This window comes from Manihot esculenta, chromosome 12 (assembly GCF_001659605.2).
Source record: "Manihot esculenta cultivar AM560-2 chromosome 12, M.esculenta_v8, whole genome shotgun sequence".
In the NCBI taxonomy this organism is placed as follows: Eukaryota; Viridiplantae; Streptophyta; class Magnoliopsida; order Malpighiales; family Euphorbiaceae; genus Manihot; species Manihot esculenta.
Genome location: NC_035172.2, coordinates 36,761,856 through 36,830,477, shown reverse-complemented (window position 1 = coordinate 36,830,477; position 68,622 = coordinate 36,761,856). Strand labels below are relative to the sequence as shown.

The following is a 68,622-nucleotide window of genomic DNA, read 5'->3' as shown; positions in this document are numbered from 1 at the left end:
TCTGATTACCAAGCAGAAACTCTCATTGCCATTGAAACAGACCCAACAGAGTCCACCTTCTCCGTTTAGTTGCATCACATTGATGCATTATCCTTGAATAAAACCCAACAGGAATTCTTCATCCTAATGCTCAACTACGAAGAATCGTGAGTCAAGGCTCTGTCCTCCCTTGCCACCTCAGCCGCAGCAGCCGGTGGTCGGGCCACAGGTGAGTTTAGCAGCTCCGCAATTTCTAGTCTTGCTCAAGGCAGCGGTGAATACTTCACGCGCATAGGCATGGGTACCCCTCCCAAGTATGTGGCCACGACAATGAAAGGTTGTTCGTTGGTGCTGCCGGCTTGTTGGGATTTGGCCAGGGAAGATTATCATTTCCCTCTCAAAGTGGTCGCCGGATGTTTTAATAGAGGTGGGAATTAATTTAGAACTTAAGGGTAATTTACTCTTTCTCAATGAGAAAGCGGTGAAAATGGATGGAAGGACTACATGGTTAACGAAGGTAAAAGTGAGAGACGTTTTAATACGTTTCTGAAAATGTAGGGACGGGCTCGGCTCGTTAATAATGACAAAACCCAAACTAAATAGTAAATCTCCCTATATAATAATATGATAATTATGTTTTAAAATACTAAAAGAAATAGACTTTTTAAATATTACGTTGTCTCAAATAGTCTTCTCTTCTCATGCCAAATAATTAAAAAAGCAACAAAACTACAAATTTTATAAACTAAATGTTTCTAAATTCTTCATTCTGCTACTTTCTGACTATTGTTGAGATAACTCTGGAGATTTTGAAAATAAAAAATATGGAAAATACACATTAGATAAATGTAAGTGCCATACTTAAAAAACGAATTTTAATTACTGATACCAGCAAAAAAAGTATAAGAAAATTATTGACAATAGATAGGTAAAAGAAGAGTAGCCTTCCACCAAAAAAATCATTCAATCTATAAAACTGTATTTGTTTTTATAAACTCTTCATATGATTACTCTATTCAGGATATGCATATTACAAAAAATTGACTGAGATTACAAACTAGTGGCAACATCTATAAAAAATTTACTGAGCATATTCTCTCCTTTTGAATATTTCAAACTATTAGTTTAAGTATCTTAATTAGTCTATCATTGAACATTTTGATCTTTATTCTCTAATTTTCATAGGGGTACTTGATTTTCACCTTTGATTACTTAAAAGGTACAAATTGTGGTGTGTCCATGCTTCAAGTTGTTGAATAGTTTTCCAACTTTCAAGATCCAAAACTCTGACAAGCATGAGTCATTATTCTAATTAGTACATATTAATGGGTCTACACTCTACGAGGACGATACTCAAAACAATATTTTGATCAGCACCAAAACCTTACCCTCGGAAGAGGATGATGGGAAAATCATTCTGGGTAATTATCATGAAAATTTTATGGAAGAAGTTGCACCAAATGTTAAAATATGATCTAAAACAAATCCTAGGAAGAGCAAACAGTAAGCCAATGACCCACTTATGAAATAAATAAATAAATAAGGAATGGACGGTATGCCTTCAACAACTCAGTGTTCTCAAGGTCTCATGCTCCATCACTAGTTAAAATATTTGAAGCTCATAAATTCAGTAACACAAAGACACCAAATACAGTGGTAATTAGAAAGATACAATCCACTAAAACTTCAGGAAAATGAGTAGGTCTCACAGTGACATTGGTAGATTACTTTATCATTTAATATAAATGTAATCTTTCAAATGAAATAGTTTATAAATACTTACTGAGTGAGAGAATCAATTCAATAATCCATTACAAATGTGACAATCACCTAATATGACCTAGAAATAGACTTCTTAGAAAACTAAGATTATTGAAATATAGCACCAAGCAACCAAGGTTTATTCTAGGGTGCTAAATTAAAAAGCCCTAACAGTCAAATCCACCATACATCATCTGGAAGTAGAAACTTAATCTGAGCAGAACAATAAATTTGACATGCAAATGCAAAATATGAAAGAAAATTAAACTATAGTAACAGAAACAATGAGAGAAAAGGAGCAAATTGCCTGTAAAGCTATTGGCGTACACTAGGCTTTATTGGCGATCGCAGGAAGTCTTTAGAGTGGAGCGTCCGCCATAATGAGTTGTTTTCCAAGATTGGAAGATCGCAGATGTGAGATGACAAAGATGTTCGGGTCAGAAGCTCTCTAATCAGGTTTTAACTGTATAATTCCCAACCAACCAAGAAAATGGAAGACTTTGAGTAAAATAGTTCAATCCGACCCAATCCTACATTGAAACCAAAATTATCGGATTGGCTTTGGTTGGATCAGTGGGATTGGTCGGGTAGGACCAAATTTTGAACAGCCCTATGACAGTGGTTCAGGGAGATGAAGGGGAGGTTGTCGGCAGTGTTTGTGGCTAAGAGGCTGCCGGTGGGTGTTCTTGGTTGGTGCGAGCGGGAGATAGAAATGGTGGAAATATACACAACACAGGAACATGGGTTTGTCGGGAGAGCTGGGTATTGGATTATGGAGAGGGAGCTGTCGAAGGAGATGGGAAATGGGGATTTCGCCGAGAAGGAGAAGGTGGGTCTATTGGGAGAGTCGGTGGAGAGGATGCAGTGAAAGGTTGTGTTGGACTGAGAATGGATTCTGATGATGGGGTGCCGACTTAGAAGAAGAAGGAGAGGGACTGGGAACTATTGGGGTTTGTGTGCCGTGAAACTTCATGGATCTAAGCTCCTGGTTGAATGAGAGGGAGATTGTGGCAAGGGAAGAAGAAGAGAGTGGAGCGAAGCTGCGTGGTTTTTGGGCAGAAGGACAAAGCTATATATAGTTCTCTAGACAAACCATCAACGGTAAAATTGAGGGGTTTTAAAATTTGAAGCAACTGTTGAAATTTCAACCACATCAGGCTGAAGCAATTGTTGAAAAAAGCCAACCATGTCCGAATGAGATATGGAGAAGATCATTGAAATCGAGAGGAGACAGAAAAGAATGATTAAGAATAGTGCTGCAAGGTCATGCAACAGCATGAGTTATCTGTGAGATGAAGAAACTGATGGTGAGAGAGGGACTCATTGAGAAAGGAGAGTGGGGGAGGTGTTAATTCTTCAATAGGAGGGTAATCATAAAATTATAAAATATTGACGGTTAAAAAGCAAAATTTTACATGGAGTCTACTTTAATTAAATTAAAATATGGAGATATTTTAATTAAATAAATAAAACTATAAACAATTAATTCTCAACTTTTTAACTATTAATAAAAATTTCCAATACTCTATTAAAATTATTTTCTTTATAAAATCTTATATCTCAAGTGTCGTAGAATGTAATTGAAAATTTGAAACTAGCAAAAGATATCGTACCCTGGTCTTGAATTTTCTAAGTTAACTTCTAATTAATTTTTCATTTATTTCTAAAATATATTTTTATTTATTACTTCAATTCTAAAATCTTATATTCTTGGTTTGTTACTTCTCTTTCTATCGGAATAAAATTAACTTAATTAAAACCAAAAAACCATTAATTAAGAATTAAAATTAAAAATAATTAAAAATTAATTGAAATCAGAATTAACATTTTGCAAAATCCAAAATCTAATTTTTTTTTCTACATATTATATTTTTATATAAAATAATTTTTAAATAATTATTGATGATAATTACTAGCATGTTCATATTGTTTTATTTAACAAATTAAAATATTTTTATATTTTATAAATTACATTAAATATCTTTATAATTTACTTTTACTAATAAATAAAATATCGGTAAAAAATTATACGTCATTTTATAAAAAAAAATTCTAAGTTATCCTCTATAGCCATGTTAATAAATATAGATTAATCTAACTCACACTAGGGGTGAGCACTATTCAGTTTAAACTGAAATAACCGACCGAACCGAACCGAATTAAAAATTTGGTTTGGTTTTATTTTTAATTCGGTTCGGTTCGGATTTAATTTTCTAAAAAATCGATAATTTCGGTTCGGTTCGGTTTTAGATTCAAAAATTTTGATTAGACCGAACTGAACCGAAATCACCTATACTACGTCGTTTTGAAGTGTACCCTTATATTTGCCCTAAATCTAAAAGCTGAGAGTTCATGCTATCCATTCCATGCCGCCTCACATCACACATGCCTATGCCTCTTCTCTCTGAGCATTGAGCTCCACCACTTCCAGCAGGTCCACTATCCACCGTCCGACCTCCACTCTCCTCCCGACATCGACCGATTAACCATCGCGGCTAACTCGGGTCATCGATCTCTAGTCTCTCTCTCCACTCTCCTCCCGACATCTCTAGTCTCTCTCTCCACTCTCCTCCCGACATCTCTAGTCTCTCTCTCCACTCTCCTCCCGACATCGACCGATTAACCATCGCGGCTAACTTGGGTCATCGATCTTCACTACGTTGCGGATGCGCGAGTCGCGATTTAGTTAGCAACGTCGACTCCTCCTCATCTCAGTGTCGCGCTCAAAGAGTCTGTCACTGGTGGATTTGTAGTTTTGTCCCAAGGTTTTTTCAATTTCTCTAGCTTCTAACCCAAATCCTCTCTCCCGGTACTTGCTTCTTTGTGTTGTTCTGTCACTGGTGGATTTGTAGTTTTCTCCCAAGGTTTTTTCAATTTTTCTAGCTTCTAACCCAAATCCTCTCTCCCAGTACTTGCTTCTTTGTGTAGTTGATATTTTTTTCGCTTTCTGATGTGTTGCATGCAAGAAGAGCCTTTTCGACCGACCGAACCGACCCGAACCAAATCGGTTTGATTCAATTCGGTTATTCCTCTTATTCGGTTCAGTTCGGTTTGTGTAAAATACTATAATTCGGTTTTTGGTTTTTTCGGTTCGGTTTTGAACCGAACCGACCGAATGCTCACCCCTAACTCACACTACCCATTGGGCATAATAGCTTTCGCTAGGGGTTAGCATTCGGTCGGTTCGGTTTAAAATCGAACCGAACCGAATAAATCGAAAATTGAAATTTTAGTGTTTATAAAAATCAAATCGAATCGATTTTGATCAGAAATCGAATCGAACTGAACCGGTTTGATTCAGTTCGATTCGGTTCGGTTTGATCGATTTCGATTTTTAATAATTTTTTATTTTTTACACTTTATTTTTAATATTTTAAAATTTAATTAAAATATTTTAATCTTAATATGATTTAATTTCTCTATATTATTGAAAAAACATATTATTATTACTAAACGGTTCGGTTTGGTTTTTTTGATTTTTTTCTGATCAAAACCGAACCAAACTGAAATAACCGAAATTTCTGAAATAACCGAAATTTCTGAAATTAAAAACCGAATCGAAATGTATAAAAAATCGAATTAAATTTTCAAATCAGTTCGGTTCGATCATTTTTTCAGTTTGAACCAAATACTGCTCACCCCTAACTTTCGCCTAGAAAATACAACACAAGGATATTTAAATCACTCTTCAAAATTGCATAACTAAGGTTTTTGTAATTGCATACCGATTTTTGCCACATACAAATATGGAGTCAACAACAACCTGCTAAACAATTTAAAATCAACGAGAGAGTTCGTTCCTATGGGTGTAATCGAATTGAGTCCAGTCGAGATTTGTAAAACTTAAACTCGTTTATTAAAAAATTTTATAAGCTCGAGCTCGACTCAAAAATTAAATATTATAATTGAGCTCAATTCGTGAAAAACTCATTTAAATTAATAATGAGTCTAATTCAAGTTCGAATTTGAAAGTTCGATTAAAAAGTTTATTTAAACTAATAACGAGTCTAATTCAAACTCGAACTCGAAAACTCGATTAAAAAACTCGTCAACAAAACCTAATTAACTTAAATTTTTAAATATTAAAATTTTAAACTAAACGGTCAAGAGAGACTTAAATTAAATTAAATATAATTTAATTTAATTAAAATATATTGTAACCATATCCTTAATTTAAAATACAATAGAAAGTGAAATATTTATTTATTGAGGAGTTTTATCCCTCTATCTCTATAAGTTTTCGATGTGAAATAAAAGATATTGTTTCGGTATCCTTTAATACCTTATATATAAAATAACGCGTAGAGATTTAAAAAAAATAAGTTTGTGGTCTAGTGATCAATGAAAGGTGATTTTTCTAAAATTTTAAGTTTTATTCGCATAACAATAAATAATTAAAATTTTTTTATTATTTAGATTTTAATATTTAAAATTTTTTATTATTTAAATTTTAATATTTAAATATTTATTTATTTATAACATCAAATATTATTTATTATTCAAATACTAATTATAAACTTTTAATTAATTATATAAAATATATTTAATATAAAATTATCGATATAATACTAAATTTAATAATTATTTATTTAAATATTTATATTATATAAAAATTAATTAAAATATATATAATAAATATATAAATCTATATATAAATAGTCTATGCAGGTAAGAGAGATTTTTTTTAAATTATAAAGTTTTAATTAAATCTATATAATTTTATACAGGTGAGAGATTGTTTTTAAATTACATAGTTTTAATTAAATCTATATAATTTTATCATTAGTATCAATAGGTATTTTTATATAAAATTTATTAATATATTATCATTGATTATTCATATGTTATCATTTCATTATTCATATATTATTATTTATTTTTATTTAAATATATAATTTATATTAAATTATTTTATATTATAAAAAATACTATATATATAATATAAAATATAAAATATTACATAAAATAAATATATTAATATGAATATAATCAATTTAAATTATATAATTATATATATACACAGTGTATTTAAATTTTATCAATGGAATCATATTAATTTATATTTAAATTATATAAAAATTTTAATTTATAAAATTAAATGAATGATATTAAATAGAAAAATAATCATATAAATACATATATAAACATATGAAAGTAATAATAATAATAATAATAGTGTATTAAGAGATTTAATAATTTAAAAACGGTGTCTACTTAGAAGGACATATATGAAAAATAAATATATAAATTAATAATATAATTATATAATTAAGGGATACAAATATAAAAATTAATAATATATATATGGTAAATAGATTAAGTTGGTAGGGGTATAATGAGATTAGAGCCGAGTTTTTTTAACGAGTCTCTTAACGAGTCTGTTCACGAGCCTATTCATGAGCTTCTTAACGAGTCACTCATGAATTTTAACGAGTCAAATTTTATCGAGCTCAAGTTTGGCTTGGCTTGTTTAATAAACGAGACTAAAAACTAAGTTTGAGTTCGACTTATTTAGAAATCGAATTAAGTCTAGTCGAATTTTTATTGAGTCGAGTTTCAAATAATTTAAAAATAGTTTGATTCATTTATGGCCCTAGTCCTGCCCTCCATCGGCAGGATTGTCTTTGGTTTTCTCAGTTAACTTCTAAATAGCTCTGCTGTTTATCTCTAAGCTGCAACTTCGTCCATCCCTTACTTCAACCCCAAATCTTTCTCACTTTTTCTTGCATCCTTAAACCATAAGCTGATGCCTATCACCGGACACCGCCATTTTTGCATTGCTTGGCTTTCATTTCAGCGTTTTTACAATATCGTTACCTGTAATTCCCAACTTTTTGCTAGTTTCTTCATTTCATTACCGTATCATCTTCACTGCTTCATCCCCGTTACTGCCGTCATTGTCACAGCCTTTCTTCCTTGTATACTATCAAACTGCAGGCAATGGAGTAAATCCACAATAGGGAAACCCCAAAAGTATAGATTGAGAGAGCTTGGCTATCAATTTCAAATCTTCATATTTGTTTCAGGTGTCGAACTGAAAAGGAGGTAAGATGTGAATTATGATAAAAGGTGGTGTGTTGAAGAACACTGAAGATGAGATCCTCAAAGCAGCTGTTATGATATATGGGAAGAATCAATGGGTCTTCGTGTGAGTGGGTTGACCACTTTTAATTTAAAAAAAAAAAAAACTAAAAGCTAGGATTTTGAGGTTCTAAAATAAAATTAAAATTAAAATTAAATCAAATTTTGCCTTTTTTCACTTTTATTTTTTTTAATTTTCTTTTTTTTCTTTTTATTGGAATAAAATTAGCTTAACTAAAAAAAAAACCATTAATTTAGAATTAAAATTAAAAATGATTGAAAATTAATTGAAATCAGAATTAACATTTTGCAAAACCCCAAATCTATAGTTTTATATTTCTATATATTATATTTTTATATAAAATAATTTTTAAATAATTATTAATGATAATTACTAGTGTGTACCTATAGTTTTATCTAGCAAATTAAAATATTTCTATATTTTGTAAATTATATTAAAAATATCCTTATAATTTACTTCCATTTATCAAAGAAAACGTCTGTCTAAAATTATAGCAATATTAATAAATAGAAGCTCATGCCTAGTCTGACTCAGACTTCCCACTAGGCAGAGGAGATTTCGTAAGAAAGCAAGACAAGGATATTCAAATCACTATTCAAAATTGCATAACTAAGGTTTCTGTAATTGCAGACCGATTTTTATCACTTATAAACATGAAGTCAATTCTCTTTCTATTTTCTTCCTTCTCACATCTCTATTCTCCTTCTCTCAATCACCCAACAATCCACGGAACCTTGTAGAAGCTATGCTCGTGTTAGTCCTCCATTAGGAACTTATGGTGAAGGACATTCGAGATGCATGCAAGATGGATCTTCCGGATGGTGGTGATGGATATGTTTCTGTTGAAGGGTCTCTCATATTAACTAACTATACTAAAGGGATAATTGAGGCTGCATAATGGATTACAAAGGTGGTTGGTCATTATGAATAAATGGTGAGAAATTCTAGATGGATATGAAATAACTATTGATGCCTAATTGTGAACAATGGTCTTAACAGTCACGATGCTCAAATGATGGAGGTCGTTATACTACTGTATTAGGTTCAAAGTAGAAGAAAAAAAAACTAGGGTGATCAAGAAAGAAATCTTTTTAGATGATGAGAAGATAGTTGCAAGAAATGATTTTTATATTGTTGGTTAAACTTTTGATAGAAGTTAAAACATCAGTTCAATAACATATGCCTCCATGATTGAGGTTAAAGCCCAAAGTTTTAAATGAATGTGGACTTTAATTAAAATATAATTAGATTTTAATTAATTAAATAAAACTGTAGAACACAAATTTATTGAACCATCAATGAAAATACTCAAGATGTATAGGGTGGATCGGGTTGACTTTCGATCTCCGCACACTGCCTCTCCATCTCATCTTTATGCAATGAACCACCACAGGAGGGGAACCACGAAGTAAACAAATATGGTGGTCACATTTGCGGATTGGGGACAAACCTGTAGGCTCTTGAAACAGAATGTGAAAATCACCCAATAAAGGATCCAGCCACTGGTGTTTTTCTTGTGGGCATAATACATGGAGATGTGGCTCATACTCAGTATGTAAGCCTTGCAAAACAGCTTGTTGCTCCGCCTTCTCAAAGCTCATGGTGAGTGTTGCAAAGTCCCACCAGATTGTCTCCAATATCATTAACCACTCTACTCCAAGAACTATATCAAATCCAACTAAAGGTATAATGTAAAGTTCAATGGGAAAGAAGCAACTTGCGAGTAGGAGATCTGTTTTACAGGAATCAAACACTGGCAATTTTCTGCCCATTAGCTACTGCTACTTGGAGACCAGTTTCTTGTTTAACAGGAATGTGTAAGCGTTGAGCAGCCATGCTAGTTAGGAAATTATGGATGCTGCCTAAGTCGCCCATGTCTGATTGACTAATAAATCAGAAACCTGTAGTAAATTCAAATCCTCTTAAAAATCAAATTCAAGATATGGATTGGCCTCATCAAACAACCATGGGTCCTTCCAAATATTGATTGAACTTCCATCTCCCACCCTTTTCGATAACCAGTATGCAAAATCAAATAAGAAGCACAAATGCTTCTCCAGATTTGAGAACAATTTGGTTTTACTTTGGCTCCTAAAAAATCTGAACTAGTGAAATTGATACAGGACTATTTAGACTCCGTCAGGAGTTGTAACCAATATCGTTTGATTAAGACGAAATAAGAGAAAAGATAGGTTAAAAGACGAAAAACCTTATTGAAATTTCTTAAAAATTGGAAAGTGAGTTCCTAATAGCCAAGGGAGGCTATTTATAATAGAAATAAAATCCTAATATGCAAAAATAATCATAATCCTAATAGGAGTCTAAAATCCTAATAGCCAAGGGAGGCTATTTACAATAGAAATAAAATTCTAATATGCAAAAATAATCCTAATCCTAATAGGAGTCCAAAATCATAATAGCCAAGGGAGGCTATTTATAATAGAAACAAAACCCTAATGTGCAAAATTATGAAAATACCCAAAATATCCAAAAATAATAATTAAAATACAAAAGTTAGCCCCGGTCTAAATCTGCCGTAAAATCCAAGGCTAGTTGTTCCGTATCATTTCCTTCCACTTGTAAAGAACTCGACCTCGAGTTGTCATCAGCAGGATAGTACTGAAATAGATCTGACACATTAAACGTCTTGGAAATTTTCATCTCATGTGGGAGGTCAAGAACATAGGCATTGTCATTGATCTTCTGAATGATCCGGAATGGACCAATCTTCTTGGCGTCAAGTTTTTTTTTTCCTCCACCACGCTCCTTGCGTAAATACACCATAACTTGGTCACCGACATTGAAGGACTTGAAACGCCTATGTTTATCAGCTGTAGCTTTATCTTTGTCATTGACTTCTGTAAGGCATTGTTGTACCTGTTTGAAAACATCCACGTGCTGCTTTACCAAGTTGCTTACTGCAATACTATTGTGAGCAAATTCCACCTGGTCTTGGAGAATTTCACTCTCCTTTAGACTCATCTCGTAATGAGGCAGATTCGATAATTTTGATCCAGGAATGAGATTAATCTGATGTTGGATATCCTGCGGAGGTGGAAACTTGGATGATTCCTCCATTATCTTAAGAAACTCCTTCAACAGCTCTTTGATGGGTGGTGGTAAAGGTAGTGCATCCTCCATTGTACTTTTTTCTCTCACCAATAAAGCCATTGTGTCTCGAGATTTTTCAACTGTGCCTGATAGCTTCTGCACTCCCGTAGAAATAGCAACAACATTGTTCCCTTCCACTTTAGAATGTTTCGCAGCACCGGAAGGCAAGATAGTAATATTTTTTTTATTTCACGTGAACATGTATAAATTCTCCTTCCCCTTATGCAAAGCATCAACATCGAACTGCCAAGGACGACCTAGCAAAATTCCACAACAATCCATATCCACAACATCACAATTAACAAGTTCAGTATAAGATTTACCGATCGAGATAGGCACGCTGCAGATTCTGTTGACCTCAATTGTCGGACCTTCCTTAATCCATCCAACTTTGTATGGCGAAGGATGCGGCTGTGTAGGCAACTGCAATTTCTCCACCAATTGCTTAGCTATCAGATTCTCACAACTGCAGCTATCTATAATTAGCCTGCAAATTGCCTCTCCTATTCGGCACTTTGTTTGGAAAATCTTCCTCCTTTGCGTTTCATCCTCCTGTTTTGTTGAACATAAGATTTTCTTCACTACATAGGTGACTGCCTTTCCCTTATTGTCAACCACAAGATTGGCGACCATAGGATTGGCGACTAGTTGGGGGTGTGCGGTGGCGGCGGGTTGGTGGATTCCCTGCTGCAAGGTCAATTGTCCGATCATCTCCCTCAATTCTGCCAAAGATGCCTCAATCGCAGCAAGTCGCGCCTCTTGATTATCTGCCATGGTCGAACTTTGCTCTGATACCAATATGATACAGGACTATTTAGACTCCGTCAGGAGTTGTAACCAATATCGTTTGGTTAAGACGAAATAAGAGAAAAGATAGGCTAAAAGACGAAAAGTCTTATTGAAATTTCTCAAAGATTGAAAAGTGAGTTCCTAATAGCCAAGGGAGGTTATTTATAATAGAAATAAAATCCTAATATACAAAAATAATCTTAATCCTAATAGGAGTCTAAAATCCTAATAGCCAAGGGAGGCTATTTACAATAGAAATAAAATTCTAATATGCAAAAATAATCCTAATCCTAATAGGAGTCTAAAATCCTAATAGCCAAGGGAGGCTATTTATAATAGAAACAAAACCCTAATGTGCAAAATTATGAAAATACCCAAAATATCCAAAAATAATAATTGAAATACAAAAGTTAGCCCCGGTCTAAATCTGCCGTGAAATCCAAGGCTAGTTGCTCTGTGTCAGAAATACTTGTCCTTTAGAATTCTAGCAACCAAAGAATGAGAACTCTTTAAAATTCTTCACTCTTGTTTCGCCAAAAGAGCGTTATTAAAACTGTGCAAATCTCGGTAACCCAAACCACCATACGATTTAGGAGTAGCCAACGCCCTCCATTTCATCCATCACAAACCTCCATCCCCAGCATCCCCATTGGCCCAAAAAAATCTGTTCATTAGAATCTTAATATCTTTACAAATTTCAATTGGCAAAAGGAATAAAGACATTATATAATTAGGCATAGCTTGGGCTATTGTACGCAATAAAATATTTTTACTACCCTTCAATAGCAATTTTGCCTTCCATCCCTAGAAACATTTTGATACCTCCTTCACAACATATTGAAAAACTGCTCTTTTATTCTTGCCTACAACAGACGGCATGCCCAAATAGTTTCCCTAGTTTGCTATCTCCTGAACACCAAGACTTTGACAAATCAACTCCCGCCTATCAAAAGGCGTATTTGGAGAAAAAGAAACACTATATTTCAAAAAGTTAATTTGCTGACTAGAGACTAACTCATATTGTTGTAAACAAGACTTCAAAACAACAACTTCATCTATATTAGCTCGATTAAAGAAAAGGGCGTCATCTGGAAAAAATAAATGGAATATAGGCACAGCTTGTCTAGTAACACTAGCTCCATGAATCCGGCGCCTGACTCTGAAATTTTTGCAAAATAGCTGATAAACCTTCTGCACAAATGATGAATAGATAGGGAGACAATGGATCTCCTTGTCGCAAACCACGCTCAGGAATTAAAGGGCCAAATTCCTCATTACCACGCACGAAAAAAAAAAAGAAACTGACCAGACAATTTTCATAATTTTTGAAATCCATCTATCAGCAAAACCCAACCTCTCCATCATTGAAGCCAAAAAACCCCCCCTTCAACTCGATCATATGCTTTGCTCATGTCAGTTTTAAGAGTCATCCAACATCTATTACCCTGAGTTCTAGATTTAAGAGTGTGAAATAACTCATAGGCCACAATAATGTTATCCATAATAAGTTGATTAGGAATGAATGCACTTTGAGTATCAGAAATAATATTAGGCAGAACAACTTTTATCCGATTGGCTAAAGCTTTGTAAACAGTCCTATCAACAACATTACTCAATGAAATAAGCCTCAAATATGCCACAACCACAGGTACATTTTTTTCGAAATTAAAATCACATTATTACGATTATTACCTACATATCAACTCTATTATTTAAATAATCCAAACAAGCAGCAGTGACATCACTCCTAACCACATCCTAATAAAGTTGAAAGAAACCAGGATGAAAACCATCTAGTCCAGGGGATTTGTCTAGATGCATTGAAAAAAGTGCCTTCCATATTTCTTCGGTTGTAAACGGTTCTAAGAGATAATTACTGTGCACTTCAGAAACCTTAGCACCAACCGAATTCAAAATCACAAAAGAATTACTCTGACAAGAAGTTAACAGATTCCTATAAAAGTCCATAATTAGTTGTGGCAAGCCAGAATCCCAATCCATTCAAACACCATTCTCATTTTTCAATGGGGGACACAAAATTCTTTTTGTTTTTGTTAGAAGCCATAACATGAAAAAATTTAGAATTTGCATCTCCCTTCGCTAACCAATATTGTTTTGACCAGAGAAGATTACTATATTGGTCCTCAACTGTTTGCAAAAAATTAAGATCAACAATTGGTTGTTGTCATAAAAAAGACAAATGCCTCTTAACAGAATTAAGTTGATCTTTAAAATCCTTATGATAATTGCAAACCCAATCATGCAAAAAATTCGAGCAATTTTTAACCGATCAACCACCAAAACACCTTGAGCTCGCTGCCAAACCCGAAGTGACAATCTCCCTACAATCCACTTCTAAATTCCATGCATTTTCAAATCGAAATTATTTTTGCATATAACGTCTGATATTTACCCCTAAAGAAAGAAACAATGGTAAATGATCAAAAGTTGGAGTATCCAAAACCTCTAATTTTGCCATAGGAAATAGTGTAATCCAGAAGCTTGTTGTCACAGCTCTATCCAACCTTTTTCGGATATAATCATCATGACACCTGTTTTTCCAAGTAAAACGACACCCATAATAGCCCATATCACTCAATTGACAATCGGCTAAAGCTTGACGAAAACCTTCCATTAGCCATTTATTATATCGTTGAAATCTCCTACCACACACCAAGTCAATTCAAATTTGACAAATAATGACCATAATAAATTCCATCCTAACCTTCATTCTCCTCTATCTGAATAGCCGTAAAACCATGATAGTCTCCATGGACTCAAACCATCGACACAAACTTGAATATCAATATGTTGTCTTGAATAGCTTATTAACTTAGCTATAGAAGACTCTCTCCAAAACATAGCTAAATCGCCTCCAATTCCTATTAGATCAACCACAAAAGAACCTTTATAACCCAAAGCCCACTTCACCTTCAATACCTTCTCCTGTTTAACTTTTGTTTCAATGAGAAAAATAAAAGTGGGATGCTTCTCGAACTCAAGAACAAGGGCTCGAACTATACGTAGGTTCTCAAACCCACGACAATTCCAACTAAGCGAACTCATTGGACCTAGTGGGCCTAGAAACGAGAACCTTCCTGTGTGAAGTTTTTTGAAACCAACTTGTTAGTTTCTGGTCCATCTTATCCCCATCTGACTCATCATCATGTACGTTATTCTCATTTGTAATACGTCTGCGTTTTGTCTCCATAATGATAAGGTTTTCTGTTGCATGTAGATCAAAATTCAAATTGTTAACCTTTTCAACCTCCTTTTCCAAATTAGAATTTTGAACTGCAGGTTTATATGCTGCATCCGCCTTCTCTTTTTGCGCTTTGGACGACACTCCATCCCCAGCCGGACCGCCGTCATCCTCCACCAGAAAATCACGTTCAGAGACTAACCATGGCGATCCCATCTGCACTGAACGATGATACTCAGCTCGCATCCATGGCTCATAAGGAAACTTGTCTCTAGGAACGTTAGGCCGATCAAACAGTTGTGGACAATGCTGATCTGAGTGTCCCAAAATGCCACAAAAATAACAAAACGTGTTCAATCTTTCATATTTAAAATTAAACCATATCCAATCTCCCCCTGGTTTCTTAATATGAATTCGCCGTTTCAAAGGCTTCCTAACATCAATGGCCACCTGAACACGCATATATTCCTTCCACAATGGAGAAAAACTTCGAGAATCTGCTTCAAGAAACGTCCCAACAAAATTTCCAACATCAGTAGCCACCCTTTCTGAAAAAAATCCAGGTATAACATCATGAATCTGCACCCATATTTCATATTGAGTAAGTTTCACAGCCCTAGGATTCTCATTAGCCTTTAACTCCCGAAGTAATAAAGGATGTTGTTGATAATTCCATGGGCCATCCTTAAAAACATTATACACATCTTTATCATGAAAAAACTGAAATAAGAATACATTTTTCCAAGTTCTTTAACGTTGACACTCTTTCGCGGCCGCCAAATATTAGCCATAATGGTCTTAAAAGTATTGAAATTGATTGGCCTCTCCTGTAACACGCGACCCACCACACAGTGCTGCCAATCTGAACCCGGAAGAGTTTGTTGTGGCTCCTCAGACTCAGCAGCATATTCAAGACCACCCACACCTTCATGCAAAACCAATTGACGATTAAGGTCATCCATGGAATCATCCTCCGTACCTCCTTGCTTCATATCAAAAAAAGAAGATAAAGGAAGAAAAGCTTGATTTATAAGAAAAAACAAAGAGAAAAGAAATAGCAGAGAAAGAAAAAGAAAAGATCACGTACATAAAGCCATTAAAATGACTTTAGGATTCTAGACTTGTTATGCAAAACAAGAGGAAAGACTCTCTAGGGACAGCGAGAGAGAGAGTATAATTTAGCAATACCTTTAGTTATGCTTATTTCGTGTTTATCCTTTAGCATCGTGGAAACAAAATATAGTTATTTTAATTGTAAACAGAAATGAAGTGTGTGTATATATATATGTATAAAAGGCAGTTATGTATATTACCTTATAGTATACAAAAACACTAACATTTGCTCAAAGGAGCCCAGCAATAAATAAATAAAAAAGCATTAGAAAAACAACATTACAATGTTAGCAGGGCAAAACCAGTGCGAATGAAGTAGGACTTGTAGACCGTCGGTAAGAGATTTTGGTATCAAATTCTGACACTTGCATCACTCCCGTTGCCCGAACCATAATAGTCATAAGAATAAAGATAATATATTATCATCATTATAAATTAAAAAAAAAAGAAGAAAAGCATTATTGAAGTTTTTCTTAATGAAATTTAAGTTTAATTTGATTGATATAAATATAGTTTGATTCATTAATTAAAAAATAATCATCCAAAAATTAAAGAAAAAAATTATTTTTTAGTACTGTTAATAAGTAAATAATTATATTTTTAAAAATATATTAAAATATCATTATTTTATATTTACGTAAACTAAATCATCATTCAATCAAATTTCATCAATTTTTATCATTAAAAATATATCAAAATTCTTATTTTTTTTTTAAAAAAAGAAAGATTATTTATTTATAATACGAGATTTATTGATGGTAAAATTGAGTTTTAAATTTTTTTTTCTTTCGTCCTGCCTTTATTTTTAACGAAAAGGATAATCAATAATATTTTAATAAGTTTTTAGAAATATAAGAATAAAAATATTTTAATAAATTTTTAAAAATATAAGAATTGATGTTTAAAAATTGAATAATAAATTTTTAAAAAAAATTAATAATCAAATGATGTTAATAGTCAAATCCAAAAAATAATTCCTTAAGGATCAATTAAGGTGTATTTGGAATTTAAAAAAAAAAAAAACTAAAGTGTATTTGGCTGGGAGAAAAACATTTTTTAACATATATAATTATAAAGTACTAAAAATAATTAAAAATAAATTTGATAAACACTACAATAATAAAATGTTTTCCAAACTGTTTTCTTCAAAAACAAAATTTTTTCTTTTCCCTGACAGTTTTGACCCTCAAATCAAGTGGACACTTAAGAACTTATAATAACTTATATTATGAAATTATTTAATTTTTAATGTAGCAATATAATATATCATATTAATAAAGTGGGTGTATAAACTGATTTTAATGCATGAAAAAAATATATTTTCTTTCAAGAGTTAATTGTTTCACTGTATTTATTGCAGTGTTGTGACAATACTTTTTCAGAATATAAATAAAATCAAAAAAATTATAGAGGTCAATTCTATAATTTTTCTGAAGAAATTCGGATTGAAATTTAAAAGAGAATATAAAATAATATATAAAATTTAGAGTATATATTTATGGCTGTTGAAGACATATTTTTTCCTTTTATAGAAAAATTTTATTCTTTGTCTGATTGAGTGAACTTCTGTTTGAAGATAGAATCCCTTACTTTAAATAAGGGAGGGTATTTTTTGAGAACGGTTTCACTTGACATCTACTGTGAATTTATTTAATTTATTTAGTTATATAGTTTTAATTTATTTTATAAATTTAACAGCGAATACAAAAATTGCAAAAAAAATTTGAATTTATATTGTTTTGTTTGCTTCTTATTGTAGATGAAGTGGTTGTTAGAGGACCTTAATGAGGATATTGAGAGCACATGGTGTCTGTTAATAACACTATTAGTTAAATGAGATTGAGATGTCATATATTTACTTTTTACTACTCTACTCCATGCTTACGGCTTTGCATGTCTTTGTTGAAGGTGTTTTTGGCTACTTGAAGGCTAGATTTGCTTGAATTTGGCAGAGGCAGAGTCTCAGGCTGTGTTGCAGAGACTTTCTTCCAGTGGCAAGAGCAAGACCGAGACCTTAGGTTAGCAACCTCATGGACTGGGCCATTCTCTGGCTGGCTTGTGCCTTCATATCTGGGCTTTGTAGATATATTTAAATAAATTTAAATATATATATTTTTATATATTTAAATTTAAATATTTTTAAAAATATTAAATTTTTAAATAAAAATTATTAATAAAAAATATTTTTTATATAAATTGTTAATTAAAATATATAAAAATAAATTTAAATTTTATTAAAATAATAATAATAATAATAATAATAATAATAGCCTAAATAAATTTTAATTTTAAAAAAATAATAAATCACCGAGAATTTGGATCGAATTAAAATTTTATGTATAAGTATTTGTTCTGTATTTATTTATATAAATAATTAATTTAATATAAAAAATATATTTTATTATAATATTTATAATTTTTAAAAATTAAATATTTTTTAAAAATATTAAATTTTTTAAATAAAAATTACTAATGAAAATATTTTTATATAAATTATTAATTAAAATATATAAATGTTTTGCCCACATTGAACGCAACCGCGTAGGCAAACAGGGATGGCCCTCATCTGATATTTCCCTTTAAAAACAAAAATACCCATTCATTCTCAATTTCAATTTGGATACTCGAGAATTGAGATAAAAGACCAGACTTGGTGGGTGATCTTAATTCCATTCCCATTCCAATAGCCATCATTTTGATTTCTGAATAAACCCAAAACTACCAGAAAAGAAAGAAGCCACTTCAGGAAATTTCGCAGCAGTAGTCATCAATCATCATTCATCATCTCTCCAAGGGAAGAAAAAGAAAAGCCATGGACAACGAAGATTCATCGTAAGTTACCCACAAAAATTTCTCTTCTTTCTATCGATCTTTCCACAGAAAGTATTGACTATTCATAGAAAAATGTTTATATATCTTCAATTGTCGGTATGTGAGCAGGTTTGAGAGTAGCGAGATGCTAGCCTCTTTTCTCACATCCACACCATTGCTATCTGAATCATGGAGGCTATGCGATCTAGCCAATACGATGCCGTCGCAAGGTTTTGTAGCAGAGCAGACCGGAAGCGTGGGTTATCTGGCCTTTTCTGGTGTTCAGCTGGTGGCAGGGCCCGACCCAACCTCCGCCAGGAATTTGGAACCGCTTGTTACTTCTGCAATTGGTCTTTTCTCTCCTTTGCAACATCAAATTGATGGAGAAGAAGAAGAAGGACAGGAGCCCGTCATGGTTCACGCTGGGCTTTTGCGGGTCTTCTTATCTGTCTATAGCAACCCAAGTTTTCAAAACCAGGTCAGTTTTACCATTTCTTTATTACCAATGAGCTCATCATATTGCAGCTGCCTTAAAAGCTTAAGCTTTTATTTATTTTATTAAAAATATAAAATTATTCTAAATATTGATTTAATTAATTGGCTAGCATGCGGTAAAATTAAACTCTATAATTAATAAATTAAATATTTTAAACTCTGACAATTTATCACATTATTTATTTTTTATATAACAGGCTCCAATAGAGGACTAAACTCAAGAAATCATAACTTTAAAAATAATTTTAGTACTATTACTGAATTAAAATTGATTAATGGTATTTTTAACACTATTTATGATAATTAAAAACAAAAACAAAGCTATTTAAAATAATTATCATTTTCTCTATTACAAAAAATGATGTTTTGTATATAGTTAATAAAATTAAAAAAGTATTATATAAACATGCATTATGCAAAATAATACTATATATATATAAAATGTACAAAACATTAAAATAAAGTCTTATTATGATTAATTTACATTGTAGTTGGCCATCATACATCATTGACTGGGTTTATGCGTTAAAACACGTCTCTCTCTCTCTCTTTCTTTCTTTTTGAAAAAAAAAAAAATCATTAGTACTAAAATCAAATGAACAAAAGCATGACATGGCAGTTTCAGAATTTTCTTTTTTCTAATTTGGTAGACCATTTTCTTACATTAATAAAATTTATACATATAAATGGAATAAGAAAAAGAAAAGATAATAAATCTGTCTATAATATGATTGATTTTCAATATTGCTAAAACACATGTTTTAATCATAATTTCATATATTTAATGTATTCTTATTTTATTATTAAAAGAGAAGAGTAGCAGTCAATTTAGGTTGCGTTGGTGTTCATCTCATCCTGTGGTTGACCCGTTGTTACGCGTGGTGTGATTTGATATATTTTTCTTTCTTTTTTTTTTTTTTTTTTGGGTCAACCTTTTTCTTATTGCCTTTTAGTCTGACCTACAATTTGAGCTTTCAGACTGATAAGATGAGATTCGTAGATTGATTATAAAAGCAAAAATGCGTGTGGGCCCTATAATAATAATAAAAAAACTAAAAGCATCAAAGTTAGAAATCAACTACTATTGCACTTTCTCAATTCACTTCAACAACCCTTTTTAATTATTTTTTGGACCTAAACTTCTCAAAGAAACTTTATTATTATTATTATTATTATTATTATCATTGTTAAATTAGTGATTTTTTTTTATTTTGAAAATTAATACTCAAATCACCTTGTACAAATTATTTATATAGAATTAATTAAATTATGAAATCAGATGCAAATAATTGGCCAATTGTTATTAAACTCATTTTTATATAAGGTTTAGCCTATAATAGCCAAGTAATTCATATAATATTTCATTTAAATTAATTGTGTTGTTCGTAAAAAATATCAAGTAAGGATTTGCAAATGAATTTCATGAAATGTACTCATACGGATAAGCTCTGAAATGCAGATGTTGAAAATATTGGAGAAAAGCAAGTCAATTGTGATATCAGGCCATGGCATAGGAGGAACAACTGCTGGACTCTGTGCTCTTTGGCTACTGTCTTACCTTCAATCAATCTCTTCTACCATCTCAGTGTTATGCATCACTTTTGGTTCTCCGTTGCTGGGTAATGAGTCTCTTTCCCGTGCCATTCTCCGCCAGGGATGGGCCGGCAACTTTTGCCATGTGGTGTCAAAACATGACTTGGTTCCAAGGCTACTCTTTGCTCCTCTTGCTCCCCTAACTCCTCAGCTACATTCCTTGCTTCAATTCTGGCAGCTATCGATGACTTCACCGCACTTTGCATTGCTTGCTGCCAAATTACCTGATGAAAGCAAAGCTGAAATCTTCCACACTGTATTAGCTTCCCTGAATGGTTTGACGCAAGCAGAAGAAGGGAAAAAGGTAAATTGCGGCTTTTGGCCATTTGGGAACTATTTCTTCTGTTCTGAAGATGGAGCTATTTGTATTGACAATGCAACATCTATTATCAAGATGATGCACTTGCTGTTGCTGAGCAGTTCGCCAAGCTGTAGCATTGAGGATCACCTTAAGTATGGATACTATGTTCGGAAACTCACTCTGCAGGTTCTGACGAGGACGAGTTTCCCACCTTGGGAGCTTCCTGAATCAAGCTATGAAGCCGGTGTTGCACTGGCTTTGCAGTCCTCAGGAATAGCTTGCCAGGTAGGTGTTTTCTGTTATTCTTTTGTAATTGACTTTATCACAAATCTAAGCTACTGTCGTTATTTTTTTATGCCATTAAGATTATGAATTGAATCTGTAGGATGAACATGTGGCTCCACCAGCCAAAGCTTGCCTGAAATTGCCAAGGCGAACAGGACGTACACCAAACCTCAACTGTGCTAATCTAGCAATTAAATTGTCTAAGATAGCACCTTATAGGGCAGAAATAGAATGGTACAAAGCATCCTGCGACCAGTCTGATGATCAAATGGGGTACTATGACTCTTTCAAGCAAAGAGGAGCCTCCAAAAGGGGCTCTAAAGTCAATATGAACAGGCTCAAGCTAGCTCGTTTTTGGGATAATGTAATTAACATGCTGGAAAACAATGACCTTCCTCGTGATTTTCGCAGGCGAGCAAAGTGGGTGAATGCATCTCAATTCTATATGCTCCTTGTAGAGCCACTAGATATCGCTGAGTATTATAGAACAGGAATGCACCGTAAGAAAGGTCATTATATTAGGCATGGAAGAGAGAGGAGGTACCACATTTTTGAAAGGTGGTGGAAAGAGAGACCAATTAAAGAGGAAGAGCAGAAAACTAGAAGCAAGTTTGCAAGTTCCACGCAAGACACATGTTTTTGGGCCAGGGTGGAGGAAGCTAAAGAGTGGCTAGATAATGTGAGAGATGAGTCGGATCCAAGAAATCAGGCTCGACTATGGTCCGACCTTGATAACTTCGCAAGATATGCAAGTGAATTAGTGGAAAGAAAGGAGGTCTCTAAGGATGTAGTAGCAAAGAATTCAAGCTATTGTCTATGGGTGAGAGATTATGAGGAATTGAAATCACAATTTGTAGGTGCACCCCAGTTTCCAAGTATTATGGATAGGGAAGTTGTTTCTTAGCTTCTCGTTTCAAGGATAATGTCGAATATCACCATTTGTAGCTTTTACACTTGGTATATACAATATTGAGCTCTGTCATCAGAGTGATGATTTTTTATCTTGCTCAAAAATTGTGTGAAGCCATTAGCCGGACAAACATTTCCTTTATAAGAGGAGTCATTCAATAGAAAGGTGAAACAATTGACAAAGAAAACAAACTATAGCACTAATTGAAAATCAGTCGAACAGCCTGTAATGGAACTTGGGGATTCCAATGATATATGTGTTTGAATTTGCAATTGAAGTTAAACCTTTTCATTTGGAATCTCAATATTCCTAACCGGTCCCTTGAACCATTTTCTCGCATCCAACACCCACCAGAGCATTATCAAACTCAAAACAATTCCCAAAGCCACCGGTGAATAGTTGAAATTATCCCAAGAAATTGGGTAATAAGTTGGCAAAAGAAAGACAGAACAGGTATAACAAATCCACAGAAAGGCAATGAAACAAATTGGCCTTCTTGCTTTGCCCAAATAAAATGGCCCAGCTTTGAAATTCTTCTCAGCCATTACCATTCTAGCGAAAATTGGAACTGCATAGCCACCAACCCATCCAATCGTGCATATGGAAGTTATGGCAGTGAAGACTACATTGACTTTCAAAATGGGTAGTCCTAGCAGAATGCAGACGGCTGCACAGAGCCACACTGCATTTGAGGGAACTTTGTGCTTCGGATGCACTTGTCTCCATACTGATGAAAAAGGAATTCCTTGATCTCTTGATAGAGCATACACCTGAAGCAAAACATAAATATGTTAAGAAAATAAGTCTGCACTGACTTGGTGCAGCAAAGAGAAAATGTTGTTTTCTTTGAAACTTCTATGTTGGCAATCAAAAAGCAACATATGCTTGAATTTTGCGAAAATAGAGAGAACCTTCATTCTGAAAAGGCAGCTGTGGAGCAGCAGTAGATGCTGCTAAATAAGTCTTAAGAAGTCCAAAAGCAAGCTAATTAAGCTCCTCTTAAAATCAAATATACTTACCACTCTGGCTGCACTGGTGGTGATTGAAAGCCCACCGAAGAAGAATGAACCCCATATGACAAACAGTAAAACGATTGCTCCAGCAGAATTATGGTACCTCCCATGAAATGCATCATATAGTATTTGAGCTGGCACAAATGCTCCAGCAGTCTCATTGGTTGTATCATATAGGTAGTTGAAGTCCTGAGAAGATTGCAAGTAAAATAATAGATTTGGTATAATCCAACTGGTGCTTAACTTTTTCCTTTTTGAACAGATTAAGATGGCAGTTTATACAAGTTTATTTACATACAATTTAATTCAGTAGACTCCAAAATGACTAATTACTAAGAAGATGAGTTGAAGCATACCTGAATGCTAAAAGTAAGCGCCAAGATATATGCCCATCCAAATACTGAAATGATGCCAATGCTGGTAAGAATTGATATAGGACCATTTTTATCTGCACCTTTTGTTTCTTCTGTAAGATGAGCTGCTGCATCATATCCATATAGCGAATACTGACTTACAAGAAAAGATAGAACGACTGCATAAGGTTTGCTTGATATTCCTGTTGACTCGGGTGCCATTTCGAAATGTGTAAACACATATGAACCAGATTTTCTACTCAGTGCCACTAGGGGGAGCATTATAACAATCACCAAACCACCAATAACCTATCATAAGAAATTGCTATCAAAATTACCATTGGAGATATTACCTATAACAAGTTCAGCTATTTGCTTAGTCTGAGTCGTTGAAAACTAAAATAGAGATTTGATCAATAAGATGTTGCATGATGCCCTTTATATATCAGACTTGGAACAGTTAGAACTACTATTAATATTTGATCAATAAGAATCCATATCATAAATTTTCCCAACATTTTTCTTAAGAATCAAACAAAGCATTGATGTCTATAAGTGCCTCTCCACATTGAGGATACGCCATCCACAGTCTTCTCTAGTTAATTGATAATTTGTGAAGAATTTCAACCATAAAGCACTGCTAGATTTGATAATTGATAACTAATGCAGAATTGACCGTTACTACTAATCCAGATGAATCATCTTTCTGTTTCTCCTTTAATCGTTGACCATACAGAGAATAAATTATTTTATCCAGCCAAGTAGAGTGATTAGATAGCAACACTGCACCCATGAAAATCATAAAAGAAAGCATATAGAAGGCGTACCTGCCACCATATAGAGATTACATCAATGAAAGCAATAACTTCTAATGCGAATGTGTTGAGAACTGCCCATATAACAGTGAGGCCCATGTATATGCACAAGAAGAGCCATTTAGGAGCAAAATATCCACCATCTTTATTTGTGCCTGTGGATAGTAAGATTATACTCTGCAGTGTTTGTGAACCTGCATATGCCTTTCAGACAAATTATGCAAAGGAAAAAGAACAAAAAAAAAAGAAAAGAAAATAGTGATAATCTGAATTCCATTTCAAAATAGTATCAAGTGGAATTGATCAATGCCCATTTGATTTTTGAAAGAAATCTACCTGAGTACCAATACCAGCAATGAGTCCTATAGTCTCAAGCCAAGCACAACACCATGATGCCAATGGACCCCATCTGGGGCCTGCTAAATGGGCTGCCCAGAAGTATAGAGAGCCAGTGGTCTGTTCATTTTACAACTAAGAGCAAGTTAGCCGCCTAAAGCATAGTTTTCTCAAGACATTTGTGTTGGAATTTAATCACATATCACACACATGAAAGAAATAAAAACATAGAATAAAGAAGAGGATAGAAGAAAGAAACCCAAGTTCTCCCCAATAATTTCAGATCAATAACGTCAAGGCAAAAGAGACAACACTCTGGAGAGCGAGCTGCCTTTAATAGAAAACCCTCGGGCCTCATCAATATGGAACAATTGCTACAAGTTATGAAAAGATTGGCAAAGATCAGAGAGAACATACTGGGAAAGAGGAACAGATCTCAGCCATTGCAATACCCACAAACCAGGTGAAGAATGAAACAACAACCCAACCCCAGACAAGACTTGCAGGACCTGCATATAAAAGGCTTGAACCGTAAAGGGGAGTAATCCCAGTGAAAAGGGTCATCGTGGAAAATGATATTGCCAGAGTCTTGAACAAAGTCTACAAGCAAAAATGAAAAAGAAAACCAAACTTAATGACACCAGATGAAACAAAATTACAAGTAAGATAAAAAGATGTATAAAGTAATACCATTTCTCTTCTGAGTTCCTGCCTGTAACCCAGCTCATTGAGGCGCTTCTCCCCGGAATCCATTGCTGAGAATTGTCAGTTGAAGCTGGAGATGAAATCGCGCTAGTTATAAGGGGATGGTTGTCTTGTCCATCAAAAAGAAGGGCTTGACTTGATGCATATTTTATTCGTAGATTTGAATGGGGGCAGGCAAGTCAAGTTATACAAGTCTCTGTTTGCTGTGGCAACGTTTGAATTATCGTTAAATGGGTTCCCTCCACGCAAACGGCTCCACTTGGTTTTCAGCAAAATGAACGAGCTTTTTTGACTTTTAAAAGCTGCTGCTTGTCTTCACACAATTGGAAAATTGGAAATTTTTAATTTTTTTTTTCAATTTATTTTTACACTTTATATATAATTTTTAATTATTGCCAAATTAAGTTTGGATCTCCACAATCATAAAAAAAAATAATTACTTTGAACATAATTAATTACTAAACAAAACACTACATAGTAAGATTAAATTATTATTTAAATGGTCTAATTAGTATAATATAGTAAATAATACGTTTAATAAAAATTATAAAATTTAAGGAATCGCACTCACAGTTTTAATTTGGTGGTAAATGTATTTGAATGAATTTAAAATGTCTAAAATTTAAGAAAAAAAAATGTGAAGGAAGAAAGGAAATTAAAAAAAAAAAACAATGGGAAGGAAGAAAGGAAATAGTGGATGGTAAAACATGTTCTTAATTATTTATAATTATAATATTTTTTATTTAAATTAATTTTAAAATATATATATAAATTAAAATTTTTTATTTTTAATGTTTATATAAATAGTTAATCTAGCTTATATTAAATTTTAATTTGAGATAGAATTTTATAAAAATAATTAAAAGAATTTAGAATTTGTAAAAAGAAATGAACTTCTAGGCAAAAATTAATCAATTTATTTTAAAATTTTAAAATTTTTAAAATTAATCTAAATTTTTTAATTATTTCACAATTTAATTTAAATTTTTAAAAATTAATATAATTTAATTTAAAATTTTTAAATTTATTCTCGATCACTATTAAATCTTTAAAATCTTAATATTATATTTCATTTTTATCTGTTTGGTGGAAAAAATAATAATAAAATTTCTTTTTATTTTTTAATTATAATTCCCTTACTCTTAATATAATATTTCTACTTATGTTTTCAAGTGGTAACTTATACTATTAAGAATATTAATAGCACAATTATAAATAGTACGACTATGATTTTTATTTTTTATTTATTACATATTTTTTTTATAACAAATAAGATATAATTTATTATAATGCATTCCAGTAAAGTATTTAGAAAATAAAAAATCAATAAATATAAAACTTGTAATTTTTATTAAAACTAGTGCAATTTTTATTGGAACTAATGATAAATAGAATAAAAAGTTAAATATATGATTTTTACATTAGGCTAGAGGAGAGGAAGATAAATAAATTTAAAAATTGAGTTAAATTACATTAATTTTTAAAATTTTAAATTAAAAATTATAAAATAACTAAAAATTTTAGATTTTTTTATCAATAGCTAGTTACCTGGCATATAAATATAATAAAATAATTTGAGATAGTCTTTTTGATTCAAGTTTTAAACTTAAATATAATTACAATAAAAATTTACAATTTTACTAATTTTAAAATTTTAAATTAAATTATAAAATAGCAAAAAAATTTTAACTTTTTCGTGCAAATACACCTTAAAGAAAAGGTAGAACTCCAAAATTTGGACATGAATGAGCTTTTGCTATTAAGAAAAGCCACTTATCTCTTGCTTAAGAATGATTATTTTAAGCGAAGGAAACAAATGTTTACAAATCTGTTCATCTTTAAAATTAAAATATTAAAATGAAATTATTCTCAGGTACTATATCACAGAAAGATAGTTTACTATAAACCAAAAGAAAAATGTACAAATAAGAAGACATGTAGATTCAACCTATAAAATTCTTAGTTCATGATAGACCAATTCAAGGAAGAAAAACCTTCCGTACAAGTATTACAAGCTTAAAACATCAGGCAAGCAAAGCTTGCAATGCCGGAAAATGAGAAATATCTATGGATTAATGTTTCAATTTTCTTTTTCTTTCCTCCTTTATGGGCTGTGCTGCTACTAAACGCCAACTTCCAACAAAATCTTCAGAATACAGGCAGACAGATTTTCAATTACACAACAAAATTTTAGTAGTAGCTGGATTGGTTCCAACTTCTGAAGGCGTTAGCCAGAATCTTGCTATTTTATGTAGATGGAGGAAAAACAAAAGGAATGTAACAAGAAATGGGAGAAAAGTACAGAAAGCCAACATACCTATAAAATTTCAATAAAATAGAAACATTGTTCTGAATGAATTTTGCACTTCTCTAGGATTGTTGCTTATATTTACATTGTCATATGAGTGTATAGGTTAGAATCTGCCAGACAACCATGAAGCCTTACCTTCACAAGAATGCTAAGGGACTATCAATTCCTTGCTATCCAGCCAGTCTTTGCATCTCATTATAATCTTAGGGCGTAACTATATGCATCAGTCATAATTTTACTTTAAAAGGTATATATTTAAACCAAGATGAAATGGTAAGCTGAGATGTCAAAATAACATTTTTACAACAGGATTGCTGTGGAAGATCACAATTCACTTATCACCTTATTTATTTCAAATGCCTATGATGACATTCTTGGACATCCTACGTGAATATACTTTGCATGCACAAACAGCCAGCAAATAAAACATACAGTGCAGACTTACACGTCAGCTAGCAGATGCTGGAATATGCAAACTCAAACAAAACCCTTTCTATTTTACCATTTATGAATTGGAGAGAAACAACTATAGCCTATAAAAACTCTGACATGATACATGAACGAAAAAAAAAGAATCTATTCATATTATATAAGTTTCATTGCAACTTGATATAAAGTTATTATGGGATAAGCACATAGGTTACCTTTGTCTTCTCAGGCAGAAGTGTACATTATCAAGCAGACTGTCTTGAAAGCAGCTGCTATGAATGCATTATGCTGTGTTAAATGAATGAAGCACTTCTTCCAACATCATTCTTGTTTGAGTATCAAGAGGATTCTCTGGTTTGTCTGCATGTGATATGTTTAGTAGGTAAAGCTTCTTAGAGGTCACAAATGCAGCCGAGAAGATGTGATTTGAGTTTTGAAGGGAAATGTGATTTGAGGGGAAGAAGAGAGGAATTGATAGAATAGAGTGGAGGGGAAAATGTGATTTGAGTTTTGAAGGGAAATAGGCCTTGGTAGCTTAGCTGTTGAGAGGTTGTTACAAGTTTGTTACAGTTGCAGCTGTAAAAATACTGGCTGGAGACATTCTTTCAGCACTTGAAGAATGAAATCAATAATTCTTCCCTCTACAATTCTAGTTCTCTTTCTCATCTAATTCTATTTCTCTATCTCATCTCCTATTCTCTTTCTCACCCAATCTATTTCTTATTCATCTTCTCCAATTCTCTGTTCCTTCTCTGTAATTTGTTACAGCTTGTTGGACAAATTTATATCCTATCAACAGGTTAAAAAATGCTCAACCACAAGCATAGAAAGTATACCCATATAATATCATCAAGGAACCTACAACTACGTTACATAGCAGATTCTTAAGGCATCAAAACTGAAGAAGAATGAAGAGAAGGATAGCAGAAGGTAGAAACAAAACAGAACTGAGGGATAGTATCGAGAAAGAAGAAGAAAGAGAGGGGGAAAGAATTGAAGAGAGAGAAAAGTAATCGTTGTATTAAATTCACCAGATTGATGTATCACTTACAATCTGCATGGCACAATTCCATGTCATCTTCTATTGGTATGTAACTAACTAATGCACAACTAAATATGATCCTCAGTCATAACAAAATATTATCACATTATACCACAATCAACAAGCTTTATGCATAAAAGTAAACATAAAAAGTCGCAACAGAAATAAATGGTAATTGCTGATTGACATTTTGATCCCTTCTACAAAAGCTAAATCACAATAAAAGAAAACTTATGCTAAAACAACTGTACAGAAAGAAAAAGTTAATAACCTTGAAGTTTCTGATTCACAAAAGCATGAAGAGCATGACCCTTTGACTCAATCAGAAGAATTGGCCGGCTTCCCTTCTTCAAGAACTCTTCACGTTCGCTGACATTAATACTGTCATTGAAGGGTATTATTAGTTTCAAAATTAGATTTAGATTACAAGTTTACAACATAACCTCTTATATATGCAGTATTCATTTACACTATATGATAATTACATTCATACAGGAAGATTCCACTAGTGTGGATAAAAACCTGCTAAGAAATCCAAAGCGTAATCTTCAAAGGCTCCACCTTGAAGTTATAATCGGATTGGCATGAAAGGCAGCCACAAATAAAGTAATTGAGTAAACCACAACCTTTTTGTTGTTCATTCTTTTCCACTCAAATAACATTTGAATGATTAAAACGCATGCTAAATTAGAATAATCAGTCCATATGTAATTGTCCATGCTTACAATTCTATGCTGTTGCTTATTAGTTTTCTATGGAACAGGACAAACCTTGTTGTATACCAGAGGTAGTCAGTGGTATCTTGTGTGGTATTGATGTGATCCACAAAACCCTTCTTAACAAAGTCTGGATTTCCCCAAATCCCAGCATTCTCCACAAATGATTCCCACTTAAGAGCTTTCAAGACTTTATCTGATGGCCTCATATCCTCAGGTACCATTTCAACTACAGATGTCTGGGAACTCACCTGTTGACATATTATGTGCAAGTGCAAATCCAAACTCAAAAAAAGAAATAACAAGGTGAGGTAGAGGTCAAATCTGCTTATTGCAACACAATATGTTAATCATATTTACTACCATGAAATTGTCAGTTGATGTCTGTATGATGATAGGAAATGTTGTTGATCTTCTAATTTGATGATTTTTTTTTCTTTATACTTCGCATTTGGTCATTGATGGCCAGAGTTCTGAAAGTTTTCTTTTAGCTGTCGAATTCATTTTCATCGTCCTTTTAGTAAACAAAATGTGTAACTATTAAAATGCACAGATACCAACAGGGGACTAGCTTTCAGCATCTCATCCTTTCCATAAAAACTGACATCTATGCATTTCAGATAACAAATTTGCACTGATAGTCAAGTCTGATTTCAATTTTCAGTTGAAGCATCATATGTATCATTGTTACACATGTAGAACCAAGAAGCAACCAGAAGTGGTCATGAGAAACGCCGCACTAAATACTACAATTTACTGCTTTATGTAAAAATGCCTCAAGATGTTCATGACTGCTGATTCTTAAGATGAAAACCTTCAAATTATTTAAAGGCCTTCCACCCTCGTGAGAGAACTCCAGATATGATGTAGATCATGTGTTAAGAGGTCCTAGATCAGGCTGATTGGTAGAAGCAGAAATGATAGTGCATAAACTGTAAGTTCCTACCCTAATTTTAAACAATCATTATGCCAAATCAGATGGCATTTCAAGTATCAATGAAAAGTTTACTCAAAGGACCCCTTGAATATGATATACATGGTTTAAGTCATTTCCAAAGTAAACAATATTTTCTCACATTTAGGTTGTGCTTTTTCAGCTTCTGTACATTCTATTCCACCTATTTTGAAAAATAAAAAGTATTTCAATCTTTTGTCCCATTTTCAGTTTATAGTTGTGTAGTTTTGATTATTTTCTCATCAATTTAATATCTCAGGTGCCCTTGGGATCAGAGAGATGCCAATATACCATCGCCACTATGGCCTTCATTATTGAACAAACAAATTTCTAGAGTTTTTATTTGAAGTTTGATCTTACTTTTGAAAGGTTGAGCTGTGTTCTATTCCTTATCACTACCTATTGTGTTAATATGCAACATTAATATTTGAATTTTCCTGCCTAGACCAAGACTATATCTTCAGATATATGCCAAATTAATGATTTTGGAGGATTTTGAATTTTATTTTACAATTTTATCTTATACAGTTTTTTGAGTTTGATTCAATATGTCGCAGAGGCAATGGTTCAGACTATTTGGCCTGGCCTGGCCTAGCCAAACAACTACTGAAACTAACTTTATATGACAATGGAATTAGTGATTGGATGTTTTATCAGAATGCTGACATTTGTAAATATGAGTTACCTTTGCAGTATTGAATACTACATTCTTGCAATCAGGCAGAATGCTAACTGACCAAGCAGGCAGGTGATATGACATATTCCGAAATTCAACAATCTTCTCATTCTTTTCATCTGTGTTAGCAAGGAAGGCAACGCCTGCTCCTGATGCATCAGCAAAGACATCAGCCTACAATAAGTGATCATCAGAAAACACCATCAATTTTCATACTTAGATTGAGGCACTTGAAACATTACAGACCTAAAATTGCACAACTATCATAATAGAAAATATGAGTACTGCATTACATTTACAATTCATAATTGATAGAAGTACCACAACGAAGAGCCGCTCACATCAATACAAATGACTATCAAAATGCAAAGCCAAATGACAAATAGATTGTTCCGAATTCTGGTTATGGAGGCCGTCAGTAGACAGCCCTCTTGTTGTCATGTCCGTGATATCAAACACAAAATTCATAAGAAAGTAAGAAGAAACACCAAAAAGTAGTTTTACTGCATAGCCAGTCTCAGCAAATGCCCCCAATTTCCCTATCACTCCATGAGATGATCAAGTAAAGCTGGAATGATTGACAAAGAAATTTTCAAGATAGGTCCCAGACTTCCTCTTTCTCACTCTCCCACTTACTGTTTCCACTGAGGCAAATGTATCTACCATCATCACCCTATAGCTATCCATTGTCCTTTAAATTGGCAGTTTATATCAGACCTTTCAATTTAAGAAAATGCATTTTCAATATCACTCATAATTTGAACAATCAAGAAGATGACTTATGTGCTTGCCTTTTTCATCAAATCAACATTAGAGATGCTTCAAGATTAGTATGTCCATGTCAAAAAAAAATAGCAATAGCCTTTAGCCAGCTTGTCATGAGAAGAGGTGGCAATTGCTTATCTTTTCCAAGGCCCTACCAATTCAGCAACGCTTCCAGTCCTTTCGTCTAAACAAATGGATAAAAAGAGGCTATATATGTGTGATAAGTACATCATTACATTGTTGACCACAAATTTTTTAGGATTTTTCTAATATAATTGTACATGAAGATTAGAGAACAGCGAGTATGGAAACAACAAAATACTAAGTATTGTGGACAAAGTAATTTCAAATTAATCTAAGTTCACATGTGTATGCAGTATGGACACCAAAAGCTAGAAACCCCAAATAATTTGAACATAATGAACCATTTTCTAGCATGGAAGAACACTTCAAAATACAAAGAGGAAATAAAACATTTTTTTCAATTAAACAGTTCAAGAGTCAAACATAAGACAAACTTCACCTCTTGGGAAGGACCAAGTGACAGATTAACTGGGTTACTGTTCAGCATCGTATGCTCACATAATTTAATAGCCCTATGGAGTTCCCTAAGGTGTGCCCATTTTGGAAGCCTAGGTAACCCTGTCAACCACATGAGAACTCATCAAGTTATGCACCATGCATTCATAATAACATGCACTCGGTTTTCATTTTACTTATTCATGATTTGGAAAGGCAAAAATAAGAATTAACTATGTGCTTCATCAATGGTGCAATATAATAATTATCAATTTATGCACCATGTGTGAATCAGTGAATCATACATCAGAAAAGAGGCTCACCTGCCATGTTATACTCTTAGACAGTGGGTTTATATAATTAGAACGACAAATTATATTTACTCACCATATTCATCTATTGGTGCCTCGTAGTCATAACTTGTTGTAATGAATGGTCCGCCTGAAGTGCGACCGAAATTTGTTCCACCATGATACTAGAGAAAAGGCATAGTGATAAAATTATAATATTAGTGATGTAGAACTAACTTTAAGTGAAGATCAAAATTCAAATGTGGTATGTGCAAAAATGAGAACATGACAGAAAAATAAAATTCATGAGATAGAAGATTAACTGATTTACCATGTAATAATTTTGTACACTGCCACCTTTCTGGAAGAAACGAGCAACAGAAAAAGCAATATCTTCAGGTGGCCTGTGAGGATTAGGGGCCCCAAATGTCTGAAACCTGGAAAAGTGAAAACACTGATTATACCGAGTAAAGAGAAATTACACATGCTCTATAAATTTAATAAGTGCATTCAGTAGTCTATTGATAGAACACAATGGAAAAACTATGATAAAAATTCAAACATCTACCACAGAGAACAAATGGAAAGCCACAACATAAATGGTATCAAGTTATCAACTGAATTTCTTATTTTGCAAGATTCTGTTGAATGAAATTCACAAAATATAACTTAAGTAAGCATAAACCGGTACAAGTTTTCAGCTTGTCATGACATCAGTGGTTTTTTTATCTTTTTCAAGCGAATGAATAATCCCTCCAACACCCCCCCCCCCCGGCATCCTTTCCCTTTCCAAAAGAAGAATTTATTAGAAAGAAAAGACAGTATAAAACAACTTAGAATTTTCTTAGGCTTCCAGCATAACAATTTAATTAATATAATGTATTAATTATAAAGTTCATTAAAAAATATTTCATAAAAAAACAAAAGGAAAAAACATAATTTAAAAAAAAATTGCTGGGGTTTGAACTTTGAACCCCAGCAGCAAGGTTACAAAGAATATTACAAGTGCCAATAGAACTTGTCAATTTGAAAATAAATGACTAGATGTATGTGTAAAAAGAAAAGATGGGATAATCCTAATGACAGATGCTGAACAGGAGTTGAACATGGAAAGCACAGATCAGTGCTTTCCACCACAATGTAAATGTTTCTCCAATGGATAACTTAAATGTAGAAAATTTGAAATTTTGATTTTTAATTCCCTAATCTCTAGTTGGAGACTTGTACAAGTAAAATAAATTATATGTTGTAGTTTTCTTAGAATAATTTTCTGGAAAAGATGACTTGTTTCCCACAACTAAACAAGTCCTTAGCATTCCTCTCCAGCCAAAGGCACCAAACTGGTAAAAATATAGAGAACAACATCATAACCTCTAAGCCTTCTTTCCTCTTACCTTGTACTGCCTATTATCTCTCTCACCTCGATGGTAAACCCACCATCCTAAAAAAATTTTCCAAATACCACGCAAACAAACAGTCTTAAAACACCAAGGAGACATTTATCCATGCAGAAAAATTTGGTAAAAGAAGGATGAAGAATACATTTCCACTAGCTGAAGTAAATAAAATAAGTTTTAAGTAAACAAAAGGGGCAAAATTGCTAAATACCTACCATGCACACATATACCAAAGAAGCAAAGCACCACCTTACAAGGCAAATTCATGCTTTTGCATGATAAAAAAATTCTAGTGAACTTGAAGGAATTTCAAGTTGAGAAGAGAGATATTAGCATACATCTGTCATCTTTAATTTTTAAGCTACAGTATGCCATTTCATACATGTCATATGGAATACTTTTTGCGTTATTCTCACAAGACACAAATGCGACTGGTTTCATTTGAGCTAAAGCATAAGAATGGCTGGATCGATAAAGTTAATAAAATTTCAAGAGCTAATTCAGACAGGATACAACAAAATAGAGACCAGAGGATGAGTAAAAATTACCATCCAGGCCAATTCTCAGTCCAAATTTTAGGCTTGTCTGGAAAAATAGGTTTAAATTGATCGCAGTAGAAGGAATTACAAGTATTTATCTGCACCAAAATGGAAAACAACAAAAAGTGAGGGAAAAAAAGGGAGGTCATGCTTAGAGTTTAGTTTTTCTAAACAAGAAAAGGTGATATCAAGATCAAGTGTTTCATCATCCTTACAAGTATATACTGGTGTAATTAACTATAACAGAATAGTTATCTAATAATTAGATGCATGGTAAATGTAATTGGAAATGTTTAAAACAAAACCTAAAAAAGGCCAAGTGCCATGCTCCGGGTAAATTATTTGCCATTACTATTATTATGCGAGCACAGGAGGGTAAACTTTTTTATAACTTGAAGCATAAGGTATCCTGGGCTTCTGCATCACATTATGTCAAGGGAGACACTAACTCAATAGTCAATACACTCAGCCTAATGCAACAAACTGAAGAAATTGCTTTTGCCAAAGAATCTTGAATATGAAAAATGACAGCACTCCCATATACATAAATATATTTATATTGTTGTGCACTATTATATTATATAACATAGGGAATTTATGTACTCATACCACAATATCTGGAGCATCAAACTGCTGGCACATTGTCCAAGGCACACCAGCATTTAGAGAAACAGCCATTTCAGCTGCCCACATGGCATACCGCTTCCCTCCTTCTCCATAAAAGCTTTCATAGAATCCATATTCATTTTCAACCTGCAATTGCCGCATAAGCCATGCTTACTTTCACTGCAGAATGAAGCTTTTTATTGATAATCACTGCGTACAAGCAACACCTATAGTCTAGAGGTTATAAATAAATACATACATATATATATCATGGTTGTTCACACTACAAATTTCTTCAACACACTCCATTCTACCTTTTTGTTTGATCAATTTTTTTTTTATTGCACACACTTTCTTTTCCAGTAAAATTCTTTTGATATGTTAAATGGAGTAGATGTAAAAATTTCAGAGCATGAACAACCACATCAAATTAATTAGTAAATATTTCAAATCCGTCCTTTTCACTTTTGCATTACAAGTTTATGTATATGTAATTAAAATAGACAAAGGGGGGATCCTATGGAAAACCCAGGTTACGTTGCTTATCTAAGGAAAAAAAGCAGTATACAGGAACAAAAGAAAAAATATAAAGAAAATGGGGGGGGGGAAAAAGAAGAAAAAAGATAAGCACAATTCATCATTAGGCCCAAAAATGTTGTTACGTATTATAAAGGAAAATGTTAAAAGGAAAAGACAAGAGAGAAAAGTAGAAAGTTATTAGTTGTTCTAACAATTCTTGCTGGCGGCTTGTTTTATGATTGTCAGAATATACCTCTAAGGTTGTTATGTGCAGAGAGGCTATATGTATCTAGCCTATCTCAGCAAAGGGATGCATGAATGATAATCAAATTCAAATTTCTCTCTGTCATTCTCTCTCTCTCTCTCTCTCTCTCTCTCTCTCTCTCTCTCTCTATTTCTGTTCTATTATTCTCCAAGCCCAATCCACACTCTATTTCCTTCCTCAGCCACTCTCAGCTTCTCAGTAGCAGAATTAGGGCTGTGAAAAGCTCTTACCAGGCCTAAAATAAGCATGGTACAAAGTTAAAAGCACTTTTAAAATTTGGGACCTTGTTTACCTAAAGAAAACAGTGAAGAGTTCCTCTCATCTTTCCAAAAAACACAGACACAGGCCAATGAAAAAAAAAACATATTCATCAGCATAAGTTTAGAACAAGGGAAAACTTGTTTTCACTTTTAAAAAAGAAAAAATAAGGATTTTATTATGTTTAAACATCAAATTATGGTTAACTTTCCATGTGGAAAATGTTTCCCAAAATTGTTTCATTTTTCCATACGTAAATTTTAAGAAAGAAAAAATAAGGATTTTATTATGTTTAAACACAAAATTATGGTTAACTTTCCATGTGGAAAATGTTTCCCAAAATTGTTTCATTTTTCCATAAGTAAATAGGCCCTAGATAGTTTAAGCCCTTCTCCAGAACAAAAATATTCAAGATGTTGCCATCATCTAAAGAAAAAGCAGAAATCCTCGGCAAGATGAGTTTGTGATGGCTTCTACCAATAATGTCATATAGTTATTAGGTCGGTTAACTCTATCAAGGAAAACTTCAAAAATTCAAGTCTCAAAAGTTACATGTGTCCATTGTCCATACAGAAAACCAAAAAGTTGAAATCATAGTAGCAAAAACAAAATAATAGAATGTTGCTCGAACTTGATGAATGCTGATACCTAAGGAACTGAATTCGCGGTAAAAGATTAACCACAGGGACTACTGTCTACTGTTATACTTGCCTGAGTCAAGATGATGGGACCTCCCTGCCACGCAAAAAGCTTCTCTTGCTTCATTAGGTTCACTATGTAAGTCATGAATTTCTGCATGTGATACTGAACACAATCCAACAGGCAATTAAATCATCAGAGGCAACCACATTTCCTTCCAGATGTATTAAAATATTTTTCTGCGATAAGGAAATTAGAGAGCTAAAGATCCTGTTCAATACCTTGAAGTTATAATTATCAGTTCGAAAGACGGTGTCAGGAACATAATGCAACCAAACAGGTACTCCCCTTCATTCACATAACATAATTAAATATAAAGGAAGTGCAATAAAAGAAAATTAAATATGAAAATAAGAAATTAGAGAAGTTTGTATAAGATGAGAGAACTTAGAATCCAGCATTCACAAAAAATCAGTACCCAAAATTCCATTCTGCAGCAACAAATGGGCCAATGCGAAGAATTAAATACAACCCGGCCTGCTGAACAATCTTCGCAAACTTGACCAGATCGAACCTTTTCTCGAAATAGTACTGTCATTTTCCAAGAGAAACCAAAGAGCTAAGTACAAATAGTCAACAAAAACTACAGAGATAACATTAGAGCAGGTTTTACTAAAATTACACTCACATTGGAGACGGAAGGTTCATGACCGTTCCAGAACACATATGTTTCGATCACATCCACCCCTCCTTCTTTTGCTGTTTGTACCACATCTACCAGGTACCACATAACATTCACACAAGAGATAAACCCAAATGGAGTAGAAAGAGATGTCAGTGATTAATTCAGAACATGGAGGACAGTTGAGATTTTCAATTTTTGTGGTCATCATATAATAGCGAACGAAAAGGAGAAAAAAAAAAAAAAACAAAATGCCAATATCGCAATTTCTCAACCTTCCCTCTATTTCACAGCAGCCAATATAGAGAAAAAAGCTCACATAAATAGTATAGAAAAGGAACTAACCCCAGGGACGCTACGAGGATAATGAATGGCAGCAGAGATGAGAAGCTTTCGCTGGCCATCGATGATGAGAGAGCGAGAATCATAAGTGACATTTCCTCCAAAACACAATGTGAAGGACAAAAAGAAGAACAACAGTGGTAGTATAAGCAGAGAGAAGCAAGTGGGAAGTGCTGAAGAGAGATTCTTCATTTTCCTATGGAAGGAAAATAAAGAAGTGAAGGGATCTGAGGTGCCGTCTCTATAGACAGAGGTTCATGTGAGGCGAGATGCAGAGCATGGATTGGACAGTGCAGTGAAGTTGAGTGAGGTTTTATAGACAATGAGCTATGGAGAGAGGGAAAATAGGAAAAAGAGAAATGAGCATTGGGCAATTTTCCAATCTACGAAAGTCGGAGATCTGTAATTTGCCAACGTCATTGACTCCACACATATCCATTCGCGCAGGGTTTTATGGAGAGACGTAAAGCGGTGGGGTTTTACAGGTTGGAAATTATATTACATGGAAACCGCAACTGCTCTATTCCAAAATACTTATTTTGGATCAGTTCATTATAAATGAATTAAGATATTTCAATGTATAAATAAATAATTTTTTTATAAAAAAAATAAATAAAATTTATTTTATTTATATTTTAAAAATAATTTAATTATTATATTTACATGATAATAATTATATAAAATAATTATTCTTAAAATATTTTTAAAGTCATAAATAAAAATAATATTTATAAATTTAGTTTAATACAAAATGTATCGAAATAAATTTAAAAAATTTTAAATTTTATTTTTTTAATTTTTAATTTTTATTAGAACAAAAATCACAAATAAAAATAACATGAAAATAAAAAAAAGATGACATACTTTCTCTTTAATCGGGAGGAAGTTAACAAGAAATTATTATTGTGCATCTACTCAAACGAAAATATAAAGGGAATAAAAAGTTGAGAATGTTCTTTTCTTTTTTTTTTTTAATTTTTTCCTTTCTGCTATAAAATTCTAAACAGGACGTTAGATTTAATTTGAATATTTATTACACATAGTTTAATTATTTTTTACAAAGAAAATCCTCTTTTATTTTCCACTTCAAAAATTATAAAAGCTAATCTCCCGATTATGTAAATATTTCATAAAGTGGCATATCCATTTGGTTTTATCTTTGGCACGTGATGTCAAGAAACAACTACTTAGACTTGGAAAACAAGTGGGCCATATATAGCTTTCATTTTATAAACAAGAGTATTTTAAAAATATCAATTTTTTTACTAAATTACTCTTACATCCCTAAATTTTATCAAAATTTACATACACATCTTCTATTTTTATTTGTACTTATATTTTAATTTTATCAAATTAAAATTTTTTTATAAAAATAATATTTTTCAATTTAATGAAGTTAAAATATAAGAATTAGATTATTTTATTTTTAAAATTTAATAGATATAAATGTTAATTTTAACAAGATTTAAAAATGAAAATTACTATTTATTTTAGGAATTATGCTATAATTAATGTAAAATTAAATAAAATGACCTTCAATTTAATAAATATATATATATATATATATATATATATATATATATATATATATATATATATATATATATATATATATATATATATATATTTACATGTTAATGTTGATATAAATTATGGATGTAAAAGTAATTTACGTAATGTTAAAGATATTAAAATTTTTTGATTAGAAAAGAAGAAAAATATTAGATATTTGAGAGAGAGAGAGAGAGAATGTTTAATCATTAAGTGAGGCACGTGATGTGTCAACATACGGACCATGCAATGGAGTGACAAAATTTTATTATTTTGATTCGGAAACGCGTCGGTGAGCCTACAGCCAATTTGATGCCCATTTTCCTGCCAACCGATTCATTCTTTTTTCATTGTTTCCTTCAGTTTTTAACCTTCCGTTTATAAACCGATTGTTTAATTTCTTTTTGAGTTTATATAATATATTTTCAATAAGTAATAATATTATTATTAAATCAAATAATTTATTGTTTATATAAAAATCAAATTTTTAATAACTACATTCATCAAACTAAAATTATATTACTTCAAAGTAGCAAAGCTTCAAGAACTTGCCTTTGCCTTCTTCATTTATAGTAGGTCTCAGGTTTACTATCAGCTTAGCATTTTCTATTTACAAAGCATTAGTTTAGAATTGATATGGAGATGTTGTCGATAAAAATATCAACATTGGTATAACCGATGTGGAGTAATTAAGATTTAATTCTGCTATTTCAGTTTTCCAAATCTATTTGTAATAATTCAGTTGACCATCCAAATTAATTACCATATTATCACCAATCACACTAATGAAGATTTTTTTTGCTAATGCATGTCCATTAATTATATAAGAGAGTATATAAAAAATATAAAAATTATTTCAAAAATTCAAATCGAATAAAATAACTAAACAAAGAAAATTAAATAAAACTGTTAGAATGTAAACATATTTTGTACATAATAGAAAAGATTGCATAATCATAGGTTAATTGATACTAATTTATTGATAGATGACTTTTAAAAGTTGCCTTAATAAAATCTTATAATTTGTATATAAACACACTTATTTTAATAAAAAAAATACACAATATTGTCTAATTGTTCATTGTCTTGTTATATGGTATCAGAATCTATTGGCTTATTCTGAAATTGGATTTTCGAATTTGTTTTAGAATTTTATTTTCTAGGTCTCCTTAGAGGAGGTTGTTTTGTGAAGCGTGTAATACCCTGCTAGAGTCCGGCGTCGAAATTTCTGTAGTCCAATGGATTTCTGATGTCGGAGTGCCCTAAAGGGTTCGGGTTATATTTTTTAAGTGTTTTAAAGAGTTTTTAAGTTCTAAAGTTGTTAAAGGAAATGAGTTTTTGAAAGGAAAAGAGCCAAGGAAAATCAGCAAGGTTCGGCCGCTAAAAGTCAGTTTCGGCCGCCGAACGTTGCATGGTTTCGGGAGGACGTTCGGTCGTCGTAGTTGGTCTGGCCAGCCAACTATAAAAGGCCAAAGGTCGGTGGAAAGGATAAGATTTTCTTTCCCTTCCCATTCACAGAGGTGAGACCATGATCTTCCTTGGAGTGATTTTCATATTTTCTTCAGATCTTCAAAGTTTTGAAGGGTTTTATGTTTGTTTTGAAGGTTTTAAGCAAAAGAGCAAAGTTTGGAAGTTTGGAGCTTTGGAAGCTTGGTTCTTCATAACTCCACGTTAGGATCGTCTAATCTCTTGTTTGGAAGAGGTAAGTGAAGATCCTGAACTTCCTTTCTTGATTTTTGAAGGTTTTATGAAGTTTGTATGGGTAGTATGCATGTTTAGGTTTAGATGAGGTTTTTGGTGATTTTTGTGTTCAAGCATGTTTAAGTGTTATGTGCTATGTTTGTTTGGGGTTTTAGGATAGTTTTAGACCCCTTTGTGCATATATATGTGTATATGCTAGTTCGGAGTAGTTGATATGCATGTTGAGAGGAGTTTGGGTAAGGTTGTATGAAACAGAGCAGGCTTCTGCCCGTTAGGCAAAGCCAGGTTCGGCCGCCGAAGGAAGTTTCGGCCGCCGAACCCCTTGTGGAGGCAGTTTCGGCTGCCAAAGCTTGCTTCCGAAATTTTGGACTTTTGTCTCTGGAGGCAAGGTTCAGCCGCCGAAAGTGCTGCCGAAGGTTGAGTTTCGTCTCTGGACAAGACTTTCGGATGCCGAAGGTGCACCCGAAGGATAGTAAGAGGACTTTCGGCCGCCGAAAGTGCTGCCGAAGGTTGAGTTTCGTCTCTGGACGAGACTTTCGGATGCCGAAGGTGCACCCGAAGGATAGTAAGAGGACTTTCGGCCGCTGAAAGTAGAGGTTCGGCCGCCGAAAGTGCATGAGTTTCGTCTCTGGAGGGGAGTTTCGGCCGCCGAACCTGCCGCCGAAAGTGCCCTGTCCAGTTTTCTTTTGCATGTTTTATGTGATTGTTTTAGGATCTTTTAGAGGGCTTTTGGGGGAGTTTTTAGAGATGTTCTTATGTTAGTTTGGTCCCTCATTTGAGTCCACCTGTGTAGGAACGGACCAGAGGAATCAGGGAGGTCAGCAGTGAGCACTACTTCAGAACCTGCAGAGTTAGCACAGAGTCAGTTCAGAGTCAGCCAAAGGTGAGTGGAACTAACTTTAATGTTTGAATATGAGCAAATGAATATTTTTATCATGTTTCATGCATCATGAATATGTTATAGGTTGAGTGCATTAGTGTACACGAATATGACGCATTGCATTATCCTTGTACTTGGCATGACTCCTAGTACATTGCTGCTATGACGGTATAGACATAGAAGGATTCAATAGCCCTCATAGGATGGACTTGGAACAGCCCTACGGGGACCAGGCCACGGTACTTCGGTACCCCAGATGATGTGCAGTCCCTAGAGAGCTCTTTTGTGGGCGGGACACAGATAGAGGGAGTTTTGATCCGTCCTGCTGAGATGATGTGATTTACTTGTGATGTGATGCATTTCATGAGAGCATGTTTTATCACCTGTTTTTATTACTGTTCTACTCACTGGGCTATAGTAGCTCACCCCTCTCCCCTAACCCCAGTTTTGCAGGTTCAGAGTTCAGAGGGAAGTTTTGCAGGGTACAGGAAGAGTACATAGTTTTGTAATAGCTAGTGTGGACATGTATTTGTAAAGAGATAGCATTATGTACAATGTATAGACGGTGCTTGATGTATAAGAGTTGTAATCCTTTTGTGTACATGATCTCTTTATGAAAATGATTTTATTGTATATGTGCGGAAAAGCCAGGCTTAACATAGTCAGAGTTGACCCGCTTAGAGCAAAGATGAGAGCTCTAGCAGGGGTTTTTCAGTATAGAGATAGTATATGCACAGGTTAAGCCTTGGAACAGATAAAAGTTTTAATTTTTACAAGAAAATGTTTGATCATGTATGGGATTTCACAGGTACACAGAGTTCACAACAGGCTTACTACGGGTCCCGGCGACCTTAAGTCGATCTGGATCCTAGTGCCGGTAGCAGTGGGCTGTTACAGAGTGGTATCAGAGCATTAGGTTCACATGGTCGGACCTATACAGATAGAGTCGGGCTTATAGAGGTTTTAGCAGGTCAAGCACTATAGGGAAACATGTCCACTAGGATAGGATGTCAGTCCTGTCTATATGATGATGTGTAATGCCATGATTCATGCATGTGCATTCTTTTATATGTGCTGCTGATGTGCTATGTTATGTGCTGTTTTCCAGAGAGTTGAGATGCGAGGAACTCGTCGATCAGCGAGATTGACTGGAGTTCCACCAGAAAGTGAGGGTACAGCTGCTCATCCTCCTGTGTTGCCAAGGGCAAGATCTCACAGGTCAAGCAGGGAGGGAACGTCAAGAGACCCTAGAAGGTCTTCTGACGAGAGCAGAAGAGGAGTAAACAGAGGAGGAAGGCTAGAAGAAGTAAGAGAGGCTGTGGAGGTAGAGCAGGGAGGAGGTGAAAACATGAGTATGGGAAGGTCTGTAGAAGGTATGGGGGAGTCCCAGGGAGGTGCACAGGGCCCCGGGTATCCGATGGGAAGTATGTCGGATTACTCCAGCTATGCCCCATATCCACCCTATATGCCCTTTATGCCTTATCCTTCCTTTTATCCACCATATCACATGTATCCACCCCCACCTTTTCATCCAAGTCCAGCACACCCTGAAACCAGAGAAATAGTACCTCCACCACCACCTGAACCAACAGCCCCTGTTGTGGAAGCACAACCATCTAATTCTTCAGGGGGAAGTAAGGTGAAGATGACGGAGTACTTAAAGTTGGATGCTCCTAAATTCAATACGGGAGACGATCCCTTTGAGTATCTCAGTGCAGTTAGAATGATAACAAGCGAGTTGGGAGCTGATGACACCAGAGCCATTGAGATGGCAGGGTTCACATTAAAGTGCAAGAAAGCCAGAGAATGGTTCAAGAGCTATGTGGACCCCAGAATAGACAGTATGACATGGGAAGAGTTCGCCAATGAGTTTGCCGGGTGGACTTTTCCTGATAGTTCCAGGGAGAGAAAAGTTGTAGAGTTTGAACAGTTAAGACAGACAGAGAAGATGAGCGTGGATGAATACACAGATAAGTTCCTGGAATTGTTACCATACGTGGGTCAAGCGTATGATACTGATCAGAAAAAGGCAAGGAGATATGCCACAAGGCTTCATCCCAGGTATTTCTCCTTGATCCTTCCAGCGGAAAAAGAGAGTTTCCACTCTATTGTGGATGCAGCCAGAAAGATGGAGGCGAGTGCCATCATACAGGGAACAGTAAAGCAGCAGGCGGCACAGTCCTCGGGTTCTAAGACCCCCAGTACAGCAATTTCTGGCAGCAAGAAGGGAGAGAAGTTCAAGTCTAAGAGAGGAAAGTTCTGGAGCAGAATCAGATCTGGTCTAGGAATGGGCAGTGGCTCCAGTTCAGGCTCAGGTAGTACAGTGTGCAAGAAGTGTGGGAGATCACACAGAGGAGCTTGTCTGTTTGGATCTTTAGCCTGCTACAGGTGTGGGCAGGAGGGACATTACTCATGAGAATGTCCTCAGGCGACTTTGGTTGCACCATCTCAGCAGATGAGCACAGGCAGCGTAGTACAGCCAGTAGCTTCAGCCGTACCACAGAGCAGCGGCAGAGGAAGAGGAAGAGGGGCAGCCTCTTCATCAGGGATGGGTTCCCGAGGTGCAGGTCCATCAGTCCCAGCACGGATCTTCACACTGACACAGCAGCAGGCAGACACGTCGAACACAGTGGTGTCAGGTAAACTCATCATTGGGTGTTCCGAGGTGTATGCTTTGATGGACCCCGGTGCTTCTCACTCTTTTATTGCTTCTAGAGCCGCAGAGAGGTTGGGTTTGATAGTCTCCGAGCTAGAGTGTCCTCTTTGGGTTAGTGGACCCAGGTGTGACCCATCATTGGCAGAGTCAGTCTGTCGGTTCAGTCCAGTGTGTATAGAGAGTAGATACCTTCCAGCTGACCTGGTGGTTCTAGAGTTGACAGATTTTGATGTCATTCTAGGGATGGATTGGTTATCTACATACAATGCTACCTTGAACTGCAGAGACAAGGTAGTCAGTTTCAGAGACCAGGATGGGTCAGAGTGTGTCTTCAGAGGAGATAGGAGGGGGACACCTAGGGGTTTGATATCAGCCCTTCAGGCTCGCAGGTTGTTGAGGAGGGGTTGTCAGGGGTTCCTAGCTCATGTGAGAGAGCTAGACAGTCGGGTTAGGGAACCATCCACAGTACCAGTTGTTAGGGAGTTTTCAAATGTGTTTCCTGAAGAGCTTCCAGGACTACCACCTGATAGGGAAATAGAGTTCGAGATAGAGTTGATGCCTGGTACCAGACCGATCTCTATTCCTCCCTACAGGATGGCACCAGCAGAGCTGAGAGAGTTGAAAGAGCAGTTACAGGAGTTGGTAGACAAGGGTTTCATCCGTCCGAGTACTTCACCTTGGGGTGCTCCAGTATTGTTCGTCAGGAAGAAGGATGGATCTCTTAGACTTTGTATCGACTATAGGCAGTTGAACAAAGTCACTACCAAGAATAAGTATCCTTTACCTAGGATCGATGATCTATTCGACCAGCTGGCAGGAGCGGGTTGTTTTTCTAAGATAGATCTGAGATCCGGATACCATCAGTTAAAGATCAGGGAAGAGGATGTACCCAAAACAGCTTTCAGGACCAGATATGGGCATTATGAGTTCCTGGTGATGCCGTTCGGGTTGACTAACGCCCCTGCAGCATTCATGGATCTCATGAACAGGGTTTTCAGAGAGTACCTGGATCACTTTGTGATTGTCTTTATAGATGATATCTTAGTGTACTTCAGGGATGCAGAGGAGCATGCCCAGCATCTGAGGATAGTCTTACAGACTTTGAGAGAGCATGGCTTGTATGCCAAGTTCTCCAAGTGCGAGTTCTGGCTGAGGAGCATTTCCTTTTTGGGGCATGTAGTATCAGATGAAGGCATAGCAGTGGAACCCAAGAAGGTAGAGGCAGTAGCCAACTGGCCTACACCCACTACAGTGACAGAGATTAAGAGTTTTCTGGGTTTGGCAGGCTACTATCGGAGGTTCGTTCAGGACTTCTCGAAGATAGCTGCTCCTATGACCAGACTGACCAGAAAGAACCAGAAGTTTGTATGGTCAGAGGAATGTGATGAGAGTTTTGAAGAGCTGAAGAGACGGTTGACTTCAGCACCGGTGTTAGCTCTGCCGATCAGTGATGAAGATTTCACAGTGTTCTGTGATGGATTCCGAGTGGGATTAGGTTGTGTGTTTATGCAGAATAACAGAGTGATAGCTTATGCTTCTAGACAGCTGAAGAAGCACGAGCTGAACTACCCGACACACGATCTTGAGATGGCAGCTGTTATCTTTGCACTTAAGATGTGGAGGCATTACCTCTATGGGGTAAAGTGTGAGATCTTCACGGATCATAAGAGCCTGCAGCACATCTTGAGTCAAAAAGAGTTGAACCTAAGGCAGAGACGGTGGGTAGAATTGCTCAGTGATTATGATTGCAAGATCCAGTATCATCCGAGAAAGGCTAATGTTGTTGCCGATGCCTTAAGCCGGAAGTCACTTGGCAGTTTATCCCACATCACAGCAGAGAGAAGGCCGGTAGTGAAGGATTTCTACAGGCTTATAAATGAAGGGTTACAGTTGGAGTTATCTGGTACAGGTGCTTTGATTGCACAGATGAGAGTTACACCCGTGTTTCTAGAGCAAGTGGCTCTGAAACAGCACGAGGACCCTGAGTTAGTGAAGATTGCCAGGACTGTTCAGTCAGGCAACAGTGCAGAGTTCAGATTTGACAGTGAGGGGATTCTTCGGCATGGGAAGAGGTTATGTGTACCAGATGACAGCAGTTTGAAGGAAGACATTATGAGGGAAGCTCATAATGCAAGGTATAGCGTTCACCCTGGAGCCACCAAGATGTATCAAGATCTAAGAAGAGTGTATTGGTGGCCGGCGATGAAGAGAGAAGTGGCACAGTTTGTGTCAGCCTGCGAAACATGTCAAAGGGTGAAGCTAGAGCACCAGAAGCCGGCTGGAATGCTTAACCCACTACCGATTCCAGAGTGGAAATGGGAGAACATAGCTATGGATTTTGTAGTGGGGTTACCGACGACGTCCAACAGGCTAGACTCCATTTGGGTGATCGTGGATAGACTAACTAAATCTGCTCACTTCATTCCAGTCAGGAGTAACTATTCTGTGGACAAGCTAGCGCAGGTATATGTAGAAGAGATAGTGAGGCTGCATGGAGTTCCAGTGTCGATAGTATCAGATAGAGGACCTCAGTTCACCTCCAGGTTTTGGCGGAGTCTGTAGAGTGAAATGGGCACAAGGTTGGATTTCAGCACTGCTTTCCATCCACAGACAGACGGTCAGTCAGAGAGGACCATCCAGACCATAGAAGATATGTTGAGAATGTGTGTGTTAGACTTTGGCGGTTCTTGGAGGCAGCATCTACCTTTGGTGGAGTTTGCCTACAATAACAGCCATCATGCTAGCATAGGGATGGCACCTTATGAAGCTTTGTATGGAAGGAAGTGCAGGACTCCAGTTTGCTGGGAGGAAGTAGGAGAGAAGGCTCTTGCAGGGCCAGAGATTGTAGAGATTACCAGCAGGCTAGTGCCTATTATCAGAGAAAGGATCAGGACAGCTGTAAGCAGACAGAAGAGCTATGCAGACATCCGTAGGAAACAGATAGAGTTCCAGGAGGGGGATATGGTATTGCTGAAGGTGTCTCCAATGAAGGGAGTGGTTCGCTTTGGAAGGAAGGGTAAACTAGCTCCACGGTACATTGGTCCCTTTGAAATCTTGCAGAAGATCGGGAATGTGTCGTATAAACTGGATTTACCTGCTTCTATGGAAAGGATCCATCCGGTTTTTCATGTTTCTATGCTACGGAAGTTTGTGTCAGATCCAGGTAAGGTTCTCAGTGAGCCTGATGTAGAGATCCTAGGAGATCTTACCTATGTAGAACAACCAGTACGGATCATTGACACCCAGATCAGAAAGTTAAGGAACAAGGAGATACCGATGGTAAAAGTTTTATGGAACCACCATAATCTAAAGGAGTGCACCTGGGACACACGGGAGTCTATGCTCCAGCAATACCTATATCTGTTTTAAGGTTAGTTTTTCCCCTTTCTATGTGTTTTTATATGTGTTGGGAACATTCAGGGACGAATGTTCTTAAGGGGGGGAGAATGTAATACCCTGCTAGAGTCCGGCGTCGGAATTTCTATAGTCCGATGGATTTCTGATGTCGGAGTGCCCTAAAGGGTTCGGGTTATGTTTTTTAAGTGTTTTAAAGAGTTTTTAAGTTCTAAAGTTGTTAAAGGAAATGAGTTTTTGAAAGGAAAAGAGCCAAGGAAAATCAGTAAGGTTCGGCCGCCAAAAGTCAGTTTCGGCCGCCGAACGTTGCATGGTTTCGGGAGGACGTTCGGCCGCCGTAGTTGGTCTGGCCAGCCAACTATAAAAGGCCAAAGGTCGGTGGAAAGGATAAGATTTTCTTTCCCTTCCCATTCACAGAGGTGAGACCATGATCTTCCTTGGAGTGATTTTCATATTTTCTTCAGATCTTCAAAGTTTTGAAGGGTTTTATGTTTGTTTTGAAGGTTTTAAGCAAAAGAGCAAAGTTTGGAAGTTTGGAGCTTTGGAAGCTTGGTTCTTCATAACTCCACGTTAGGATCGTCTAATCTCTTGTTTGGAAGAGGTAAGTGAAGATCCTGAACTTCCTTTCTTGATTTTTGAAGGTTTTATGAAGTTTGTATGGGTAGTATGCATGTTTAGGTTTAGATGAGGTTTTTGGTGATTTTTGTGTTCAAGCATGTTTAAGTATGTTTAAGTGTTATGTGCTATGTTTGTTTGGGGTTTTAGGATAGTTTTAGACCCCTTTGTGCATATATATGTGTATATGCTAGTTCGGAGTAGTTGATATGCATGTTGAGAGGAGTTTGGGTAAGGTTGCATGAAACAGAGCAGGCTTCTGCCCGTTAGGCAAAGCCAGGTTCGGCCGCCGAAGGAAGTTTCGGCCGCCGAACCCCTTGTGGAGGCAGTTTCAGCTGCCAAAGCTTGCTTCTGAAATTTTGGACTTTCGTCTCTGGAGGCAAGGTTCGGCCGCCGAAAGTGCTGCCAAAGGTTGAGTTTCGTCTCTGGACGAGACTTTTGGATGCCGAAGGTGCACCCGAAGGATAGTAAGAGGACTTTCGGCCGCCGAAAGTAGAGGTTCGGCCGCCGAAAGTGCATGAGTTTCGTCTCTGGAGGGGAGTTTCGGCCGCCGAACCTGCCGCCGAAAGTGCCCTGTCCAGTTTTCTTTTGCATGTTTTATGTGATTGTTTTAGGATTTTTTAGAGGGCTTTTGGGGGAGTTTTTAGAGATGTTCTTATGTTAGTTTGGTCCCTCATTTGAGTCCACCTATGTAGGAACGGACCAGAGGAATCAGGGAGGTCAGCAGTGAGCACTGCTTCAGAAGCTGCAGAGTTAGCACAGAGTCAGTTCAGAGTCAGCCAGAGGTGAGTGGAACTAACTTTAATGTTTGAATATGAGCAAATGAATATTTTTATCATGTTTCATGCATCATGAACATGTTATAGGTTGAGTGCATTAGTGTACACAAATATGACGCATTGCATTATCCTTGTACTTGGCATGACTCCTAGTACATTGCTGCTATGACGGTATGGACATAGAAGGATTCAATAGCCCTCATAGGGTGGACTTGGAACAGCCCTACAGGGACCAGGCCACGGTACTTCGGTACCCCAGATGATGTGCAGTCCCTAGAGAGCTCCTTTGTGGGCGGGACACAGATAGAGGGAGTTTTGATCCGTCCTGCTGAGATGATGTGATTTACTTGTGATGTGATGCATTCCATGAGAGCATGTTTTATCACCTATTTTTATTACTGTTCTACTCACTGGGCTATAGTAGCTCACCCCTCTCCCCTAACCCCAGTTTTGCAGGTTCAGAGTTCAGAGGGAAGTTTTGCAAGGTACAAGAAGAGTACATAGTTTTGTAATAGCTAGTGTGGACATGTATTTGTAAAGAGATAGCATTATGTACAATGTATAGACGTTGCTTGATGTATAAGAGTTGTAATCCTTTTCTGTACATGATCTCTTTATGAAAATGATTTTATTGTATATGTGCGAAAAAGCCAGGCTTAATCTTGTAATACCCGGCTTGCTCAGGCATCGGAATTCCTGAAGTCCGGTGGAATTTCGGATGTCGGAGTTGCCTGTAAGGGTCTAAGCAAAGGTTTTCCAAAAGGTTTTACATGTTTTAAGTGTTTTGATGGTTTTTAAGTAGAAAATGGTTTTGAGTTTTGAAGAAAAAGGCTAAGGAGACAAAAGCACAGGTTCGGCCGCCGAAGGTGACATTCGGCCGCCGAAAGTGCTTGAGGTTCGGCTTCCGAAAGAAAAGTTCGGCTTCCGAACGTTGCATGGTTTCGCCTGCATGTTTGGCCGCCGAACGTGGTTGACCAACTCAACTATAAAAGCCACTTAGGGCGGTGAAAGAGGAGAGTTTTCTCCCTCTTCCCACCCAAGGTGAGCTCATGTCTTCCTTGGCATGATTTCCTAGTTTTTCCAAGTTTTTTCAAAGTTTTAGTAAGCTTGTAACTTGATTTTGAAGGTTTTGAGTAAAAAGAGCTAGTTTGGAGTTGGAAGCTTGTAAAGCTTGGTTCTCCACGTTTTGAAGTTGAGGTCACACCAACTCAAGAGGTAAGGGTTGATCTCTATGTTTTCTAATGTTTTAAGCATGTTTTATGAAGAGTTTTAAGGGTTTTATGGGTTGGAAGTGTTAGATGTTCATGGGTGTGCATGGGAGGGTTTTATGGACCCTTTATGCACTTTGTGTTTAGGTGTTGTTGATGTTAGAGTTTAAGGGTGTTTTAGGCCCCTTTGGGTATGTTTAGAGGTTTATGCAAGGTTTGGTAAGGATATGTACATGTTGAGTGAGTTAGGAAGGGTTGGGGAGTTGAGTTTGTGCATGAACTGGGTTCTGGAAGAACTTAGGTTCGGCCGCCGAAGTGAGTTTCGGCCGCAGAAAGCCTTGTGGAGGTGGCTTCGGCTGCCGAAGGCTGCTTCCGAAAGCTGGACTTTCGGATCTGTCATGCACATTCGGCTGCCGAAGGTGCACCCGAAGGAGCAACAATAGGACTTTCGGCCGCCGAAAGTAGGTAAGTTTCGTCTCTAGAGGAGACTTTCGGCCGCCAAAAATGCCGCCGAAGGTGCTCTGTTTTGCCTTCCTTTGCATGATTTTTCATGCATGTTTATGAGGCTTTAGAAGGGTTTTGGGAAGGTATAATAGAGTTATGTTAGAGATGTTTAGCACCTCATGAGAGTCCTTTTGTGTAGGATTTGATCAGAGGAGAAGTGTTTAGCTCCAGTACAAAGTTGGCTCAAGATAGTTGAACAGAGGTTCCAGGTGAGTGGGACTAACTATGCATGTTTTAAATTAAAGAATGTTTTAGCATGATTCATGCATCATAATTGCCATGTTAATGTTAGGATGGTTAAAATAAAAGATAATAATGTGATGAGCATGAGACATGCATCATGAATACCATGTGATATTAGGTTGCTGCATTAGAATTCACGAAGATGACGCATTGCATTGTTGTGATAGACGATAGTGGATGGACACTAGGATGATTCATTAGCCCTAAGATTATGAGTCACGAAGACCTGTGGTGCTGCATTAGAATTCACGAAGATGACGCATTGCATTGTTGTGATAGACGATAGTGGATGGACACTAGGATGATTCATTAGCCCTAAGATTATGAGTCACGAAGACCTGTGGTGCCTTTTAAAAGGCCAGGCATTGAGTACGAAGTCCTGTGGAGCCCATAATGGGGCCGGGCATTGAGTACGAAGTCCTGTGGAGCCCATAATGGGGCCGGGCAATAGCTCTGAGTCATGAAGTCCTGTGGTGCCTTTCAAAAGGCCGGGCATTTGTATGAAGTCCTGTGGTGCTCTCTTTAGGGCCGGGCATAGAGCTAAGGGATTTTTGAATCAGTCCATCCGTGATGTGATATGTCTGTGTTATGGTGCATAGCATGAGAGCATATGTTTAAATGATGTTTTATGGTTCCTACTCACTGGGCTTTAGAAGCTCATCCCTCTCCCCTTATCCCAGTATGCAGGGCCAGAGTTTGATCAGGGTAAGCCATGAGAAGAAGGCTAAGATGGTAAAGAGAAGAGCTATGAGAAGTTATGTAATAGTGTAGCATGAGTTGATATGTAAGCATGTATATGTAAGTGGATGTAAAGTCCAAGTAAAGTGATGTTATTGTATGGTGTATAAGAGGTTTAGTGTAATGCTATGTATGCTTGCATAGAAGTATAGTTGTGGACATGATTTATGTTAAAGGAATGTTGTGTATAGAGTAATGATGTGAATGGAAAAAGATGATGTAAAGAGATAAAGTAAAGCTAAGAAGAGCATAAGAGATATGGTTTAGAAATGTGCTTTGCCTAATGTGTAGAGTTGTGTTGGCTAATCCTAGAGGTTATACATGATCAATGAGTTTTAAAGAAAGATGTTTCTATGATGTATGAAATGTTTACAGATGTTTTTATAATGGCCAAGCTTAATGAGTAAGAGCATGCATGAGTTAAGCTTGGAAAAAGAAAGAAAAGTTTTTAGTCACAGTCCCTCGGGGTAAGCTGGGGTTGTAACAGCCCGGAAACCGAACTGCCACCGGCACTAGGATCCAGATCGACTTAAGGTCGCCGGGACCCGTAGTAAGCCTGCTATCCTGTCTGTAGACCTGTGAACTCCCATACATGATCATACATTTGCTGTAAAAACATAAAAGTTTTCTTCATTCCAAGGCTTAACCTGTGCATGCACTCTCTCTGTGCTCTCCCAATCCCTACTAGAGCTCCTCATGGCTCTAGGCGGATCAATCTCATAATGTTAAGCCTGGTTTTGCTCATAAACATACAACAATAAAGAAACATACATAAACTGATCATGTGACTCCAAGGGATTACAAATCTTATAAATCAAGCACCATTCTATACACTATACATATACATTATCTCTGTACAAATACATGTCCACACTAGCTATTACAAAACTCTGTACTCTTTCTGTACCCTGCTGAGTTCTCTCTGACCTCTGAACCTGCACAATTGAAGTTAGGGGAGAGGGATGAGCTACACTAGCCCAGTGAGTAGAATAGGCAAATATAGGTGATAAAACATGCTCTCATGGAATGCAACACATAATCACATAACCTCGGCCGGACGGATCAAAACTCCCTCTATCTCATCTGGGGTACCTAAGTACCATGTGCCTGGTCCCCGTAGGGCTGTTCCAGGTCTTTATGCCTGGTCCTCGTAAGGCTGTTCCAGGTCTTTCCTCTGAGGGCTAATGAATCCTCACGAAGTCCGTGCCGTCTCACATAAACAATGTACAAGGAGCAATGCCAAGTACAAGGATAAATGCAATGCATCATCTTTGTGTACACTAATGCACTCACCCTATAGCATATTCATGATGCATGAAGCATGATAAAATATCAGTTCGCATATTAAAACATTAAGTTAATTTCCACTCACCTGGTTATCTCTGCACTGACTCTGCAGGTTCTGACACTGAACTCACTGCTGACCTCCCTGATTCCTCTGGTCCGTACCTACACAGGTGGACTCAAATGAGGGACTAAACTCACTCAAGAACATCTCTACGAAACTCCCCAAAACCCCTCTAAACAATCCTCAAACCATCACATAAAACATGCAAAAGGAAGCTGGACAGGGCACTTTCGGCGGCAGGTTCGGCGGCCGAAACCCCACTCCAGAGACGAAACTCATGCATGTTCGGCGGCACCTTCGGCGGCCGAAGGTCTCGTCCAGAGACGAAACTCACACACTTTCGGCGGCCGAACTCCCTCTTTCGGCGGCCGAAAGTCCCTTTCTAAACCGAAAGCCTAGCTTTCGGGGGCAACCTTTGGCAGCCGAACTGCCTCCACAAGGGGTTCGGCGGCCGAACCTTCCTTCGGCGGCCGAACCTGGTTTTGCCCGAAGGACAGAACCCTGCTCTGTTTCATGCAAACTTTGCCCAAAAACCTACAAACATGCATAGCAACTACTCCCAACTAGCATATACACATATATATGCACAAAGGGGTCTAAAACTATCCTAAAACCCCAAACAAACATAGCACATAACACTGAAGCATGCTAGAACACCACAAATCACCAAAAACCTCACCTAAACCTAAACATGCAAACTACCCATACAAACTTCATAAAACCTGTCAAAATCATCAAAGAAGCTTAGGATCTTCACTTACCTCTTAAAGAACTTGAGGATGAAGGATCCTAACGTGGAGATATGAAGAAAAGCTCTTCCAAAGCTCCAAGCTTCAAACCTTGGTTCTTTTGCTCAAAACCTTCATAAATCACCAAAACTCTTAAAACTCTTGAAAGATTTGATGAAAATCATGGAAAACATGAAAGTCAACGTAGGAGAGGCTGAAACTCACCTCTGGCTGCAAGTGGAGGAGAAATAACCTCCTTCCACCGACCCTTGGCCCTTTTATAGGTGGCTGGCCAGACCACCTTCGGCAGCCGAACGTGAAGCCGCAACCATGCAATGTTCGGCGGCCGAAAGTGACCTTCGGCGGCCGAACCTTTGCATTTCTCCCTTGTTGCTTTTCTTTCAAAACGCAAGTCTTTTAACACTTCAAAACATGAAAACAAGTGAAAAGACTTTGGAAAACATATGCATTACCCTTCTCGAGGGTTCCGACACCTGAGATTCCACCGGACTACAGGAATTCCGATGCCGGACTCGAGCCGGGTATTACATTCTCCCCCCCTTAAGAACATTCGTCCCCGAATGTCCCTAACACAACATAAACACATAGAAAAGGGGAAAACTAACCTTAAAACAGATACGGGTATTGCTGGAGCATGGACTCCCGAGTCTCCCAAGTGCACTCTTCTAGGTTGTGGTGGTTCCATAAAACTTTCACCATTGGTATCTCCTTGTTTCTCAGCTTTCTGATCTGGGTGTCAAGGATCCGCACTGGCTGCTCTACATAGGTGAGATCACTTAAGATTTCCACCTCAGGTTCACTAAGAACCTTCTCTGGATCTGACACAAATTTTCTCAACATAGAAACATGGAATACCGGGTGAATTCGTTCCATAGAAGCCGGTAAATCTAGCTTATACGATACAGGCCCGATCTTCTGCAAGATCTCAAAGGGACCAATGTATCGTGGGGCTAGTTTACCCTTTTTTCCAAACCGAACCACTCCCTTCATCGGAGACACCTTGAGCAATACCATATCCCCCTCCTGGAACTCTATCTGCTTCCTACGGATATCCGCATAGCTTTTCTGTCTGCTTACAGCTGTTCTGATCCTCTCTCTAATGATAGGCACTAACTTGCTGGTTATCTCAACTAACTCTGGCCCTGCAAGAGTTTTCTCTCCTACCTCTTCCCAGCAAACAGGTGTTCGGCACTTCCTCCCATACAAAGCTTCATAAGGAGCCATCCCTATGCTAGCATGATGGCTGTTGTTGTAGGCAAACTCCACCAGAGGTAGATGCTGCCTCCAAGAACCGCCAAAGTCTAACACACACATTCTCAGCATATCTTCAATGGTCTGGATGGTCCTCTCTGACTGACCGTCTGTCTGTGGATGGAAAGCAGTGCTGAAATCCAATCTTGTGCCCATTTCAGTTTGCAGACTCCGCCAAAACCTGGAGGTGAACTGAGGTCCTCGATTTGATACTATCGACACTGGAACTCCATGCAACCTTACTATCTCGTCTACATACACCTGCGCCAACTTGTCCACAGAGTAGTTACTCCTGACTGGAATGAAGTGAGCAGATTTCGTGAGTCTATCCACAATCACCCAGATGGAGTCTAGTCTGTTCGACGTCGCCGGTAACCCCACTACAAAATCCATCGCTATGTTCTCCCATTTCCATTCTGGAATCGGCAGTGGGTTAAGCATTCCAGCCGGCTTCTGGTGCTCTAGCTTCACCCTTTGACATGTCTCGCAGGCTGACACGAACTGTGCCACTTCTCTCTTCATTGCTGGCCACCAATACACCCTTCTCAGATCTTGATACATCTTGGTGGCTCCCGGGTGAATGCTATACCGTGTATTATGAGCTTCCCTCATAATGTCGGCCTTCAAACTGCTATCATCTGGTACACATAACCTCTTACCGTGCCGAAGAATCCCCTCACTATCAAATCTAAACTCTGCACTGTTGCCCGACTGAACAGTCCTGGCAATCTTCACTAACTCGGGATCTTCGTGCTGTTTCAGAGCCACTTGCTCTAGAACCACTGGTGTCACTCTCATCTGTGCGATCAAAGCACCCGTACCAGATAATTGCAACTGTAACCCTTCTTCCACAAGCTTATAGAAATCCTTCACCACCGGTCTTCTCTCTACTGCAATGTGGGATAAACTGCCAAGTGACTTTCGGCTTAAGGCATCAGCTACAACATTCGCCTTGCCTGGATGATACTGGATCTTGCAATCATAATCACTGAGCAATTCTACCCACCGTCTCTGCCTCAAGTTTAACTCTCTCTGACTTAAGATGTGCTGCAGGCTCTTATGATCCGTATAGATCTCACATTTTACCCCATAGAGGTAATGCCTCCACATCTTAAGTGCAAAGATAACAGCTGCCATCTCAAGATCGTGTGTCGGGTAATTCAGCTCGTGCTTCTTCAGCTGTCTAGAAGCATAAGCTATCACTCGGTCATGTTGCATCAACACACAACCTAATCCCACTCGGGATGCATCACAGAACACTGTGAAATCTTCATCACTGATCGGCAGAGCTAACACCGGTGCTGAAGTTAATCGTCTCTTCAACTCTGCAAAACTCTCCTCACATTCCTCTGACCACACAAACTTCTGATTCTTTCTGGTCAGTCTGGTCATAGGAGCAGCTATCTTCGAAAAGTCCTGAACAAACCTCCGATAGTAGCCTGCCAAACCCAGAAAACTCTTGATCTCTGTCACTGTTGTGGGTGTAGGCCAGTTGGCTACGGCCTCTACCTTTTTGGGATCTACTGCTATACCTTCCTCTGATACAACATGTCCCAAAAAGGAAATGCTCCTTAGCCAGAACTCGCACTTGGAGAACTTGGCATACAAGCCATGCTCTCTCAAGGTTTGCAGCACTATCCGCAGATGCTGGGCATGGTCCTCTGCATTCCTGGAGTACACCAAGATATCATCAATAAAGACGATCACAAAACGATCCAAGTACTCCCTGAAAACCCTGTTCATGAGATCCATGAATGCTGCAGGGGCGTTAGTCAACCCGAACGGCATCACAAGGAACTCATAATGCCCATATCTGGTTCGGAAAGCAGTCTTGGATACATCTCCTTCCCTGATCTTCAACTGGTGGTATCCGGATCTCAGATCTATTTTCGAAAAACAACTTGCTCCTGCCAGCTGGTCGAATAGATCATCGATCCTGGGTAACGGATACTTGTTTTTGATAGTGACTTTGTTCAACTGTCTGTAGTCGACACAAAGTCTAAGAGGTCCATCCTTCTTTCTGACAAATAATACTGGAGCACCCCAGGGTGAGGTACTCGGGCGGATGAAACCCTTAGCTACCAAATCCTGTAACTGCTCTTTCAACTCTCGCAACTCTGCTGGTGCCATCCTGTAGGGAGGAATAGAGATCGGTCTAGCATTAGGCATCAACTCAATCTCGAACTCTATTTCCCTATCCGGTGGCAGTCCTGGAAGCTCTTCAGGAAACAAATCTGGGAAGTCTCGAACAACTGGTACTGAGGATGGTTCCCTAACCTGACTGTCTAGCTCTCTCACATAAGCTAGGAACCCCTGACACCCCTTCCTTAACATCCTACGAGCCTGGAGGGCTGATATCAAACCCCTAGGTGTCCCTCTCCTGTCTCCTCTGAAGACACACTCTGACCCATCCTGGTCTCTGACACTGACTACCTTGTCTCTACAGTTCAGGGTAGCATCATACGTAGATAACCAGTCCATCCCTAGAATGACATCAAAATCTGTCAACTCTAGAACCACCAGGTCAGCTGGAAGGTATCTACTCTCTATGCACACTGGACTGAACCGACAGACTGACTCTGCCAAAGATGGATCACATTTGGGTCCACTGACCCATAGAGGACACTCTAACTCAGACACCATCAGACCCAACCTCTCTGCAGCTCTAGAAGAAATGAAAGAGTGAGAAGCACCGGGGTCCATTAAAGCATACACCTCTGAACACCCAATGATGAGATTACCTGACACCACCGTGTTCGACGTGTCTGCCTCCTGCTGAGTCAGGGTGAAAATCCGTGCTGGGGCTGACGGACCTGCACCTCGGGAACCCATCCCTGATGAAGAGGCTGCCCCTCTTCCTCTTCCTCTGCCACTGCTTGGTGGTATGGCTGAAGCTACTGGCTGGACTACACTGCCCGTACTCATCTGCTGGGATGGTGCAACTAACGTCGCCTGAGGACATTCTCGTGCATAATGTCCCTCCTGCCCACATCTATAGCAGGCTGTGGATCCCAACTGACAAGCTCCTCTATGCTGTTTGCCACACCTCTTGCACACTGGAAAATCTGCGCCATAACTGGAGCCACTACTCATTCCCAGACCCGACTTAAGCCTGTTCCAGAACTTGCCTCTCTTTCCTCTGAATTTCTCCCATCTCTTCTTACTTGCACTTGCTGTACCCGGTGAGGAGGAACCTGGTTTAGCACCAGAAGACTGTGCCTTAACTACACCTTGACTTATAGCACTGGCCTCCATCTTTCTAGCAGCATCCACAATAGAGTGGAAACTTTCCTTCTCCGCATGAAGAATCAAAGAGAAATACCTGGGATGAAGCCTTGTGGCATATCTCTTTGCCTTCTTCTGATCTGTATCATATGCCTGACCGACATATGGCAACAATTCCAGGAACTTATCTGTATAGTCATCAACGCTCATCTCCTCCGTCTGTCGCAACTGCTCAAACTCCACAACCTTTAGTTCCCTGGAACTGTCAGGAAAAGCCCATCCAGCAAATTCGTTGGCGAACTCTTCCCATGTCATACTCTCAAGTCTCGGGTCCACATAGTTCTTGAACCATTCTCTAGCTTTCTTACACTTTAACGTGAACCCTGCCATCTCAATGGCTCTACCATCATCTGCTCCCAACTCACTTGTTATCATTCTAACTGCACTGAGATACTCAAAGGGATCATCTCCTGTATTGAATTTCGGAGCATCCAACTTTAAGTACTCGGTCATCTTCACCTTACGTCCCCCTAAAGAACTGGGTTGCTGTGCTTCTACAACAGGGGCTACTGGTTCAGGAGGTGGTGGTGGAGGAACTGGTTCCCTCACTTCAGGCTGTACTGGACTTGGATGAACAGGTGGGGGTGGATACATGTGATATGGTGGATAAAAGGAAGGATAGGGCATATAGGGCATGTAGGGTGGATATGGGGCAACACTGGAGTAATCCGACGTGCCTCCCATCGGATACTCTGGGCCCTGTGGAAAGGGTGGATAGCCAAACCCCGAGGCCTGCATACCTCCCTGGGACTCCCCCATACCTTCTTCTGACCTTCCTACACCCATGCTTGCATCTCTACTCTGATCCTCTTCCCTCACACCTCTTTCTTCTACTGACCTTCCCCCTCTGCTTACTCCTCTCCTGCTCTCGTCAGAAGACCTTCTAGGGTCTCGTGACGTTCCTTCCCTGCTTGACCTGTGAGATCTTGCCCTTGGCAAGGCAGGTGGACGAGCAGCTGTACCCTCACTTACAGGTGGGACTCCAGTCAATCTCGCGGATCGACGAGTTCCTCGCATCTTCACTCTCTGGAAAACAACATCACATAACACATAAGCAACACATCAAAAACATGCACATGCATAACTCAGGGCATTGCACATCAGCATATAGCGACAGGACTGACATCCTATCCTAGTGGACATGTTGTTCCTATGGTGCTTGACCTACTAAACTTCTCTATGAGCCCAACTCTCTCTCTATAGGTCCGACCATATGAACCTAGGGCTCTGATACCAATCTGTAACAGCCCGGAAACCGAACTGCCACCGGCACTAGGATCCAGATCGACTTAAGGTCGCCGGGACCCGTAGTAAGCCTGCTATCCTGTCTGTAGACCTGTGAACTCCCATACATGATCATACATTTGCTGTAAAAACATAAAAGTTTTCTTCATTCCAAGGCTTAACCTGTGCATGCACTCTCTCTGTGCTCTCCCAATCCCTACTAGAGCTCCTCATGGCTCTAGGCGGATCAATCTCATAATGTTAAGCCTGGTTTTGCTCATAAACATACAACAATAAAGAAACATACATAAACTGATCATGTGACTCCAAGGGATTACAAATCTTATAAATCAAGCACCATTCTATACACTATACATATACATTATCTCTGTACAAATACATGTCCACACTAGCTATTACAAAACTCTGTACTCTTTCTGTACCCTGCTGAGTTCTCTCTGACCTCTGAACCTGCACAACTGAAGTTAGGGGAGAGGGATGAGCTACACTAGCCCAGTGAGTAGAATAGGCAAATATAGGTGATAAAACATGCTCTCATGGAATGCAACACATAATCACATAACCTCGGCCGGACGGATCAAAACTCCCTCTATCTCATCTGGGGTACCTAAGTACCATGTGCCTGGTCCCCGTAGGGCTGTTCCAGGTCTTTATGCCTGGTCCTCGTAAGGCTGTTCCAGGTCTTTCCTCTGAGGGCTAATGAATCCTCACGAAGTCCGTGCCGTCTCACATAAACAATGTACAAGGAGCAATGCCAAGTACAAGGATAAATGCAATGCATCATCTTTGTGTACACTAATGCACTCACCCTATAGCATATTCATGATGCATGAAGCATGATAAAATATCAGTTCGCATATTAAAACATTAAGTTAATTTCCACTCACCTGGTTATCTCTGCACTGACTCTGCAGGTTCTGACACTGAACTCACTGCTGACCTCCCTGATTCCTCTGGTCCGTACCTACACAGGTGGACTCAAATGAGGGACTAAACTCACTCAAGAACATCTCTACGAAACTCCCCAAAACCCCTCTAAACAATCCTCAAACCATCACATAAAACATGCAAAAGGAAGCTGGACAGGGCACTTTCGGCGGCAGGTTCGGCGGCCGAAACCCCACTCCAGAGACGAAACTCATGCATGTTCGGCGGCACCTTCGGCGGCCGAAGGTCTCGTCCAGAGATGAAACTCACACACTTTCGGCGGCCGAACTCCCTCTTTCGGCGGCCGAAAGTCCCTTTCTAAACCGAAAGCCTAGCTTTCGGGGGCAACCTTTGGCAGCCGAACTGCCTCCACAAGGGGTTCGGCGGCCGAACCTTCCTTCGGCGGCCGAACCTGGTTTTGCCCGAAGGACAGAACCCTGCTCTGTTTCATGCAAACTTTGCCCAAAAACCTACAAACATGCATAGCAACTACTCCCAACTAGCATATACACATATATATGCACAAAGGGGTCTAAAACTATCCTAAAACCCCAAACAAACATAGCACATAACACTGAAGCATGCTAGAACACCACAAATCACCAAAAACCTCACCTAAACCTAAACATGCAAACTACCCATACAAACTTCATAAAACCTGTCAAAATCATCAAAGAAGCTTAGGATCTTCACTTACCTCTTAAAGAACTTGAGGATGAAGGATCCTAACGTGGAGATATGAAGAAAAGCTCTTCCAAAGCTCCAAGCTTCAAACCTTGGTTCTTTTGCTCAAAACCTTCATAAATCACCAAAACTCTTAAAACTCTTGAAAGATTTGATGAAAATCATGGAAAACATGAAAGTCAACGTAGGAGAGGCTGAAACTCACCTCTGGCTGCAAGTGGAGGAGAAATAACCTCCTTCCACCGACCCTTGGCCCTTTTATAGGTGGCTGGCCAGACCACCTTCGGCAGCCGAACGTGAAGCCGCAACCATGCAATGTTCGGCGGCCGAAAGTGACCTTCGGCGGCCGAACCTTTGCATTTCTCCCTTGTTGCTTTTCTTTCAAAACGCAAGTCTTTTAACACTTCAAAACATGAAAACAAGTGAAAAGACTTTGGAAAACATATGCATTACCCTTCTCGAGGGTTCCGACACCTGAGATTCCACCGGACTACAGGAATTCCGATGCCGGACTCGAGCCGGGTATTACAGGGGTATTTAAAGGTATAAAGTTTTATGAAAAGATTGATCATGTATGGGATTAGACCAGATGTCTAGAAGAAATGTCAGGCTTACTACGGGTCCCCGCGGCCTTAAGCCGATCTGGATCCTAGTGCCGAACAGTTTGGAGCCGTTATAGAAGGGTACCGGTTTTCGGGCTGTTACAGTTGGTATCAGAGCATAGGGCCTCATAAGTACGATGTGTTGAGCAAGGTTTCTCGCATCGGAAGGAGGTTTTGTTTTAGTAAGGCAAGCAGAATAAGAAAGATTAAGAGTAAGATCATGTCCACTAAGATAGGATAAGGAGTCCTGTCTTGCTTGATGATGTGTAATGCCATGTTTGACGCATGTGCATTTTAGATGTATTATGAATGTTAACTGATCCCTGATTCCTCAATATGCTATGTTATGATATGAGATGAGTTGAGAGACCAGAAATGGCTTTTGGCACAGTTGGTCATGGCATGTATGCTAGGTTGAGGATTGTTGGTGACAGATGCATTCATAATATATATGTTATAGGAGAGGTTAGGTGATGTAATGTTTGATTGTATGTGTGCTTGTGTGTTTCAGAAAGAGCTGAGATGCAAGGTGGTAATCGATCGGTGGAGTCAGATCCATCTGAGTGGGACGGTATGGATACTTCTTTCCCTGAGTTGCCAGAGGCAAGAGTAAGTAGAGAGGAGATAGTAAGAGACCTAGAAAGGTCCATGGAGGTTGACAGGGAAGGAATAGTGCAGAGGAGGGATGTAGGTTTACAAGTGAGTATGGATGAAGAAAGTAAGGGAAAGTCAGAAGATGATGCTCGGACCAAGGAGTCTAAGAACTCAAGTACAGGAGAAGTTGATTCCTCCACTCTAAGTACAGCTGCTAAAAGAGAGAGGAAGAAGATTAGAGGTCTGAGAAGATCAAAGAGGAGTAAGTTTTGGCAGAGGCTGAAGGCTAGTCTGGATGCCTCTGGTTCAGGCCCTATAAGATGTAAGAGATGTGGGAAATCACACGGAGGAGTGTGTCTAGCGGGGACAACTGCTTGCTATCGGTGTAAACAGGAAGGGCATTTTGCACGTGAGTGTCCTGCTGCGAGTAATAAGGCACGGTCACCACAAACAGTTTCAGGAGGAGCAGCTCAGCTAGCAGTTCCAGCTTTGGATCAAGTTAGTAGTCAAGGTGGAGAGAGAGGTGTACCCCCTTCTTTAGTAGGTTTTCCGGGAGAGGATCCGTCAGCACCGATTCGGATCTTCACCTGGGCTCAGCAGAAGACTGACACATCAGACATAGCGAGATCAGGTATGTTCACTTTTGGATACACTGATGTGTGAAGTTGTGAACCTTGATGTGTTGGTAGTTGTTCTAGGAGCTTTTGAGAAGTGAAGTTGATAGTTTCTAGGCGTAGAATGTTCTCTTTGGGACATTAGACCCGGGTAGGATTCATCTGTGACCAAAGTTCCATTCAGTGTCATTTGAGAATAGATGCCTTCCACTCAATTTTGAGGTCCGAGACTTGAGTGTCTGGATGTCAATCGGGGAATGGATTGGTTTCTTTCTGTGATACTGATGCTATCTGTGTCTGCAGCTCAAGGTAGCTAGGAACGGGGTTCAGAATGAATCTGAGATAGGATCCAGAGAGAACTAGATAGGATGCCTAGAAGTTTGAAGTCAGTTGGCAAGTTCGCAGGATGTTTAAGAATGGATGTTAGAAGGTTTAAGAAGTAAGTAGGCAGGTTTGGGAAGCTAGTCATAGTACCATAGACAGTGAAAATAGTTAGAGATGTAAGAGTTATGAGAATAGTAGGAAGAGTGAAGTGGTATAGTAAAGTAGCTAATAGACGACGGTTTATCTGACTTAGTACCTCACTCTGGAGCGTCCCAGTAATGTGCGGGAAAAGCAGAATAGATCAGAGATTCAGGTTCAGGTAGTAAAAGGTTAGAACAGGGCTTAGATCAGTACAGAGGGGGAAGAGAGTAGATGAGAGTAGAAAAGAGCAAAAGTGGAAAAGAAAGCAGGAAAAGCAATGTAAGTGACCCAAAACCAAGAGTAAAAGGAGAAAGTGAGAGAGAAAGAAAAGTTGTTGAAGATAGGCTGCAGAAGCCTATTGAGAATTAAAAAAAAAAAAAGGAAGCAAAAAAGGTAAAAGGCAGAGAAAGAAAGGAAGGATAGAAAAAGCAGAAAGAAGAGTAAGGGCAGAAGAAGAAGAAAAGAAAAAAGAATAAGAAGAGGAAAGAACGAAAAGTAAGTAAGAGTAGGAAGGAAGAGGAGAACAGAAAGGAGTAAGAGCAGAAAAGGCAGAAAAGAGAAAGGTAAAAGCAAAGAAGGAAGAAGGAGAAAATCAGAGTAGCGCAGCAGAAGCCATGGAAGTCAGAAGCAAGTTTGAGTTTTAAGTTTTGCATGTTTGCTTGCATATATGTTATATGTTGTTTTAACATTCGAGGACGAATGTTTTTTTAAGGGGGGTAGAATGTAATACCCGGCTTGCTCAGGCATTGGAATTCCTGAAGTCCGGTGGAATTTCGGATGTCGGAGTTGCCTATAAGGGTCTAAGCAAAGGTTTTCCAAAAGGTTTTACATGTTTTAAGTGTTTTGATGGTTTTTAAGTAGAAAATGATTTTGAGTTTTGAAGAAAAAGGCTAAGGAGACAAAAGCACAGGTTCGGCCGCCGAAGGTGACATTCGGCCGCCGAAAGTGCTTGAGGTTCGGCTTCCGAAAGAAAAGTTCGGCTTCCGAACGTTGCATGGTTTCGCCTGCATGTTTGGCCGCCGAACGTGGTTGACCAACTCAACTATAAAAGCCACTTAGGGCGGTGAAAGAGGAGAGTTTTCTCCCTCTTCCCACCCAAGGTGAGCTCATGTCTTCCTTGGCATGATTTCCTAGTTTTTCCAAGTTTTTTCAAAGTTTTAGTAAGCTTGTAACTTGATTTTGAAGGTTTTGAGTAAAAAGAGCTAGTTTGGAGTTGGAAGCTTGTAAAGCTTGGTTCTCCACGTTTTGAAGTTGAGGTCACACCAACTCAAGAGGTAAGGGCTGATCTCTATGTTTTCTAATGTTTTAAGCATGTTTTATGAAGAGTTTTAAGGGTTTTATGGGTTGGAAGTGTTAGATGTTCATGGGTGTGCATGGGAGGGTTTTATGGACCCTTTATGCACTTTGTGTTTAGGTGTTGTTGATGTTAGAGTTTAAGGGTGTTTTAGGCCCCTTTGGGTATGTTTAGAGGTTTATGCAAGGTTTGGTAAGGATATGTACATGTTGAGTGAGTTAGGAAGGGTTGGGGAGTTGAGTTTGTGCATGAATTGGGTTCTGGAAGAACTCAGGTTCGGCCGCCAAAGTGAGTTTCGGCCGCCGAAAGCCTTGTGGAGGTGGCTTCGGCTGCCGAAGGCTGCTTCCGGAAGCTGGACTTTCGGATCTGTCATGCACATTCGGCTGCCGAAGGTGCACCCGAAGGAGCAACAATAGGACTTTCGGCCGCCGAAAGTAGAGGTTCGGCCGCCGAAAGTAGAGGTTCGGCCGCCGAAAGTAGGTAAGTTTCATCTCTGGAGGAGACTTTCGGCCGCCGAAAATGCCGCCGAAGGTGCTCTGTTTTGCCTTCCTTTGCATGATTTTTCATGCATGTTTATGAGGCTTTAGAAGGGTTTTGGGAAGGTATAATAGAGTTATGTTAAAGATGTTTTGCACCTCATGAGAGTCCTTTTGTGTAGGATTTGATCAGAGGAGAAGTGTTTAGCTCCAGTACAGAGTTGGCTCAAGATAGTTGAACAGAGGTTCCAGGTGAGTGGGACTAACTATGCATGTTTTAAATTAAAGAATGTTTTAGCATGATTCATGCATCATAATTGCCATGTTAATGTTAGGATAGTTAAAATAAAAGATAATAATGTGATGAGCATGAGACATGCATCATGAATACCATGTGATATTAGGTTGCTGCATTAGAATTCACGAAGATGACGCATTGCATTGTTGTGATAGACGATAGTGGATGGACACTAGGATGATTCATTAGCCCTAAGATTATGAGTCACGAAGACTTGTGGTGCCTTTTAAAAGGCCGGGCATTGAGTACGAAGTCCTGTGGAGCCCATAATGGGGCCGGGCATTGAGTACGAAGTCCTGTGGAGCCCATAATGGGGCCGGGCAATAGCTCTGAGTCATGAAGTCCTGTGGTGCCTTTCAAAAGGCCGGGCATTTGTATGAAGTCCTGTGGTGCTCTCTTTAGGGCCGGGCATAGAGCTAAGGGATTTTTGAATCAGTCCATCCGTGATGTGATATGTCTGTGTTATGGTGCATAGCATGAGAGCATATGTTTAAATGATGTTTTATGGTTCCTACTCACTGAGCTTTAGAAGCTCATCCCTCTCCCCTTATCCCAGTATGCAGGGCCAGAGTTTGATCAGGGTAAGCCATGAGAAGAAGGCTAAGATGGTAAAGAGAAGAGCTATGAGAAGTTATGTAATAGTGTAGCATGAGTTGATATGTAAGCATGTATATGTAAGTGGATGTAAAGTCCAAGTAAAGTGATGTTATTGTATGGTGTATAAGAGGTTTAGTGTAATGCTATGTATGCTTGCATAGAAGTATAGTTGTGGACATGATTTATGTTAAAGGAATGCTATGTATAGAGTAATGATGTGAATGGAAAAAGATGATGTAAAGAGATAAAGTAAAGCTAAGAAGAGCATAAGAGATATGGTTTAGAAATGTGCTTTGCCTAATGTGTAGAGTTGTGTTGGCTAATCCTAGAGGTTATACATGATCAATGAGTTTTAAAGAAAGATGTTTCTATGATGTATGAAATGTTTACAGATGTTTTTATAATGGCCAAGCTTAATGAGTAAGAGCATGCATGAGTTAAGCTTGGAAAAAGAAAGAAAAGTTTTTAGTCACAGTCCCTCGGGGTAACCCGGGGTATTTAAAGGTATAAAGTTTTATGAAAAGATTGATCATGTATGGGATTAGACCAGATGTCTAGAAGAAATGTCAGGCTTACTACGGGTCCCGGCGGCCTTAAGCCGATCTGGATCCTAGTGCCGAACAGTTTGGAGCCGTTACAGAAGGGTACCAGTTTCCGGGCTGTTACAGTAGTCAGAGTTGACCCGCTTAGAGCAAAGATGAGAGCTCTAGCAGGGGTTTTTCAGTATAGAGATAGTATATGCACAGGTTAAGCCTTGGAACAGAGAAAAGTTTTAATTTTTACAAGAAAATGTTTGATCATGTATGGGATTTCACAGGTACACAGAGTTCACAACAGGCTTACTACGGGTCCCGGCGACCTTAAGTCGATCTGGATCCTAGTGCCGGTAGCAGTTCGGTTTCCGGGCTGTTACAAAGCGCAAGTGAATTTTCGGTTGATCCTCAAAAATCGGTGATCGGGCGGCAAGCGAGTAGGTCTCACGCGCCGTTTGTTGCTTCTGCTACAGATTTTGTGTGGCGGCCAGTGGAGGCACATAGGACATCCATTGGACCTCCCGTGTATCGACTCGGAAACCGGACCGCTACCGGCGCTAGGATCCAGATCGGCATAAGGCCGACGGGACCCGTAGCAAGCCTAACATACATCCTGTATACCTGTTTAATCCCAGACATAATCATACATACTCATAAGCCTGTAAACTTTTTCTTTCGTCATCCAAGGTTAACCTGAACAAACTCATAACATAAACATAACCACACACTGGAACCCTCATCAAATGCTCCAAAGGGGTATCATAACATACATTAAGCTTGGATAACCTCAACATCATATGACATTC

The 68,622-nt window shown here is 37.6% G+C and overlaps 3 protein-coding genes across 3 annotated transcripts; 1 reads left to right on the top strand and 2 right to left on the bottom strand.

Annotated features, from left to right (window-relative positions):
• The first annotated feature begins 18,664 nt into the window (after positions 1-18,664).
• Positions 18,665-22,557, top strand: LOC110627739 (lipase-like PAD4). The gene is made up of 4 exons (XM_021774096.2): positions 18,665-18,890; positions 18,999-19,347; positions 20,824-21,543; positions 21,644-22,557. Exons 1-4 carry the CDS (start codon positions 18,871-18,873, stop codon positions 22,445-22,447), a joined length of 1,893 nt encoding a protein of 630 aa, XP_021629788.1. The 5' UTR covers positions 18,665-18,870; the 3' UTR covers positions 22,448-22,557.
• Positions 22,558-22,633: 76 nt separating this feature from the next.
• Positions 22,634-25,944, bottom strand: LOC110627740 (amino-acid permease BAT1 homolog). The gene is made up of 7 exons (XM_021774098.2): positions 25,661-25,944; positions 25,388-25,570; positions 24,971-25,090; positions 24,647-24,838; positions 23,823-24,128; positions 23,473-23,655; positions 22,634-23,223 (listed from the first exon to the last, which is right to left on the bottom strand). The coding sequence occupies exons 1-7, from the start codon at positions 25,721-25,723 to the stop codon at positions 22,732-22,734; spliced, it is 1,539 nt and encodes a 512-aa protein (XP_021629790.1). The 5' UTR covers positions 25,724-25,944; the 3' UTR covers positions 22,634-22,731.
• A 1,612-nt stretch (positions 25,945-27,556) lies between these two features.
• On the bottom strand, positions 27,557-39,074 carry LOC110627663 (beta-galactosidase 10-like). The gene is made up of 14 exons (XM_043948728.1): positions 38,625-39,074; positions 38,290-38,375; positions 38,080-38,192; positions 37,883-37,949; positions 37,674-37,766; positions 35,924-36,067; positions 35,324-35,412; positions 33,710-33,815; positions 33,476-33,563; positions 33,093-33,211; positions 31,814-31,978; positions 30,228-30,424; positions 29,729-29,838; positions 27,557-27,821 (listed from the first exon to the last, which is right to left on the bottom strand). Exons 1-14 carry the CDS (start codon positions 38,815-38,817, stop codon positions 27,748-27,750), a joined length of 1,644 nt encoding a protein of 547 aa, XP_043804663.1. The 5' UTR covers positions 38,818-39,074; the 3' UTR covers positions 27,557-27,747.
• Positions 39,075-68,622: the final 29,548 nt, after the last annotated feature.

Bases quoted from the DNA above. Each gene is read 5' to 3' on its own strand.
- LOC110627739 (XM_021774096.2), top strand. From the start codon at position 18,871: ATGGACAACGAAGATTCATC. The intron at 19,348-20,823 runs GTCAGTTTTACC...TCTGAAATGCAG, and splicing joins ACCCAAGTTTTCAAAACCAG to ATGTTGAAAATATTGGAGAA. The intron at 21,544-21,643 runs GTAGGTGTTTTC...TTGAATCTGTAG, and splicing joins CCTCAGGAATAGCTTGCCAG to GATGAACATGTGGCTCCACC.
- LOC110627740 (XM_021774098.2), bottom strand. From the start codon at position 25,723: ATGGATTCCGGGGAGAAGCGCCTCAATGAGCTGGGTTACAGGCAGGAA. The intron at 25,571-25,660 runs GTATTACTTTAT...TTTTGCTTGTAG, and splicing joins AGGAACTCAGAAGAGAAATG to ACTTTGTTCAAGACTCTGGC. The intron at 24,839-24,970 runs GTAGATTTCTTT...TTTGTCTGAAAG, and splicing joins TTGCTGGTATTGGTACTCAG to GCATATGCAGGTTCACAAAC.
- LOC110627663 (XM_043948728.1), bottom strand. From the start codon at position 38,817: ATGAAGAATCTCTCTTCAGCACTTCCCACTTGCTTCTCTCTGCTTATA. The intron at 37,767-37,882 runs GTATTGAACAGG...GATTGTGTTCAG, and splicing joins CTGATAATTATAACTTCAAG to TATCACATGCAGAAATTCAT. The intron at 33,212-33,475 runs GTGAGTAAATAT...TGTGGTTGACAG, and splicing joins GGCACCAATAGATGAATATG to GGTTACCTAGGCTTCCAAAA.